General features: G+C 35.6%; 8 protein-coding genes and 1 pseudogene across 9 annotated transcripts; 3 read left to right on the plus strand and 6 right to left on the minus strand.

The window, feature by feature from the left end:
* Positions 1-12161: 12161 nt before the first annotated feature.
* Positions 12162-13661, plus strand: LOC111900033 (uncharacterized). Its single transcript, XM_023895912.1, has 2 exons — positions 12162-12758; positions 12897-13661. The coding sequence occupies exons 1-2, from the start codon at positions 12162-12164 to the stop codon at positions 13659-13661; spliced, it is 1362 nt and encodes a 453-aa protein (XP_023751680.1).
* A 1167-nt stretch (positions 13662-14828) lies between these two features.
* LOC111900018 (uncharacterized) lies at positions 14829-15560 on the minus strand. The gene has a single exon (XM_042896044.1). The coding sequence runs from the start codon at positions 15558-15560 to the stop codon at positions 14829-14831; it is 732 nt and encodes a 243-aa protein (XP_042751978.1).
* Positions 15561-16952: 1392 nt separating this feature from the next.
* Positions 16953-19038, minus strand: LOC111900017 (lysine-specific demethylase JMJ32). Of its 2 annotated transcripts, none has more exons than XM_023895899.3 (4): positions 18212-19038; positions 17642-17817; positions 17249-17319; positions 16953-17157 (listed from the first exon to the last, which is right to left on the minus strand). In XM_023895899.3, the coding sequence occupies exons 1-4, from the start codon at positions 18896-18898 to the stop codon at positions 17015-17017; spliced, it is 1077 nt and encodes a 358-aa protein (XP_023751667.1). In that variant the 5' UTR covers positions 18899-19038; the 3' UTR covers positions 16953-17014. The 2 variants fall into 2 exon arrangements, with proteins under 2 accessions (XP_023751667.1, XP_023751668.1); XM_023895900.3 differs by having other exon boundaries at positions 17091-17157; positions 17662-17817.
* Positions 19039-25246: 6208 nt separating this feature from the next.
* LOC111900019 (uncharacterized) lies at positions 25247-28157 on the minus strand. Its single transcript, XM_023895902.3, has 11 exons — positions 27703-28157; positions 27416-27503; positions 27247-27338; positions 27047-27165; positions 26682-26797; positions 26475-26602; positions 26301-26387; positions 25940-26000; positions 25810-25850; positions 25592-25712; positions 25247-25502 (listed from the first exon to the last, which is right to left on the minus strand). The coding sequence occupies exons 1-11, from the start codon at positions 28149-28151 to the stop codon at positions 25443-25445; spliced, it is 1362 nt and encodes a 453-aa protein (XP_023751670.1). The 5' UTR covers positions 28152-28157; the 3' UTR covers positions 25247-25442.
* Positions 28158-35497: 7340 nt separating this feature from the next.
* Positions 35498-36931, minus strand: LOC111900020 (uncharacterized). Its single transcript, XM_023895903.3, has 2 exons — positions 36734-36931; positions 35498-36227 (listed from the first exon to the last, which is right to left on the minus strand). Exons 1-2 carry the CDS (start codon positions 36853-36855, stop codon positions 35645-35647), a joined length of 705 nt encoding a protein of 234 aa, XP_023751671.1. The 5' UTR covers positions 36856-36931; the 3' UTR covers positions 35498-35644.
* An 8052-nt stretch (positions 36932-44983) lies between these two features.
* On the plus strand, positions 44984-46793 carry LOC111885731 (60S ribosomal protein L13-1). Its single transcript, XM_023881973.2, has 5 exons — positions 44984-45139; positions 45689-45804; positions 45881-46011; positions 46117-46275; positions 46367-46793. Exons 2-5 carry the CDS (start codon positions 45696-45698, stop codon positions 46586-46588), a joined length of 621 nt encoding a protein of 206 aa, XP_023737741.1. The 5' UTR covers positions 44984-45139; positions 45689-45695; the 3' UTR covers positions 46589-46793.
* Positions 46794-49491: 2698 nt separating this feature from the next.
* LOC128126690 (tyrosine--tRNA ligase, chloroplastic/mitochondrial-like) lies at positions 49492-51698 on the minus strand. The gene has a single exon (XM_052764579.1). The coding sequence runs from the start codon at positions 51161-51163 to the stop codon at positions 49670-49672; it is 1494 nt and encodes a 497-aa protein (XP_052620539.1). The 5' UTR covers positions 51164-51698; the 3' UTR covers positions 49492-49669.
* On the plus strand, positions 51280-52670 carry LOC111900034 (ATP-dependent Clp protease proteolytic subunit 4, chloroplastic-like; annotated as a pseudogene).
* Positions 52671-52857: 187 nt separating this feature from the next.
* Positions 52858-56381, minus strand: LOC128126689 (pollen receptor-like kinase 4). The gene is made up of 3 exons (XM_052764578.1): positions 55499-56381; positions 54110-54712; positions 52858-53815 (listed from the first exon to the last, which is right to left on the minus strand). Exons 1-3 carry the CDS (start codon positions 56136-56138, stop codon positions 53136-53138), a joined length of 1923 nt encoding a protein of 640 aa, XP_052620538.1. The 5' UTR covers positions 56139-56381; the 3' UTR covers positions 52858-53135.
* Between the last annotated feature and the right edge of the window lie 15149 nt (positions 56382-71530).

Genomic DNA, 71530 nt, shown 5'->3' on the forward strand with positions numbered 1-71530 from the left:
ATAGCTTTATGCATTTTCTTGAAACAAATACATCTTTTATTTTACAATAATCAAGATTTTGTAAAAATCAACTTAAAATTTCTTTGAAATTGATAATCCATTCATTATTTATTGAGTCATAGTACTTCAAAGATATGTTATTAAGAGCTTCAACTTTGACAAACTTCTTTACCCAGAAACAACCGTAACCGGTACCGTCGACAAAATTTTATATGCAACCATCACAATAGGAAACGTATCCATTGTTCTTGCAAACTCCATTATTTGGATATTTGTCCAAAGACTTGCAACTTCATTTGCTTTATCCGACAACATTTTCTACAAAATTTGTAACTCAATAATTATATCATTTCCATTAGTATAACATTCTTCCCTATCATCAATTTGATCATCAATTTGATTTCTGACAAAATATTAAAGATCCATCTTTTAGTATTAGCCATTTCTTTGTTTTTTCTTCATTTTCAATTTAGAACCCCCAATGGTTGTTGTCGGGGATACAACATTACCAATAAACCAAACTTATTGTTTATGTTTGGATTTTAAAAATGCAAGTAATATGGAAAAAAAATGGAATAATGAATCTTAAATCATATATATTTTTTAAATAGCATTGTTGCAAGAAAATTATACCTCTTGAATCGAAACGAAAATGATGCTCACGCCCTCCAGAAAAATAAGAACTCGGATAAAGAAGTAAACTACCAGATACAAACACACAAAAAAACTAAGTTAAAAGACATACCTATAGAACTGTAAAAAAAATAAGAAAACAAAACATAAAAAAATATGTCTACATCGTATACCTCGATGTACAAATTCAGAGTTAGATTAATTAGAAATTAATGAAAAAAAAAGAAATGTAATAACTAGAATAGTAAAATATGCACAAGTCCAACAAATTAGAAATCAAGATATCAGATAAGGTTAATCAAATCGAAAAGCATACATCTGAAGGCTAATATGTCCAACTCTTTCCTATCTTCACTCTTTATACCGGTTGAAGAGTATATATTCAGAAATCGCATGTCTTCAGAAGAATATCAACTACAACTGACTCCTCATTTTCTACATATTGATTGTAGAGTCTTGCGTATTGACGCTTTGTTCTTCCAAGCATTTCAATTCGCGCGCCCTCCTGCATCGATAGAATAAAATACCCTCTTCGTTTTTATTATTTCCGGCGAGAAATTGGACCCCTAACGCACATATGTAAAAAGGCTAAAAAAATTGGGCCCCTGTTGGAGGATGGGCCCTGTTCATGCGCACCTCTTAAACTTACCTAGGGCCGACCCTGTTTAAACAGAACGCTTCACCTTATGTCTGGCAGCTCGAGTGTGATCCCAAATGTTGAAACTTTGATTCCAAATGCTCAAGTCACATTTTACACAGAACATCATACAAACAAGAAACACAAAAATGTTAAGAACTCATGTCAAGAATCAATGATTTTTATAATTGTAACACCCATAAAAATCATGCCAAATTTCAACTTTTTCAAATGTTTAAAAACCAACAGTTATTACAAATTTGTTTTCAAAATAATCTATATCAGAGTCTCCTAGAAACAAAGTCATAAAAAGTGAGGAGAGGTACGATCACGCCATTGCCTTGCCGCAGTCCCCTGATGTACCTGAAACTATAAACTGAAACGGTAAGCCCGAAAGCTTAGCGAGTTCCCCAAAATACCCATACACACAATAATATACATATAATCATAAACATCATATTATGGGTACAGTCGACCATCGGGTTGGAATGCTAGGATACTATGAGTCCAATCATCCTCGGGATCGAATACATCGGCCCACAACCAACAGGTTGGAATGCCCACATACTATGAGTCCAATCACCCTCGGGATGGAATACTCATGGCCCACAATGAACAGGTTGGAATGCCCAGGTCTATTGGCTTTCACACAAAGCAGATAAGCCTCAACCGCCAAACAAACATGTGCACATATAACAAATAATCACATAACAGTCTACAGTCGGATAAACCGATTTAACTGATCATAGCAACATAATAACATCCTACCTACTAGGATACTGATCTAACAGATCATAATAGCATTAACCATCCTATATACCAGGATACCGATCTAACAGATCATAGTAGCATTTACCATCCTATCTACCAAGATACCAATCTAACAGATCATACTAGCATAGCATATCAGGATAACAATCCAAAAGGGCCGACCTTGGTGCCTTAGACCCTTGAGTATATTGAGGATGACTCACCTCGCAAGTAGTGTCGAAGTACTGAAAATCCCTGATTGTTATCTCACCGGAAATCCCGAACTATAACACGATAGATACTAAGTCAATACAAAATAACAATATTGACTACATTCCACACAATTCATCATGTCCTTTCTCTCTATTGGGGCAAGGCCCAATGCCAAATCCAAAAATCTAGAAAGTCCTTATGTAAATCCAATTAATGGCCCAATTTAACAAATTGGGCCCAACTCCTTAATTGGGCCTAATCCTAAGATCCATTATCAAAATTTGGCCCAAAACATTATATTCATAGAGTCCAAAAAAGGCCCAAACCGAATTACTCCATAAACAGTCCAAAACTCAAAGCCCAAAATTCAAAGGCCCAACAGAGGACGTACGCGGGGCGTACTCCTTTGGTACGCGGGGCGTACTTGTTCATATGTTGACCGCCATCGAAGTGGTTGACCCAGTACGCTGGGCGTACTAGATTTACGTTGGGCATACATAGTGGTTTTCCAAAATCTTATTAAGTTTTTAATTGTGACATCCCCAAAATCACGGCCTGAAAAGACCGATTTTCGTTTATTCTTTATAAAAATCAGAGTACTTCATTTTATAAAAAGGTTGCGGAATTTTTTCCCAGAAAAAAAAACATGGTAAATACGTTATTAAAACATTTTCGAGGAAATGTATTTATTTCATTTTAAAACGTTTGGGATGTAATCGTTAATACCGTAACATAAGCATAAACATATCTTACAATGATTTACACTAGTGATCTATATCTCTTTAAATCTCTCAGTGTAATGTCACTTCACTTCGTCACCTGTGATATACATAAACTGAGTGGGTCAGGTTGGGAAACCTGGTGAGTACATAGGGTTTTCAACCCACAATAATATAATTGTTATGTTCAATCATCAAACAATTAACCCCATTACCCATCCCCGTTATCTTCTTTACTCTTAAGGATTTAACCTAAGAGTCGTCTATCCTGCATTTGTTTATTCCAAAGTCCCTTACTTCCAGGGTTATAGGACTAGCACTAAATCTATAGCTGTCGATGTTCGTTCGTAAAGCACTAATTCCATAGCTGCTATATCCTACTCATCGGGTACTAAATCCATAGCTACCAGTGTTCAACAGGTATTAAGTCCATAGCTACCAATTTCTAACAGGTACTAAATCCATAGCTACCAACGTCTAACAGGTACTAAGTCCATAGCTACTGGTGTTCGTCCCATAGGCAATAAGTCTATAGCTGCCAACGTATACTCACGTCATCTTCTATCTCTCATCATTCATCTACCCATCTCATACCCAACATATTCGTATATATAAAATACGTATACAGTTTAAATCCTTTAAAACATGTATAAAACGTTCATCCAGCATAGACAGCAAGTATTCAGATAATATGCACACATAGCACGTAGTTTATATAAAATACTTAATATCTATGTGTAAGATGAAAGAGACTATGCACTCACCTGAGTAGGTGGTGACTCAGCACTCGGATAGCGCTTCGATACTCTCAAAACGATATTCCTTCGATAAAACCTAGTACCAATACCACTAGGGTTTAGTCTAACGATAACCGCGACAAATTAATTAGTCTGACTATTATTAAGCGTTAATAACGCTCAATATAACTCATAATAATAGCCCAAATAATTTTTTTAAGGACCCAATAACATTCCTATAATTATTTTAAAGCTATATTAAAAATTATGTAAGCGTAGCATACTTACAACAAATTTTATCGAAAACCGGAACTTAATTGGAGCAGCGTTTCGAAACCGAAAAACTCCTTTTTCTCGGGACTTCGGGAGCCTCGGGGTTTCCCTCGGGAGCTAGGGATTTTATCTAGGCCTTAGGGGTGGTTTGGGAGCTAGAGAGAGAAAGTATTTTAGATAGAGAAAGGAAATGGTGTGAAAAAGTGTGAAAAATCCGGAGACCGTCGCCCCCCCCCCCCCCCCCTTTATAGCTGCGAGGCCTCGGACTACGCTGGGCGTAATCCTTGGCTACGCGGCGTGTACTCTCGGATAAGGCAGACACGCAGGATCCAGCTGGCTCGCACTCGGACAGGACCCGGATAAGACCGAAGGTACGCGGGGTGTAATGCGAAGGCTTCGTGGCATGATCCGAAGCGAGGTCTGTTCAGCGATGGAGGGTCCGGATGTTGCCACGTCATCTCAGTTTCGCAAATATCCTTCTCGACTTCTAAAAATCATAACTTTCGAATATGAGCTCCGTTTTCAACGTTCTTTATATCCACGCGAAGGTAGGAACGTATTCTACAACTTTCGTTTAGACTCCATCGGCTAATTTTGGCTCGATTTTAAATTTTATATTATTAACAGGCCGGGATAGGATTGGTCCGTTAAATCCTCATAACTTCTTCATCCGACATCCGTTTTCGCCAATCTTTTTCTCGTTACGCTACTCTTAACGATATCTTCGATTCTCGTTCAGGTCGTGTCGGCTAAAAACCGCTCGATCTAATATTCGAATTTCGGGCTGTACACTGCTAGTCCGAAACTTCGAAAAATCATAACTTCTTCATACGAAGTCAGATTTGGGTGTTCTTTTTTATCGATGTTCTTAGTTTAACATATTCTACGACTTTCTTTTAGAGCGCTAAGGCTAAATCTCGCTCTATCGTAAATTCACTACTTACGCTTCCCGGTGCCGTGCCGGTTCCGACGCGAAACTTCGACGGGTCATAACTTCTTCGTTATAACTCGGATTTTGGCGTTCTTTATATGTACGGAAACCTTGTGACATACTCTACAACTTGGTTAAGATTATTTATTCTAAATAATCTTTTGTCGAAAAGTCGTTTTCGACCCCTATTGCTTCTAATTTGACTAGCCCGGATCTACGGGCGTTACATTAATGGCTTAAGCACTTAAGCCTAAACTTTAGATCTAGAGAACTAATGTGCCTAGGACCCATAAAGTCAGGAACTTTATCACTTTGGACGTCTAGAAAGCTCTTAATACTTGGTCTTAATCCATTAAGACCTTCTTACTCCATGCATGGGACACATTCAACAGCTGGGACCTCATTTTCATCACTCAAGGCCCCTTCAAGAGTCTAGAAGGATAGTTCTTTTCGTCCAAATCACACCATGCACCATCTTTGGACTTTTGGGGACAAGAAATGGTTCTTTAAAGCAAAATGGCAAGATCTATACATATATGCATAAAGTTTGAAGCTTTTTACCTTCTGGAGGTTCTAGGGCACAACCCAACCTCAGATCTACAAGCTTGATCTTCTTCTCCAACTCCTTAATGCAACTCCTTGTTCTTAAAACACTAAAGAAACACTCAATAAACTCAATCACTCGAGAAAATGGCTAGGGTTTAGGGAAAATGACTCTAAGCAGTGGAGGTTGGGGTAAGGGAAGGGTAGGTGCTTATAATGTTGCTTATATAGCCCCCAAACCCTAAATATTAGGGTTTCATCTAGACTTTAGTACGCCCAGCATATACAAGTTTACGCCTAGCGTACTAAGGCAGACCTTAGTACGCTTAGCGTACTCTTATGTACGCGCAACGTACTCCTTCTTAGCCCAAGGTTGCAGCTTTGGCCCTTAAACTAATCTTGGCTCTACACTTCCAACCCTAAGGACTATAAATGACAAGGTACTAAAAGAGGAGGGTTCAGAAATACCTGCAAAAATCTCGGGATGTTACAATTCTCCCCCACTTGGCCAAGACTTCGTCCTCGACGTCTGATGCGGTAAATAGATCCGGGTAATGCTCCCGCATCTCGGACTCAAGCTCCCACGTCCACTCGGATCCCCTTCGATGCTCCCACTATACCTTTACCAAAGGTATTTCCTTGTTCCGTAGAACCTTTATCTTCCTCTCTAGTATGGCCACTGGCCTCTCCACGTAATCTAGGCGCTCATCGACCAAAATATCATCCAACAATACCACTGCCTCCTGATCCATAATACACTTTCGAAATTATGAAACGTGGAAAGTGTTGTGGATCCGACTAAGCTCCTCCAGTAGCTCTAGCATGTATGCCACCTTGCGAACCCTGGCAATAATCCTGAACGGCCCAATGTATCGGGGACCCAACTTTCCCCTCTTTCTGAAATGAATCACACCCTTCCAGGGTGAAACCTTCAATAATACCATGCCCCCACCTAGAACTCCAACTCAGATCGACGTTTGTCGGCGTAACTCTTCTGCCGACTCTAAGTGGTATGCAGTCACTGTCTAATCTGTAAAATCTTCTCGGTAATCTGCAAGACTACCTCCGTCCGTCCCATCACCCTGTGTCCAACCTCACCCCAATAAAACGGGGTGCGGCATCTCCGCCCATACAACAACTCGAAAGGCGGGGTGCCAATACTGGAATGATAGTTGTTGTTGTAGGTGAACTCTGCGAGGGGTAGGTGGGAATCCCAGCTCCCACCGAAGTCAATGACACACACCCTCAACATATCCTCGAGGGTCTAAATGGTTCGCTCGCTCCGACCGTCGGTCTGCGGATGATATGTTGTGCTAAAATGCAGTCGCGTGCCCAATTCCTTGTGGAACTTCTGCAACAAACGGGAGGTAAATCTAACATCTCGGTCGGAAACAATGGAGACCGGAACCCCGTGGTGAGCGACAATCTCGCGGACATACAAGACGGCCAACTTATCGGTCGATGAGCTCTCCTGTATAGTCAAGAAATTGGCGATCTTGGTCAATCGATCCATAATGAACCATATAGCATCAAACCCCTTCGCCATCCTCGACAACTTGGTAATGAAGTCCATCTTGATCTGTTCCCATTTCCACATAGGAATCTCCAGGGGATACAGCGTGCCATGCAGCCTATGATGTTCGGCCTTGATCATCCTATAGGTCAAGAACCTCTCAACATACCAAGTGACTTCTCGCTTCATGTACGGCCACCGGTAACTCAAACTCAAGTCTCGGTACATCTTGGTGGCCCCCGGGTAAATAGAGAAGTGAGACTTATGAGCCTCCTCCATAACTGTCTGTCTGACCCCACCAGACATCTAGGGATGAAAATGGGTATAGGTATACTGGGTTTCGTGCTCCCCATCCCCATACATAAATCCCCATCCCCATCCCCGTACTCGACCCCATCCCCATCAGGGATTAAAAATCTATCCCCATCCCCATCCCCAATGGGTAATTGGGGATTTTTCCCGGTTACAAAGCTTTGAACTTTTATGAAAAATAACTCATAATTATATATTAACCAACAAAAAAACTAACATAACTAATAAAACACTATAATCACTGAATATCTTCAAACACAAACAATAACATTCAAGGTTACAAATAAAATCATCTTTTGCAAAAAAAAAAAAAAAAAGACAAAAAAATTCTTCCCAAAACATATGTTTGATTGTTAAAAAACCTTACTTTGTCTACTGAAAATTTGCTTATGCGTTATTAAAAATAAAAACATAAGTAATACTATATATATATATATATATATATATATATATATATATATATATATATATATATATATATTGGGTACCCATCAGGGTCGATTTCGGATACGGGTATGGGTACCCGACAGGAAGAACCATCCCCATCCCCATCCCCATCCCTGCTTTTTATATTCGGGTAATACCCATCCCCGTCCCCATCCTCGGTCAAGTCGGGGATTTACCCGGTCAACTCGAGTTAGGGTTTCAGGTACCCATCGGGTACGGGTTTTTTTTTTCCATCTCTACAGACATCGGAACCCATACACGACCGCATCGGGTCAATAATCCCCGACTATCCTGTACAAATTGGGTGTTCTCACCCTTGATCCTCTGCAGCTTCCAGTTCTCTAGTCGCATGCCCTCAACCTGAGCATCTCTGGTCAAACTCACAAGCAGAGAATCTACCGCTATCCTCATACATATCGTTGGGGTGGACGACCCAGCTGTCTTGCGGCTCAGAGCGTCCGCCACTACATTCGCTTTACCGGGGTGGTAAATAATCTCACAGTCGTAGTCCTTGACTACATCCAGCCACCTCCGTTGTCTCATGTTCAGGTTTGGTTTATCCATGATGTGTCTCAGACTGTTGTGATCCATGTATATGGTACATCAGACCCCATAGAGGTAATGCCTTCGAATCTTGAAAGCAAATACCACCGCTCCCAACTCCAGATCATGCGTATGGTATCTCGTCTCATGCGGCTTTAGTTGTCGCGATGCGTAGGCTATGACCCGTCCTCTCTGCATGAGGAACGCCCCCAAACCTGTGACGGATGCAACATAGAACACCACAAAATACTCAACTCCCTCTGGGAGAGTCAAAATTGGAGCCTCGCACAAACACTGCCCAAGGGTCTCAAACGCCCTCTGCTGCTCTGGGCCCCACTGAAAATCCACCCCCTTCCTCGTTAGACGAGTGAGGGGTACTGTAATCTTGGAGAAATCCCGTATAAATCTTCGGCAGTACCCTGCCAATCCCAGAAAACTCTGGATATCTGAGGGAGATCTCAGCACCTCCCACTACATGATTGCCTTGATTTTCGTCTGGTCAACCAAAATCCCCACCTAGTTAACGAGATATCCGAGGAACTGGACCTCAGAACCAAAACTCACACTTCGAGAAACTTGGCATACAGCCGTTCCCATCTCAGAACTCCCAATAACTCTCTGAGGTGCTCCCCGTGCTGCTCTTGGGTCTTGGAATACACCAAGATATCATCTATAAACACGATGACCATGCGATCAATCATCAGTCTGCAAACCTGGTTCATCAGGTCCATAAATACTGTTGGCGCATTGGTGAGTCCAAACGGCATCACCACGAATTCGTAATGTCCATATCGAGTCTGAAATGCAGTATTGTCCACGTCCTCCTCTTTGACCCGAACCTGATGATATCTCGACCTCAAGTCTATCTTGGAAAACCAAGATGCGCCCTACAACTGATCAAAGAGATCATTTATCCTCGGGAGTGGATAACGGTTCTTCACCATCAACTTGTTCAACTCCCTATAATCAATGCACATCCGGTGCGAACCGTCCTTCTTCCTGACGAAGAGGATTAGTGCTCCCCATGGAGAACTGCTCGGACGAATGAACAACTTGCCTTGCAGTTCCTACAACTGTGATGACAGCTTGCGCATCTCGGGTGGCGCCAATCAGTACAGAGCCTTAGCGATAGGGGCCACACCTGGCACCAGGTCAATCCGAAACTCGACCTGCCTCTCTGGAGGTATCCATGGTAACTCCTCATACGAAGTTAGATTTTGGCGTTCTTTTTATCGAACTTCTTACTTTAACGACTACTACGAATTTCATTTAGATCGCTAAGGCAAAAGTAGTTTATCAAAAAATCACTTTTTACGTCATTCGGTGTCATGCCGGTTTTGTCGCGGATCTTCGATTGGTCATAACTTCTTCGTTATAACTCGGATTTCGACGAGGTTTTCGCCTACAAGTTTCTAACGAAATTATCTACAAATTTAAATAATAAAATTTTACTTATTTCAAATTTTTATATTTTCGCTAAATTTCACTATTTGACTTTTAACTGGAATCTAATAAGACTCCCAATATTTTATGAGTGATTCTAAACATAGTTTTACTTCATTTATAGTAAAAACTATATGTTAGAATTCAATACTCAAATTCACATAGTATTTCACAATATTATTCATTATAAAACACGATTTCAAAATATGTATGTTACAGTTAGGGTTTGACAAAGACGACTCAAAGGGTATGGAGGCTGGAAAGGTGGGGTGAAATGATCCATAATGATGCTTATATACCACCCAAACCCTAAAAATTAGGGTTTTCTCCTAAAAATAGTACGCCCTGCATACACAAGTGTACGCTCAGTGTACCCTCGTGTACGCTCAGCGTACTGATCCAACTCAAATTACCAAATTGCCATAAGGCTTCAAGGCTCATTCTCATGGACTTAGGGACTAAAATTTCATATGATAAAACTATAGGGATGAATTTAGAAGTACCTGAATCTCGGGATGTTACACCACTCCCAGGGGCGTTGCCCCCGGATCCCCGTTCGTTCAGAAGATTCACCTCTAAATGACAGTCTACTTTAAATCTTGAATAAATTAAACAAGTGTGCACTTTGCACCTTCCTTACTTATTTAATATTCATCAAGATTGATTTTGGTCGATAAGTCAACCCATTACACTTAAATACAATTAGTAAAACAAATCACCAACAATATCAACCAAATTTGTTAGTACCTAAACATATTGGTACCAAGTATACTTGGTACGGTACTGGTAGCAAATTTTTTATACAAACTATAGTTGGTACGGTAAAAAAATTTAGGGAAAAAAATAATTGGTATCGTACCAATTTCACGCCTAGTGGCTAGTGTTATTGGTGCTATACACCGCCCCTTGGCGAAGACATGCTCACTACTCACTAGTTGGCAAACGAGATGAGAGAAGAGAAGAGATGTAATTGATTCATATTTACAGTTTTGGTCCCTCACAGCTATTAACCCGGTTTATCCTCCTATTTACCACAATGGTCCTTCGCCTTTATCTAACAAATCATTTTACATGCTCAACTAACTAAACTAACTACAAACTCTAAATACTTATAATTATCACTTTTTTATTTACAATAATGACCCGTCATTTTACACCCATAATATTTTTAATGCATTTTTATCTCCAAGATATTTTGGCATGTTTTGAAGTCATTTTATAACTTTTTTATTTAATATGAAATGTTTGTGTTTCATAAAAACATAATTTGTTTAAGTATGAAAAAAAATACAAAAATAAATTGATCGTGCTACCACTCCCCAAGAAATGCCAAAGAGAACATGTTATTGAGATGGTAATACAAAAGATTACGTGACAATATGTTAAGTTGGCATGACAATGTACTAAGGTTGGAGGTAATAGTAACACTCTTAGCACATTGTCACATAGGTTTTTTAGTTTTTTTTTAAGCCGCATAAGCTTAGGATGTATGCCTTGTAGTTGGAGAGTGGTAATGTGTCATTTTAAAAGGTTTTATTTTGAAAAAAACCAAAAACAAAACAAAATAGAAACAGTCAATCACAACTCATCTTTCAACTTTGTCTCTCCTCTCTCCTCTCGTTACAGCCATGACAAGTTTGCATGGTAAGGCTACTCAGTGCAAGCTAGGTGCGGTGTGTGGCGGGTGCTAGCGAGCTTGACGACCTTTTTGGCGACCCAACTCCTCATAAGGGTGTTACCGTTCCTTCTGACCTAAATAAAACTAAGGAAATGCTTGGTTATGCTCAAGTGTATTAATATGTTCAATCTCAATGATACTTGGTGAGAGTAGTCGGTGATTCAATCTTGATTGAGAAACAAATTCTAAGTATTAGGAGTAATTCAATCTAGATATAGAAGCAAGTTACGAGTACTAGAAGGTTGGTTTGATCCATGCCTTGTACTCGAATTAAGAAATTATAAGACAAAGCCCTTATCTCGTTTATGGAAGTTAAACAAGTTGTATGGGCATGTGGTAGTGAAAAGGCTTCGGGGCCTAATGGGTTTACCCTTAAATTCTTCAAAAAAATTGGGAGACGATAAAAAATGATATCTTTGAATATGTCAAGTACTTTGAATGCAGTGGAAAGTTTTCAAGGAGTTGTAACGCCTCCTTTATTACCCTGGCTACGAAGATTAAAGACCCCTATGCCTTGTTGACTATCGGCCAATTAGTTTGATTGGTTCATTATATAAAATCATCACCAAGATCCTAGCACTAAGGGTTAAAAATGTAATCGGGAGTGTAATTGACGATGTCCAGTCTGCCTTTGTGGAGGGATGGAATATTTTGGAAGGATCACTCATTGTGAATGAGATTTGTTCGTGGGCCAAGAGTAACAGGAAGGAAATTCTATTGTTTAAAGCAGATTTCAACAAGGCATTTGACTCTATTAATTGGGGGCACCTGGATTCTATTATGATCCAAATGAATTTTGGATCAAAATGGCGATCATGGATCAAGGGTTATTTGGAGTCAGCTAGAGCTTCGATTATCATCAATGGTAGCCCCACTAAGGAGTTCGAAATGTCAAAGGGGGTAAGGCAAGGGGATCCGTTATCCCCTTTCCTGTTCATAATTGCAATGGAGGAGTTAAATATCACAATGAAGTCAACAGTTTTAAAAGGTGTATTTGATAGGATTTGCATTCCAGATTCTAGTATGTGTGTGTCCCACCTCCTATATGCAGATGATGCATTCTTCTTTGGGGAGTGGTCGAAAAAGAATGTTAATAACATGGTGAGGATCCTTAGATGTTTCTATGTATCTTCCGGCCTGAGGGTCAACTTCAATAAATCCAAAGTTTATGGTATTGGAATTTCAGATCAAGAAGCGGTCAATTGGGCAAGTCCGTTAGGATACGAACCTACATCACTCCCATTCACTGACCTTGGGGTCCCAATTGGGTTGAATATGAACTGTATGGCCTCATGGAGTCCAATTATGGAAAAACTTAAAGGTAAGTTATCGATTTGGACTGCAAAAACACTCAGTTTTGGTGGACGAGTCACACTCGCAAAAGCAGTATTTGGAAGCATCTCCACATACTATATGTTCATTTTTAATGCCCCAATTGGTGATATAAACTCGCTAGAAAAAATTCGAAGACAATTTATCTGGGGAGGTCCAAACTGTAATAAAAATATAAATTGGGTTGTGTAGGAGAAGATTATGGCTCCAAAGAAGGTGGGAGGTCTTGGTTTGGGATCAATCCATTCGTTGAACCTTGCATTACTTACCAAATGGTTGTGGCATTTGAAAAATGAACCCAACTCCCTATGGGTTAAGATCATCAGGGGGCTCCACAACTTGAATGAAGAACAATTTTGTACAAATCTAAAGAGTCGATGGAGTGGCGTCTGGAGGAGTATTGTCAAATGCAAAGCCATTTTGAACAGAATTAACATTCCATTCGAGGAGGTAATGAAACCAGGAGAATCAAGCTTGGGGTGGGTATCTCCATTTGTCGTGGACGAGGAATTTTGTGTGGCTCTCCTTCATGAAAGAATTGAAAGGGCAACCTTCCCTGTTTGCGACGGATTTTTCCGATGGTTAAAAATGATTCCACTGAAAGTTTTGGGTTTTATATGGCGGGCTAAGAAGAACAAGATAGCATCGGCTGGAGCTCTCCGGAATAGGGGTATTGAAATGACCTCGACCCTGTGTGGAGTTTGTCAAGAGACAGGCGATCATATCCTAGTCTCGTGTTCACTAGCAAAAGGTATATTACACTCAATTCTTAAATGGTGTAACGTTCAAGTGACAGGGTTCCACACGGTCACTAACATCATTGACTTCGCCTCCAAATGGGGGAACTGTCCCAAAAGAAAAAACATTAATTACGATCTTGTGTGGTGCTTTTTTGGTGTTTATAGAGGGCTAGAAATGAAAGAATTTTTAACAAAATTGAATATCAACCGGCGATAATAATATATACTATTTTGTCTGGGTAAAACATCGTGGAGATAGGGTTAAGATAGAATGAAGATTGTGGAATATAAACCCTCTCCTTTGTATCTAAATCAATGTAAAAAAATTTCACCTTACTAGCTTCTTGCTGGTGAGGTAAAGTTATGAATAAAATATATTTTTGCCGGTTAAAATAAAAAAGAAAAGAAGAGTAAAACAATAAACTTTTCTATTTCCATACAAAATGGTTTAGTGTTTAAGGCCTCATATGATGGCGTACACATAACACGTGATGGATAAGGGCGTTGTGGACTTTTGAAAGTCAAAGTACATCTCATCGCTTTAACCGGTGACCATTCTTTGCACGAAAGTTTAAATGACAGATTTTTTGATTTTAGTGACCCATAATAAGGCTATATGGAGTGGTCACTACAAACTCACCGGAAAAGTGGCGCCACCTATGCGCCACATCACCTTCACCACCAACCCACTCCACTATGGAAATGGTCACCACTAACAACATTCACTTTTATATTATTTTTTTATTATTTTTACCATTTTGTTAAATAAATAAAATATTAAATAAATAACATATTTTATAAATAACATTTTATAAATAACATATTTTATATTAAATTAAACCATATTACATAATTTAAAACACAGAAAATTAAAACTAAAATACTAAAAAAACATAATCCATACTTAGAAAATTAAACCTAAATTATTAAAAAACATCAAATCTAGTTGCGATATTGGTCGAGAACTTCTTGTTGAATTTGCATAAAGACCCTTAAATTTTCCGGGTCGAGATTGGGTTGCGGCACTGTGTTCACGATTTGAAGATTGGTGAGTGCCAATTGTCGCCGGCGTTGCTCCTCCGTTGACTCAAATTTTTTTTCTAAAAAATTTAGAGTTTTTTCGATTTTCTCCGCTAACACATCCTCGTTGGTTGATTTTCCGCTAGACGAAGCCCCCTTTCTCGCTTTGTCCCTCCCCGGTGGTCGACGAAGATGGACGTCCGATGGACCCTCACCCTCGGTGGCGTCGAACTCATCATTGAGGTCGAGGTTAGCACTGATCTCCGACTCGGACGTTCTCGGTCTTTTATTGGAACCGGTGGTAGATCCCGAATGCGCCTTTTTCCGGATAAAGGACCCATTTTGGGCCATTGCGACAAACTTCCTACGCTTTTTGGTTGCCAAAAGGTTTACCATTGTTGGTAATTTTGTATTGGTGCAACGCCGTTGACAAAATGTTGAAATCATTGCTACCACTTCGATGCATATTTTTTAAATTGTCAAACACGCCGTTAAATTTGATACGCGTTGCTCTAAGATCGCGCCATTTAGCATTGACTGAATTATATGTCTGGCTCGTTTGCCTTCCCAATAACGCGTGGAAGTGGTCTAAAATACGATTCCAAAAGCTATGTCCCGATTGCGCGTTGGCGACATCCCCGTCTTGTGATATGGCAATCCAAGCTTTAGCTAAAGTCGCCTCCTCCTCCTCGGTCCATTGGGTGTTTTTCTTCTTTGTTGAATCTTTGGATTTTTTTTGCCTTTTACGACTTGGTTGTGTTTCTTGAACCCGTTCGTCGTCGTCTTCATCGTCGAGGTTTACGGGTTGAGATTGCGATAATGGAACTTGAGAGGGTTGTGAACTTGGTTGTGGCTGTTGGAAAGTTTGGGGCTGAAAACGCGGAGGAGGTTGTTGTTGAAAGGGTTGAAATTGGGTTTGAACAAATTGTGGTTGTGGTTGGTTTTGGTAGTAGTGTGGGTGGTATGAAAGATTGGTAAATAAAGGTTGTTGTTGAACGGGGGATGATAACAATTGCATATAGCCAATGTTTGCTAAAGGATCATTTGGAGTATTTGGGGTGTTTGGGGTGGGTGGGTTATTTTGGTTTGGATCCATGGAAGAAAGTGTATTTTTTGAATGAGAGTGTTTCTTTGTGTTCAAAATGTTGTGTGTGTTTGAATGGTAATATATATGTGATATATATAGAGAGTTGGTAGTAATAATTAATTAATTAATTTTTTTTTTACAAACGGTAATAAAGCAACGGTCAAAAAGTAATAGCCCAATCAAATCAAGCGTCTTCATCCATCTTCACGTCCACGGAACAAGACCCCCACCAAAAGGTGGGGCGGTGTTCACGCGTGAAGGGAGCTGACACGTCAGCTCCCACGCGTCTTCAGCCTCCCACTCCTGATAGCCTAAGAACCATCTAAAACCATATATAAAAGTTTGTTGGGCTTTCCCAAACTTTTTTTTTTTTTTTGCCAAATGATGCCACAAACATTTTAAACTAAGCTATAGATAACACCATCAAAATTCTTTCAGATGTCGTAAAAGTGCTAAATGAGTTATCAAATTAATTGGTTACTAAACTTTGGTTGAGGTTCATTTATACAAATCCTGTAAAAAAACATCCTTGTAAAATAATCATCATCTAAAATAATAAAACCAAACTTTCATTGTAAATCTCGGAACAAAAAACCAATAAACATATAACAAATGCCATAACTTTTGCAATATAAAATGGGGATAATGACCTAGAAAGGTAACGAACTTTTGTCTTTGTTCATATGCAAGTAACCATGTTTTTTTCGTTCACGTTTGACCATTAAACTTGTTTGATCTGTTCAAAATAAGGTAATATAACCGGTAACTACGGTAATATTACCCTATTATGAACAGGTCAGACAAGTTTATTGGTCAAATGTGTACAAAAAAAACATGGTTACCTAAATACGGACAAAAACCAAAATTTCTTACCCGTTTTGGTAATACTGGACAAGAACCGTCTTAGGGAATGTGTGCCATGGGATCAGGCTCCGACAGTCAATGAACAATTAGGTTAGGCTTGGTCTAACCCAATTTAGTCCCGGTTAGTCATGGGCTACGCTGTGTTGCTCGGTCTTTAAAACACATACAACATAGCCCCTTAATCGTATACAACCTAACCCCTAACTAGTTGGGCCTAAACTAGGTTGGCCCAAGACTTAACCATCTCCTCATACACGAGACCGGACAACCCAATTTCATTTCACATCAATGGATCTTATGACAACTTGTACTTAACATAAAGACCCCAATATTACCAAAATAGGAAAGGAACTTTGTTTTACCTGTTCATAATAGGGTAATGTTACCGCTAATTACCGGTCATATTACCTATTTTGAACAGGTCAAACAAGTTCAATGGTCAAATGTTAACAAAAAAAACATGGTTACCTAAATGTGGACAAAGACCAAAGTTCGTTACCTTTCTAGGTCATTAACCCTATAAAATGAAAACTAAAATCAAGTCAACCTAAGAATAATATATAAACACAAGTGATAAATAACACTTTTAACAAAGAAGTTCACTCCTCCTTATGGTTTTTGTCACCATTGGATAAGTTTTCATTTATGAAAGAATCACCATCATTTAAACGTGGTTTACAAAACGAAAGTGATTGCAAGAAGTTGAAGTAGGCGTATTTTATATCAAACTGCATATCATACCCTGCCAAAAGAAAAGAAATATTTCGTGATTAAATTAAATTATTACGCAATAAAATAATGATAATTTTGGAGAGTTTGTGAAGTAAATTTACAATAATTTACTGCAATGGTGAGTCCTCGATTATCAGGTGTCTGTCTAACATGATGAAACCACATACTCGGCCTACATAACAATCAAATTCAAGAATCACAAATATTCAAAAATCGTCCAAATGCAAGAAACAAAAGTTGTTTTTGTATTTGGATAATATTACTATAAGCTTTACCCAATGTCTTCTTTCCTTTTTGGAAATATCCGTTTGTAAATTTGCAAACGGATTTTTCCGAGAAGGAAAGAAGACGGTTGCAGTTTTTTCAAGACAACCCAAAATAGAAAGAAGATAAGAAATGAATTCAATTGATTTGTATCAAGATTTAAACTTTACACAGGCACATACATGTGGGATTATTATTATTTTAAAAAAAAAAAGATAAGAAATGCTTACAAGTAAAGTATTTCACCCGCCTTAAGAGTGACTTCAAATGGTTTGGGTCCATTATAGTAAAATGGAAATTTAGAAATTTCTTTTTCCTTGTCTTTGGGCAATGGGTAAGGATTTACACTACACCAAGGGACATATCTCTCTGGATTCTCCAATTTCAATTCAAATTCCTCACTTTCCTGTTAATACTTAATACATCAACAAAACAACCAAAATGACTAAAACACCCATACATAACAATAACATATTGTAATGTGTTTGGAATCCATTATTGAGAAATTTAAGGGCAATATCACTAAAAAGCAATTTTCAATACAAACAACATTAAGATTACTGATATTACTATAATACACCTATTCTAGTCCACATCATCAAAAAAATTTAGTCATGTCTTCAAGTGTAACCAATTTTATAAAGTGATTATAGCCATTTCAAGAATCCTAACAGTATAATTGGTTGATATGTTAGAACATTACTTTTTATTTTTTTCATGTTTTCTGGATATGAATGACATAACAGAGATCCAAGAACCCAAAGAGATGAATGCGAACATAGAAAAGGGTGAAATTGTACCTCAGAGTATGTGTATTGAGCAGCAGGGTATTCACGAATATACATTCTATGAACATCAGTAGGTGGAAGAAGCAGAAAGTGCTTCTCTCCGGTTACAACAGCATACAGATTCTCATAATGATCCTTATGAAACGAAGTTTCAGACAAATCATTCCCAATCCACAAATTAACAGCCTCCGGCAATCCTCCTATTGCTTCAGTCGCCCATGGAATATGTGAATCACAGTCTCTAGCCAACGCACCATACTCCTCCCTAAAACAATCGTTCTGCTGCTGCGCATACGCAACGAATCCTTTACTTGAATCGTTCTTACGTGAAGCTTTGATGGCATCGATGGCGTCGGAGAATGATGTGCTTTGGACGTGGGCGGAGGCAAAGCAGAGAGAGTCAGGATTAGAGGGGTGTGGGGTGAGGGAGTCGGCTTGGCCGGTGGGGGTTAGGTGGAGGGAGACGGTGGAAGAAGAGAGAGTGTTGAGGAGGTAGGATGTTGAGGTCCAGAGAGTGGTGGCGGGCCATTGGAGGGTGGTGGCGGCGGAGGCAGAGAGAATGAAGGGTTTGTTTTGAGACAGGTAATGGCGGAGGAATTGGAGTGGGGTTGGTGGGGTATGGAGGCGATCGATCTGGGGAGTGGTTCCTAAGCTTAATTCCCTCACTTCTTCCCAAAGGTTTTCGAGCTTTGAGTTCATTAATGGAGGATCCTAGAAGAATTTTTTGTGGTCTTTTGGTGGGGAAGACGGCGTAGACGCCAGAAAACACACTTCGTAGTTCGTAGACGATGGTGGATCAAAGGTTTGTGGTCAAACCTTCCTTCATGCTCTAAGGTTCCTCGCCCACGTCACCTTTTACCACTTAAGTATGGTTTCTTGCATGAGGTGCCACAGTTTTAGTCGGGTGTGGTGCCACAGTTTTAGTTTTATTTTTTTTTTCTTTTTTATTTTTTGTTTTTTTATTAACTATTTAATTTAATAAAATTTATTTTTTAATAAAAAAAACATAATTTTAAAAACATAATATTAGGGTGTTGGTGTTTCTGACAGGTGTTTTTTCTTTGCTAGGTCGTTTGGAAGATGACATTTTTCAAATAAAAATAGAGAAAATGAGTAGAGATATGATAAAATGTTGTGTAAAAATATTGTGTAGATTGGTAATATATATATATATATATATATATATATATATATATATATATATATATATATATATATAGTAAAGTTAAAAAAAATAAATAAAATAAAATAAAATACCATTTAACGGTCAAAACCAGTCAAAGATCAAGGACCAATTAAATTGCACGGTACTCCTAAGCCGCACTGCGGCCGAGACCGCACCAGACCGCGGTCTGGGGGCGGTGTTTCGTGTCCATGTGGCACGAAGTGCGGTCTCGGACCGCACACATACCGTCAAGCCTAAGATTTCGTTAATTATAGTGTAATTTTAAAGTTAAACTTGTGATATAAACAAAAAAAAAAAAGTTGAATATTATATGTCATTTATCACTTTTAAGTAAGATTGTATAATTATCCAATTCATAAGGTTATATATTAAACACTTTTATAATCTTCCTTGTCTAAAATGGTGAGGATAATTATGTTCAAACCTTAAATACTATGGGTTCATGAGCTTGGGTCAAGATGAAACACAGTCCATAAACGAAAATGCAACACAGTAAATATCACATACTACTGACTATTTGAATAATATTTTTGGATAACAATTATAGAAAATTACAAAAATAGCTCAATCCCTTAATTACTTTGTGGAAAATAGCTAAAAAAATCTCAAATAATAAAAATAGTCACCAAAATCGCAGATGCACTCAGTCCATCTGTGATTTTACTTGTCCGTCTGCAAACGTAGAAGTCGCTAAAACACATCCGTGTTTTATCGACTTGTACGTTCGCAGTTCATCTGTGATTTTGCGTCCATCTATGATTTTCCCTATAAAAAGGTAATTTTTTTTTCTTTCATTTTTTAAACTTTTTGTTGGAGAACTCTTTCTCTGGAGGCACTATGGACGATTTAATTTTTCAAATTTTTTATTGGAGAAATCATTTTATTAAAAAGGTTTAAACAAAATTTTCAAAGAAATAACAACTAAAGTGTTAATTTTCTGCAAAACTTTATATATAATAAGGTTGTTTTGTAGTCAAACCCTATCAATTTCGTAGTCAAAATAAAAATAAAAACTAAAAAAACGAAATCGCAGGTGGGATGAGTTCATCTGTGATTTTAGTCAGAGATGGGGTATTTATACATAAAAAATCAAAAGAAAATAAAAAAAACACCTACGAAAGTATAAGTCGATAAAACACAGTTGTGCTTTAACGACTTGTACGTTCGCAAATGGAATGTTCAATTTGCGATTTTCATGATTATATCTGTAATTTTTTTTATATATTTTTCACAAAGTAATTTTTTTTAGGTTAATTTGTCTTTTTTATCTAATTATATAAATATACTAAATTTGTCTTTCTTTATATATATTTTTAACATCAGCCTAATTATATATTTTTTTCAAAATAGGAAGTGTCATGGCAGCATACTTATGATACATATATTTTCAAAGAATTTATAATTTATAGAACTACAAAAAATAATTGAATTATTCAAGTAATATATATATATATATATATATATATATATATATATATATATATATATATATATATATATATATATATATATATATATATATATATATATATAATCTCACTTTGTAACTGATTTGCATTTTGCATGCCTTGATGACCATGTTCACAATTAGGTATTGTGTGGTTTGCAGCAATTGAATTTCCCTCTTTTAATCAGTATTGTAAAACTCTCCGAATTGGCTGATTACTCCTCCGAGTACTCGCTACTCGGCCCCTTGCCGAGGCGAGTTGCAGAATCCCGAGTACTCCCCGATCAACCCCTTACTGAACTGAGCAGTGTTGAAAAACTCGGTCAACTCGGTGATTAATACGTATAATATACTTAATAATTTATTATTTAAAATACATACATGTGATTATTAGTACATATATATATCTTAAATTTTCAATAATTATTCACGAACTGAGATCATTATTTGTTTTTTTAGTTTTTGTGTATTCACATGTATCTAATTTTGTTATATATTTCAATCAACTTATGATTTTAACTTATGATTTTGACATATATAATTTCTCTAAAAATATTACTACATGAATTAACAAATCCGAGTACTCCCGAGTACTCGCTACTCGGTAGTCGGCCGAGCAGGTACCGAGTAACGAGTTCTACAACCTTGCTTTTAATAAAAAAATCTTAAACTCGTTACTTATCATGTTTTATAATTTTTAATTTCTTTTCTCTTATTCTTTAAAAATGACATATGTCATTTTTTAGGATTTTACATTTAAATTTAAAATTTATTCTAAGTCCCTTAAAATTAGCATTATTAATAGAGATTTTGAAATTCAAAATATTTGATAATGAGTTATAAGTAATATCATATTACACTTATTTTGTTATAATTATTATCTATGTTATTTTACTCTATCAACCGTATAATATTATACAGGTTATAACCTATAAAAAAATAAAATGAACCGTTAAAGTGAAAATGAAAAAAAAATCGTGGTTGGTTGTTACGAAAAATAAAAGTAAGAGCATTCTTTTACTCAGGTTGATTTTCATTTGGGGTGTTTTTTGTTTCATTCTTTAAGGAAATGGAATGATATATACTATATAATTATAAAGATAAATTATTTTTATTCCTATAATCAACTATAAATTTTAAAATTTTCAAAGTAATTTCTTTTATTTTAATATTTCTTTTAATGCTATCTAGTAATGTTTATTTTTTTTAAAACTAAATTTAATTAAATATTCTATTATCATTATATAAAACATAAGAAGAAAGTTTATTTTGTAACCTTTTTAATTTCACAGATTTTTTTAATTACTTTCAAAACATATTATAAAATTTTTTGAATAAGACGAAATATGCTTATATATTATTTAACGATTTATCTTTGTTTAATTAAAATGTATGTTTATAGAATAGCATTTTTGTAGTTATTTATTAACTTAACTTTATTTAGTAATAACATACAACATATATAAATACAGGTTTGAATGATTTTCATTTTATTCAATCAAACATGACAATTGAACGAGAGCTGTATACAATTTCTTTTTCTTTTAGGCTGATCTTTATTGAATTGGGGGAAACTATTTTTTTCTTATTACTTTTGAAAATGATATAATATAATTATAAATCATTTTTATTTATAAAAAATCAGTAATAATTTTTTAGAATGACATAGACACATATCCACTACTCTACTGTTATATCTAGATATTTTTTCAACCTGTGATTGAAAACCATATATCCATCAATTTCTGATGTGGCCTTTTAGTTATAAACATTAATAATAATCTTTTTTAATTAAATTTTTCATTTTTTTTTGTTGAAAAATGACTTACTAAGATTTATTTAAAGATTCATAGTATTTATTGTTTATTTATTATGTAAATAAATTTTTGACGACAAATAATTTTTTAACTATATAGAATACATATAAAATATAAAACAAAATAAAATATGCTTAGCAATCTAATTATCTATATAACTTTACTTAATTGAATATTATTATTTATAAAGCAATATTTTTTCTTGTTTGTTTATCAGTTTAATTTTATTTACTTTTTTTCTATTTATATGTAGTCATTCATACCATTTTTTCGAATCAATCAAAAGTGACAATGGAATGTAATAATTAATTATATTACCTGATTCATTGGGTCATTATGTTTCTTAATGATTCTATTTTATTATACCAAATAGACCATAAATTTACATTTTGGACACACACATGTTAGACGGTAGGGATGAGAATTTGGCCCGAAAACCCGAACCGAACCGAAAACCGAATCGGACCGAACCGAATTAGACTCAAATAAGCAATTCGATTCGGTTTTCGGGTATCTATATAAGGCTTATTCGGTTTTCGGGTTATTCGGTTCGGGTTACCCGATTAAAGGGTTTATTAGATCCAAAAGGACCGAACCGAATATGAAAAGTCACATTTTTTTTTCTAACATGATTGCTTATTCGATCTTCTTTTCTATCGATCGTTACCCAACAAAACCCACGTAATACACCAAAAAAATCAACGCAATCGAATTCGATCATCCATATTACACCAAATCGACGAGTCAATGACATTACTTCTTTGATCGATTGAGGTTTTTCTCATCCTTGCGACATTACTCTTTGATCGACAGTTGCGGCTACTGCCCTTGCGACTTACGATAACCTGGACTCATTGATCGATCATCACCGGTTCAAAGTTCAGACCTCAAAGTCTATTCACGATAAGAAAAAAAAGTCGACCCTTGCTTCTGGAAAAACTAATCGTCTCATCATCGTTGTTTTCTAGTTTCTACTATGATCAAACTCCATTCAAGTCATACAAAATACAGTATTTATAATCACATTGTAAATGTTATTTGTAAATGTTATTCGGTTTATTCTGGTTATTTGGCTCCTTAATCATCTTCTACATGTTATTTGGGTTATTCGGATTGGAACCGAACCGAACCGAACTGAACCCGTATTGCTTATTTGGTTCGGTTTTCGGTTCATACAATTACCCTTATTCGGTTCATACATCTTTTAATACAAAATATTTGCATTAAAGTTGTTAACCCATTCAACCCACTGTCACATCAGCGCCACATCAGCATTTCTCTCTCCTCTCTCTTCCATCTTTCTCAACCCACCATACATGGAAATCCTATCTTTCTCAACCCACTTAATTTTTTATTTTAAAATAAACACAAACTAATAAAAATTATACAAAATTAATTTGCATAATATTAAAAATATACAAAATAATTTAAAAACTAATTAAATAACATACAAAATTGATTTGGTACAAGTTTTTATGCATAATGTACAAGTGATTAGTGCATGAGTTGAAATGATATATACAGGTTAGTGAAGCCGCATATGTAACTCACTCAACCTAAAAGTGTCAACCCGCTCAAGAAGGTTTCATACATTGGAGGTACCGCCGGTACCTCCCACAAAATTTTCCATGATACCCTCCTCCCTTAGGTGGATATACTCTTGGAGAAAATTGGAAATTTAATCAAAAATATTAATTACATTGTGGAAAATAGCAAAAAAAAATCAAAATTACATTTTTAGCCACCAAAATCGCAGATGGAGTCATCTGTGAAAGTACAAGTGGTTAAAGCACAGACATGCTTTAGCCACCTGTACATTCGCAGATGGTTTTGTTTTCCGTTGTATAAAAACCTCATTTCCCCCTTAAAATCGTAGATGGACTAAGGTCATCTGCCATTTCCTTTCCGTTCCACAAAATAATTAACATTTTTGGCTAAATTTGCAATTTTCTCATACTCTTTACTTGTTCATTTTTTTTAATTGCCCTAATTTCGTATTGCGTTGTAACTTATGTTTCTTCAATGGATATGAAGTTTTTTTATTGGCTTATTTCTTTCTTGATTAATTTCTTCTTGAAGCTACAATCCAATACAAATCATAACATTCATCACTTACAATGACATCAGAGTGTTCACAAACTAGCATTGCTAGTGAGTAATAAGTTAAAATAAGATTATGTTACTGTCACATAAAAATCTAGTTGATAAGATACTGTGAAATGCAAAATGACATGAAAAAGACATGTAGAAGAATGATTTTTTTAATTAATAAAACATATATTTGGGAGAATTTTAAGAAGGCTTCGAAAGCTTATTGAAACGCTAGTCTAGATAGACTTCGAAAAAAAACTAGTTTACAAGTTTTTTTGTTTGATTACAATCTAAAAAAACTCAAAAAATAAACTAGTTATAACGTTTCAAACATAGTCTAAGTTGAATACTTTGTGACGTTTTTAGTAATATGGAAGTAAAATTGTGGTTACTAATGAAAATATTCAATTCCAAGTTTCTATAATAAAATAAAAGATCAAAGATCAAACAGCGAACATAAAAAAAGAAAATCACTTTACAAGAACATAATTACCAAAGACACAAGATTAGGGCAAAAGGTTACAAGCATGAGATTAAGAACACATTTTGTTTGAAATTTTGAATTTGATCAAGCACTGTTTGGGGATTCCCTATGAATGTAGCAAAATACCAAATCTAATAGTATAAAATAACTATCAAAATGATACAACACCTCTTTTTCAAAAAAAAAAAAAAAAGTCATATTCTAAGTTGCTAAAAGCATCATTTATACCAACCAGTAAGGATCCACCTCAGAAAAAAACAGAAGCAACAACCCACACCCTGTCAAAACCAAATCCAATTTACTTCATCATTTTAGGATTTATTCATTTATTTATGCAACAATGTTTCATAAAATAAATAGAATTTACCTGGAGAATAAGTAGGAGGATGCATAGTGACTTTTCAGATCTCCTGCCAAATATTCTCAATGACACATTCACAAGTGTCCCATCTTTTGTCCCAGTCAGCAATCCTGTCCCAGGGTCAAATCTGGTAATAATGAAATATAAGTACATATCAAACTCAAAAACACTAGATCAATATAAAAATATTAATTAAATTTAAAAAAAAAAAAACCTAGCTTTACCTTGGCAGACGATGACGTGGACAAGGGATAATGCCTGCCAGCTGTCAAAAATGGAGCATCCTTATTACTAACTCTTAACATTATTCTGGAATAAAAACTTTTAAAAAAAATAGAGAGAAAGAGATCGAACCTGAGGAAGTGATAACAGAAAGTTTATAATTTGAGGAAGGAAGAATATTAGGAGTGTTTCACTGTCAAAGAAAATGCAGAAACACATGTTATTTATTTAAGAAAAATTCGTCACAAAAAAAGTAGAAAAATATCGCTGCTTTGTTAAGAAACAGCAACGTATTTCTTCTTATTACATACAATGTTATACTTTACATAGGTTTTTATAAAGTATAATGTTTCAATAAGAAAGAAATTTAAAAAAAAAATAGCATATTACAATTGGGTAGATATTTCAAAGTACAATGCCTTTATTAAAAAGACTGAAAAGTAAATGAAAGTACATTGCTATTTATTAAATATATTTTTAGAATATCACGCACCTATAATGGCCTAAAATGCCAACAACTGCCATTGTCATTCCAGCAAAGTATGTATAGGTGTCACCAACAAAAACAGAAGATGGATACCTAAAATAAATGAAGGGTGAGAAGTAGAATAATTAAATTTAAACTAATCAAATTAAAAATCAAAAACAAAATTAACAATATCAGTACCAGTTGTAAGAAAGCAATGCCAGTGAAGTTGCAAGCAAAGGTTGAACAAGGTATATGGAGAATGCATGGGCCTGTTTGGTTTCAGGATTGGAAGATGCTCCGATTTGCATAATATTGTGGATTAAAATCTGCATTACATGATTATAAATCAGATTTATTATATTATTTATCTATGTCTGGTGTTTTCTTTAAGATCTGAAGGCTTACAGCAAATGCTATAACAACAGTCTGTCCAACTTCAAGACCATTTATACCAGCATGGATGTTGATTGAGTTTGTACAAAAGACAGCCAAAAGTCCCATATATAGCTTATAGATCCATCCTGTTCAGTACCCAAGTTTAAAAAATAAATAGGAACAAACAAATTCAAATTATCAAAACATCAGAAACAGTGAAAGGTCTTAATCAGCAGGATATGACAGAACAGGTTGTACTGTGTTTGGCGTGCATTGGACTGATGTAATAAGGAAATTATGGTATCATGATTTCTGTTAAATAAGGAAATTATTTAAAAGTGTTTACCTAGATCCATGATTTCTGTTAAATAAGGAAATTATTTAAAAGTGTTTACCTAGATCCAAGATTTCTGTTCCAATATATTGGACAAGGGGTTTTGGTATCATGATGGTTGTATGTCCAGCATAGGCCATCAGCAAAGGGAGAGCAGCAATTGATGGTAATAGTAGTTTCCTGCCTTCACAAGCAAATTTAAACCAATTAGAGATGTAACAAAATAAACAAGAAATGAGATCTACCAAGTAGAAAACTCACACTCTCCAAGGAATATCAAGAACATCATCCACAAACCCAAGCAAAATCATGAAGCAGATAGATGCTAAAGCTGCGTTATACTCAACAAGCCACTGCAAGTGTATGGATTAACCAATTAATTATGGACTAGAATAAAGAAAAGTGTCAAATTGTGAAGAATCAAACATACATTTGAATCTGATGTGAAATTGAAATACTGAAATAATATCGCCACCACCAAGAAAACGATGCCCACAGCAATACCAAGGGATTCAGGCCTGAAAGAAAGGTAGTAGTATCAACACGGAAGTTGACCAGAATAATGTAGACTAAGAGTGCACTGAATTTCAAGTCGAACTAATGCAATTGAATTATAAAGGATTCTTCTTGCATACTAAATTGCTCAATTGTTCATCAAATTACACAAATTTGATCGATAGACGAGGAAGTGGATACCATACTCGAGAAAGAACTTACACTTTGACCAGACCTTGAGGCGTACCCTTCTTGTTAATGTCGTAACCAAATAAATTACGTTTGAGAACATATCTGGAAGCCACTGGGATCATCATTAGGGTTATAAAGAACCCGGCGAAGCTGAGTGATGCATTGATAAGGATCGATTTCTTCAGCTCTGTTTCGATTCTATAGTGATAAAATATCAGGTAAAGGTAAGGAAGGAAGAAAATCGAAGAGAAGAAGATGATTTTGCTTGGTTTTGAAGGGGTGATCTGTGGGTCTGTAGAAGTAGCGGCGGATTCCGAGGTTTTGGGATGTGATTCGGTGGGTGGCGGTGGTTGTTTTGAAGCTCCTCTCTTGCGAGCTGCCATGGCTGATGCTCTCTGCCCTTCTTTCGCTGTCTTCGAGTTGACGGTTGCGATTTGTAAAAGGAATCCGCGATCTCTACTTTCCTTCATCGTCGTCATCGGGGTTGTAAGATCCAATAATATACTTACACGTAGGATCCAATCACGTACTTACACGTGAGAATAAATGTGTCCCCTGTGGGTCATACAACTGCAATTCATGTTTTTGTCCTAGTTTTACACTTTTGCGTTTACTTGAAGAAAAATAACAATTTGTATTTAAAGCAAATTCTATAAAAATTATTAATTTTTCATAGAAATTTAGTTTGATATTTCTTTTCGTTGTTTGAATATTTTGTATATCAATTTATTATAATTTTGTACATCTAATCGATCAATGAAATGATTGTTAGCTGACGTAACATTCTGACATGACATGATAATATATCACTATTTTATATCACTATTTGATGATATTATATTCTAATAGCTAAAAAAACATATCGATGGAAGATTTGTACGTAACATATGCGAGTTGGCCCTAATAATGCTAACATATCCACAAAATATTTGTACGTAACATAGGCGAACTAAAATATTGGTTAGATGTTTGTACTATGTGATTTAAAACAATAGGGTTGTTTAATCGGTTATAAATGATGCATATAGCATATACCAATTTACTTGAACATGAATCGGTCCAGGACAACTCCTGAAATCTCGCATATGGGTTCGATTTCGGTCCCACAAAGTGCCCCCAAAAAAAACTGGCATCAATCATTTCATTATTGGTGTCGATCCATGATCATGCGCATCACTACTACGTATCTCAATGCATTGGCTTATACATTTGTTATCTTATATTCTTTTAAAAAATAATCACTATATTTTGGAAAAATCCCAAAAATCACTAAATTAAAAAAAAAAAAAAATCATATTTGACACCCGGAATAGAATATCACCATATAATGTCACGTTATAAAAAGTGATACGTCAATATGCCATGTCAACTGGCAACCAGGTGTATTGATTGGCTAAGTGGTCACAATTGTAAAAAATTTGTAAACAGGATGTCCAATTTGAGATAAAATACACAGTACTAAAATCGAATTTATGTAAAAATTTAATGACTTTTGTAGAATTTTTCATTTTTATTAAGCTTGGTATAGCATGTTAATTATATTTTTGGTTTTTATTTAAACTTTTAAAATTATAAAATATTATTTTTACATAAAATTCAAGAGTCTTTTGTGGTATAAAATTTAAAATTTTACAAAATTAAAACTTATACAGTATAAATTGAAAAAACTCAAAAACAAACTTAAGGGTAGAGGGAGTCGTTAGCAGATGAAGGGAGTGGGTTAGCGGTATCGCCGATGACACGATTTCGAGGAGCAGACAGAACTAGATAAAGGCACACAAACGAGTTGTTAAACCCACAAAGCTCTATTTTTCTTTAATCTCTTTGTCTATTGTCTATCTAGCTTTAGTTATACTTCTTGCTCAAGGACTTATACGAAAATAGTTTTGTATGTTTTTAATTGAATAGGTTGAATGGTTTGGGAAAGATGAATTTTCATATGTTGTTGGTTAGAAAAAATGAGTGAGAGAGAGAAAGGCTTATATGAAGTTAATGTGACAAGTGAATTGAATGAGTTGGGAGAGATGGACTCCTCCGCAATCCACCCTAATCTCTAATTAACATCTAGTAATCTACTTCCACCTATCACTTGGCATTCTTCATTTATGACCATTACAAATCAGTTTTAAAAAGTTTTTCTTTTTATTTTTTTATAGTATTTTATGAGTATTAATCTCCAACTAACATCTAGGAATCTACCTTCATCTATTACTTGGCTTTCTTCATTTATGGCCACTACACTTTGATTTTAAAAAGTTTTTCTTTCGTCACAGATTAAATTTTGTTAGTAATCACAATAATAATAACAAATTTTGTTACTCAGATGTTTTTTTATGAGTTTCTATATGATGGTGACTTTTAAAATAGTTAGGATGCGTTCTACCATTTTTAATTATTTAAAAAGACATTGATTTCAAATATTCCATTTTATATCTTCTTATAAAGTGTGTATTGAAATTTGTATCGCTAAAGGGAGTAGCCCTTGGCAAGCTTCAACATTGTTGAAGTGTCTTCGACAAACACCACCTCATCATGTTGCAAAAACTAAGCTTCTCGACATGGACTTGGATAGGAGAAAGAAAGAGATTTTTTTTTAATTAAAAATAAAAAATTTAACCATTTTTCTAACCAGTTTTAATACTAACATCAACCTTCACGCATTATCACACTTTAACCTTCCTACATAACACTTGTTTCAAGTATTCGATCTTTTTATGCTTTTGATTCAAGTAAAAAATGTAATACCATAATTAATAAATGGTCACGACGTGAAGAAGGAAGCCTTACGACGTGACCATCGATTCAGAAACTCTTGTCCATCCTTGTGGGTCACGATGTGCGTATAGGTGATTACGATGTGACGATGGGTTAATCTTAATTCCGTGTTTTGCGCTTTATTTAAGGGAATTGAGGGGGTATGGTTTGCACACCCTCAACCTCTATCACCTCCCTCCTATCCAAATTGAAGTTAGCCTCCATTATGACCTTGAAGAACTCTTTTTGGTGGTTTATAGCTCCTTGGTGCATTATCTTGGCAATCAAGTCTCTTCCTCACCACATTGTATTGTTTTTTTGACCTTTGTAAGTCCTAAATCTCTTGCATTTCTCACTTAAGCATGTTATATCTAGGTTTTAGTCATTTTCTTCATGATTAGGTTGGGTAACATGCATGGGATCCATAAAGTTAGCAACTTTATGGACAAACACCACATCACCATGTTGCAAAAACTAAGCTTCTCGACATGGCCTTGATAGGAGAAAGAAATAGATTTTTTTTAATTAAAAATAAAAAGTTTAACTTTTTTTTAACTAGTTTTAATACTAACATCAACCTTCACGTATTACCACACTCTAACCTTCCTACATAACACTTGTTTCAGGTATTCGATCTTTTTATGCTTTTGATTCAAGTAAAAAATGTAAACCATAATTAATAAATGGTCACGACGTGAAGAAGGAAGCCTTACGACGTGAACATCGATTCAGAAACTCTTGTCCATCCTTGTGGGTCACGATGTGCGTATAGGTGGTTACGACGTGACGATGGGTTAACCCTAATTCTGTGTTTTGCGCTTTATTTAAGGGAATTGAGGGGATATGGTTTGCACACACTCAACCTCTATCACATCCCTCCTATCCAAATTGAAGTTAGCCTCCATTATGACCTCGAAGAACTCTTTCGGTGGTTTATAGCTCTTTGGTGCATTATCTTTGCAATCAAGTCTCTTCCTCACCACTTTGTATCGTTTTTTGACCTTTGTAAGTCCTAAATCTCTTACATTTCTCACTTAAGCATGTTATATCTAGGTTTTAGTCACTTTTCTTCATGATTAAATTGGGTAACATGCATGGGATCCATAAAGTTAGCAATATGGACATTGAGGCCCTTTAATTAACATAAGTCTTTTTATATGAGGATTGGTAGTGGTTTGGACTCCAAGCATGAGTTTTGGCTTCATTTTCTCTTTATTGACATAGTTAGTGTCCAAGTCATGCATTGGACATGCATGACTAAAAAGCTGTGATTTTTATGTACCTTTGGGTTGGGGAAAATCTTCTGGAAGGTTTGAAGGGTTGGCTTAAGGGATTAAGAGCTTAATGCTCTAAGTTGTTCAGATCAGGTCTCACGACGTGACAGGCTATGTGTCATGTCATGACAAGAGATGTTTCCTCAACTATTTTGTCCTAAATCTGTCACGACGTGACTCATGAATGGTCATGACGTAACAATCAACTGAGGTTGACTTTAGCATTGACTTTTGACCATAGATTACTTTTGGTCAATTTAGAGGTTTTAGGGGGTGGATTTAGTGGGTATTTCTTTATTGTTGTTAGATGGTTTGTAGTACCAGTCTTCATTGTGTGAGAGTTGTTGTGTTTTAGTTGCTACCTGCGAGATGAGTCTTCTCACTATACTATAGAACGCTAGGTGTCAATTGTGTGTGTTGTCTTTGTGACTCTTGCTGATATGCTTGTATGTTGTATGCATGGAGCCAATATGGGCTTGGAGTCATTACGGACTCGGGGTTGATATAGACCCGATAGAGTCGATATGGGCTCGGAGTCAATATGGACTCGGGGTTGATAGGGACTCGGGGTTATTACAGACCCGATATATAGCTACATGTTGTAATATATGTTATGTGTGGTATTTGGGGGAACTCACTAAGTTTCGTGCTTACAAATTTTAGTTTACTGTGTTTCAGTTACTTTAGATGTTCGCGAGAAGGTGAATGCTTGATTGTACACATCCATCTCCAGTTTCTGCGATTCCGCATGTTTTGATACTCTGATGTTTTAGGATGATTGTATTGGATACTTATGTTTTCTTGATTTGGTTTTTAGGAAACAATATTTTATCCTTAATTAAAAATAAAAAAAATGATTTGAAACTGGGACGTTACATCATAATTCTAATTACTTCTCTGAAACTCTTCATACCCAATCTTCAAAATGTCTTCTCCAAGCAACCAAAAAACTCCAAGAAGAAACAAGAAGAAATATCAAAACCCTTCATCACCCTTGTGGTACCGACCTCAAATAGATCGGTCAATCTATTCACCAACAATGTTTCATTATGTTAATTTATTCCATATTATAATCCATGTGCACCAATCCCAATCCTAATCCCGATCCGAGTTCCAATTCCAATTTCAATCCGATTTTAATCCATATGAGAAAATTCAAGAAACATAATCCTAATCACAGCCTCAACCGCAACCCAAATTGATTCCTCAACCAATTCCAATGGTGTACACGAAACACAACTTGACGCGGACACATAAGGGAAGTTCCCAAATTTAGCATGGACCCCATAAGAAGAATGGATGTTGGCACAATCATGGCTTGACATTTAGGAAAATCTGACGGTAGCAATGATCAAAGTTGGTCGACTTTGTATAAAAAATATATGGAAACATTTCTTTGCCCAAATGAAAAAAGACAACTACCAAACAAAACATTAAATAAACTCGAAGCGGAGGAACATCAACAAAAATGTAATGTATTTCAATGGTATGTTTATGACCATGAAGTGACAATAGGTAAGCGGTGCAAATGATGCAATCATCATAACCAAAATTCTGGAACTTACCTTAAATAGAAGATAGGTATTTTCAAACATGGCGAGTTTTAAAATGTTCTGAAGGATTCGGAAAAATAGCTTCAAATAAATACATCAGAATAGTTCACTACAGGTGGGTCTAAAAGAACCAAAACCTCCGAAACAACCAATCATTTGATGGTCGTGTTGGCATGACCTCAACCTAAACAATCCAATTGAGGTTCTAATGCCTAGCCATCGTATGGGAAGATATCAAGCAAAAAGGTGTCAAAGGTGGTTCAAGTCGAAGTGATGATATGAAATCGCAACTCGACGAGTTAAATACAAATATCGAAAAACTATTGAAGATTGCACGAGAAAAAAAAGACTCCTAACTATAAACTCTTAATGAAATATGTTTCTTACTTGCCCAAGGATGTACATCAAATTGTGGAGAAGGTGAATGCAAAAATTATGAGGAAATATAATCTCCAAAAGATGTAGGCTTTAAGTTATGTTTTAAGTATTTCATTATAGTTTTTCCTATGTTTAAGTCATGCTTTAAGTGGTGTAATTTTCCATTCAATTAATAAAACATAGTTTAAATTTAATAAATAAATAAAATTTTAAAATACATTAAAAAATTGATAGGTTTACCCATCCCACCTAAATGGCACGTTGAAGATGGTGTGGGCCTGTGCGGCATAACTTATATGTGACAGTGATGTGGCAAACAAAAAGTGAGGTGGCGGTACATCGAATGTGACACCACTCCTTCTAACCTAACTATCAACTCGGGAATAATTATTATTTTGTCATTCCCACTACACTAAAAGTAAAAGAGAAAGGGGCCTTACTACTTACTATTACATGTTTTTGCAGCTTATAACGCCAAGAATAAAAGGATGTCTTATACAGCCTACTGTTTTGAATGTGCCCAAAAAAATCACGTTTTGCATTTTAATGTCTTTAAAGGTAACCATTCACACACATTAATGCAACAAAGTGACTTTGTGGGTACGTTCAAAATAGTTAGGGGTTGTTTGATTTGGTGTTGACCGGGTCCGGTCAGAAGTTTTTGTCTGACTAGGTCCGGTCGGAGCGTTTGATTTGTATCTGACCCAACGCACACTTCTGACTCGGGCCAAAAAAATGACTGACTCGGTCCCCCAAAAAAAGATAGGTGATTGGGTGATTGAAGAAAACAACATTATTTGCCTCGCATTTTACCGATCGACACTGCCCATAAAAATCAATATCCAAATGAAGTTTCTTGCATCACAAGAAACACAGAATTTCTGGAAACATTGTGAAGACCGGAGACCTATCTAAAAGAAAAAAAAAAATACAATTGCTGAGAGTTTACTTTCGTTAAAAAAAATGTTGACATATCTAAAATCAAAGAACTTCATACTACTGTCTTGAGATCCTAGACTCATGTCGATGCCGTCGAAAAAAATACACACCAAAACTCCCCAAATTTCGAAATAAAAATGTTTGATCTTCATCAGAAATCAAACCTTAAGGTTGGAACTCAACTTCAAATTTGGTATTTGTTTGAATCGCTGATATGCACACCACGAGGGAGTAGGGGTAGGAGATGGAGGAATATTATGTCGGCAGATGAGAAAATATGGTTTAGGGTTCGATATATGAGAAAACATGGAAATAGGGAGATACCTTAGGTGGGATGATATATGGGATAAAGTTAACATTTATTTTTCTTTTGTTTTATAATTTATAATTTATTATTAATAAACAAAGGATAAGTGCCATCCATAGTATCAATAAGTTTTTTTTATTTTATTTTTTTTATTTTTTTATTTATTACTAATAAATAAATGATAAGTAAGGGCTAACTATAATAATTAATTGCTAAAAGCTAAATGATGAATAAAAAAATAGAATTATGAAAATTAATGAGATAAAATAATGTGTTCTAAATATAAGGTTAAAATGGTTATTTTTATCATTCAGGATAGCCAGTCAGATATATAATCAAACAATATGGTTCCAGTCAGCTTCAGACCCAGTCAGCTTGAAACCCAGTCAGACTTCTGACTCAATCAGTGACTATCAAACGATCCCTTAGTTGGTTATAAGTAGCATTATACTCTTACTATCTTTTAAAAATATAGGCTCCTTGTCTTTATAGATAGTTTGTCCATGATTTCATGATAATCATTCAAACATTCACTCTCTACATGTTTAGTTTACATTGTTTTCATGACAAGAGAGTTGTAACAAAAACACTAGTGCATCAGAAACACATTAAGAAAAAACTAAAGCCAAAAGGGAACTACAGTTTCTCAAATCAGATACATTAGGGTCTTACTTACTCATATTATGTATATAGTCTACACAAAAGCTAAAACATCAATTCAACTTCTACACTTGTAACCATATTTCTCATGTTATGTATAAACAATTCTAATCCTCCTCTTCTTGTGTGTCATCTGATGTTATAAGATGATTAAGAGAAACTTTTGTCTTCTTAATCCCTACATTAATCACCTCATTGCCAACATCATCCTGAACCTTTCTCTTCACTGATTCATCTTTCTGTTTTCCATCATCTTCCTTTTCACAACTCTCTGTTTTCGGTTGACTTTCTTGATCTTCAGTCTTTGAGTCAGTGTCATTCTTATCAGTTTCTTTTGATTCGGTTGGAGAACTTAACAATGAAAGGATCTCTTCATTACTTGCAAGATCTAGAGCACTCTTCCCAGCTTTGTTTTTTATACTTATATTTGCACCTTTTTTAACCAAGTACTTGATGAGATCAATGTAAGATCCTTGAACAGCATAGTGAAGTGGAGTCATGCCCTTGCGATTTGTAGATTTGATGGTAACTCCAGATGATACAAGTGTCTTTACCACCTCTAAATGACCTTTTTGAGAAGCAAAGTGAATTGCACCCATGTCATCCATGGCAGATGCACCAATGTCTGCCTTGTTCTTGCAAAGGATGTTCACCACCTGTGTCTGACCTGCCCATGCTGCTAAATGTAGTCTAGGGTTCAGTAATTTTGAATCAAGGAGAAATAAACAAGCCATAATTGTTGCCATATGACACCACAAATGTTTTATCAAGAGATTGAATTTTCAAACATGAATGGATGAAAGGGATCCCATCATATGAAGTGATTCGAGCCCTAATTCTGTAGCAATTTGCAATAGCAGGTCCAATAAGAAGAATATAATAGATATATGATGTTTCATTGTTGGTATAGACAGAGTGGATTAACCATGGGAGAGCTATGATCAATCCACAGTTCAATTAAACGGGAAATTCACAAACTTTTTACGGAATTGTGCTTAAAACATACCGATTCCCAAACAAGTTGAGAAAATTCAATCTTTTTAGGGAAAACTCGTATAACTTTCACCAATTTTATGAGTATACTGTTCAGACAGAATAACATTAACATTAAATTTGAAAAGAAAACCTAGACGTAGCATCAAAATGAAGTTGTTAATCGTAATAAACATGAAACAGAAGGGTAGATATGAGGATACGGTGTTCTGGAGTGTCTATCCCTGGAGTTGACAGACAACGGATTAGAGGTGATGATCGTCTGTACGGCAACGATGTCACCTGATCGAGCTGCAGCGTGAAGATCTTGCGTCGACTTCCCCATCTTTGATCTTGATTTTGATTTTGAGTTTGTAAACAAAAATCAACAAAATGTTCTAATTCGAATCGTATTTAGGGCTTTGTGTACGAGCATCTGTCCGTTTTAAAGGGATTCGCTCCGACCCGCTTTTGGATCCGCATCCGATATTTTTGTTTACACAAATTTAGTGCATTTACATTTCTCTTTTTCTTTTCTACCAAAAAACCAACATTTCCATTACAATTTTCTTTTTCTTTTAGTGCCTTAGTGGGGTATTTTGATTAGCACCCTGTTCCAGAGTTCAATTTAACGAGAGAAAGAAAAGGAAATGGGCGGAAATGAGAAGAATATGAAAAAAATTGGTGTTTCCGAGTTTCATTAAAGGAAGAAAGTGGAAGGAAGTGTAGAGAAATTGAAGGATTACTTTCCCTCTTACCTTTCCTTCCGATTTGGGAGGATTTGGAAGGAAAGAAGAAAATGATTAATTTTCCTTCCACTTCTCTCAAATTCGGGAACACAAATGAAAATTTTGTTTTTCTTTTCTTTCTCTTCTTTTCTCTCGTGACTTTCTTTTCTCTTCTTTTCTTTTTTTTTGATAAACTCGGGAACGAGATGTAAGATCTATATTTATAATTTTTTTTCTTTTGGCGCGGTATTTTGACCGAAATCCATGTCTTTTTAAACCATAAATAAAGTTGTGCATGTAAATAGAGACAGAAAAAAATGATGTAAGAATTAGATTGTGTATTGTGGTATTTATAAAGATACATGTTTATTTTTTAATATATATAAAAGATCCGTTAAATGGCTAGTCAAAGAAGTTAAAGCGGGTGAATTTCGAATCAAGCTTCTGATCGGACGTTGTGGATCGTTGAACAAACAACAATTCATCATGACCACGAGCCACCACAGAATATCGGGATGGCGTTCGTGATCGTGGTTTATGGTCACATCAACCACGAATACCCTCGTTGTATGTTTTACAAATGGTCTTGCAAAAACAATACACTTTTAAGGCTATATCATGTATTTTTATCGTGCATGGTGTTAAGTTGATGTGATCAACATTGTGACGAATGAACACCATCCCCTGAATATGTTATGTTGATGTCCAACAGAGGCTCGTGAAGCTGGTAGCGTGCCTTAACGACCAAATTTTCTATTTTTTTACTTTGTTATAACTTGTGAACATTATCCCCTCTAAATTGTGGAGATAAGAAAGATGATTGGTGCTTTAGGTGGTTATATCACTCGTGGTGGCCAACTTTTAACTTTTAACTTTTTATATTAACCTTGAAACGAGTTCTAAATACACTAATGGTTTAAATGAAAATACTTCAAATATTGAAGATAATATCCATATAAGTTGTTTAAAGTCTATAATCTTTACTACAATTGGGAATGTTCTCTCATTTTGCAAGTTGTTTAGGTTTTAATACATAAACCGGTTCCAAAGTTGTTTTTATTTAGTGACATTTGATAAGGCACATAAACATTTTAAAAATATGAATAATGGGTAAATGAACATAACCATATAATTGAAGTTTTGTAATGATGTTATCGAAGTTTTGTAATGATGCATAAGAAGGAAACAATCGGCTTATAAGATTAATATATTTGTTGTCGTAACTCGACATATAATCTAGAATTGCAAGATACTCATAATGAAAATTACATGAAATCTTTAATGCTTATGGGTTGTTTTCATGAGTGCGAAGAAAATAGGCTCGTCTTCAATAGAAACGAAAAAAAATATAACAAAAGCCAAAAATCAACCGCGTAGATGAAATGAAACAACAGATGAAGAAAACGGTAATAGAAAAACAATAATTAAAGCCTTTTTGATGGTACAATCTAGGGATGAGCAAAAGGACCGAACCGGCCAGAACCGGCCCGAACCGGACCGGACCGGGGAACCGGCTTCGGCCAAAATCAAGAACCGAACCGGCCCGGCGGTTCTACCGGTTCCCGGTTCTACCGGTTCTTGTCGTGTCTTCAAATGTTGGAACCGCTCCTTGGAAAATAGCATCATACGGTTCCGGTTTTTGCCGGTTCTACCGGTTCCGGTTAAATCGGTTCCGGTTCCTACCGGTTCCCGGTTCCAAAAATCCACAAAAATAACGTCTCGGTCCCGGCCCGACCGGTTCCATCGGGTTCCGGTTCCGGTGCCGGTTCCGGTTCCGGTACCAGCTCCGGCCGGTTCCCCGGTCCATATGCTCATCCCTCTATAGAAATATAATTGCAACACTCGTTATTATTGTCAAATGATATTGTAGACATGCTCGGTGTTTATGATAAGATGCTAAGATAGTGTTTATTCTTTTAAAAATAATAACTTTCACCATTTTATAGGTGCCAACATATAAACATAAAAAATGTAAAATATGTTTCTAAAGTTAGTAAAACTATTACTCTTGGGTTTTAAAGTTTGTCTCTGTTCAATTTTTTTTCTTCTGATTTGGGTTTTTTTTTTTATTTTATTATTTTGTTTATTATTTTCTTGATTTTTTTAATTTGTGTATTTTAAGAATTTATTTTCAATTACATGCTAACATTAGGCTTTTACAGCATCTTCTAGCAATGAGACACTATTGAACTAGATAAAACCAGACAACATTGAATTGGATTAGACTAAACAGATTATTTATAAAACATTTGGTAGGACAAGGAAATAACGAAATGGTATAATTACCAAATTGCCCTCAATATTATTAAAATATGTATAGACCTTTTTTAAGCATACTCTAATTATTATAAACTAGCGGAAAAACCTGGGCTCGTCTCGGGCCGTTTTGTGTCTTTTATGAAAAAATGTAAAGGTTTTGATTGTAATGAGCAAAAGTATCAAAATGGCTAAAGAATTAAATGAGTTTGAATTAGCAAGTTTTTAGAAAATGGACCAAAGTTGTGAATTCCTGAAAGTTTTGTATCCAAAATTTGAATATTAAAAGGTTCCTAAAAAATGTAAATTTTTTTATTCCAATGACCAAAAGTGTCAAAATCAAAACTGTTAAAATAGTTAAAAAATTAAAGGGGTTGTTGGATTTAGCAAGTTTTTAGAAAATGGATCAAAGTCGTTAATTTCTTAAAGATTTGTAGCAAAACTTTGAATATTAAAAGGTTTCTATAAAATGAAATTTTTTTATTCCAATGAGCAAAAATGTCAAAATGGGTAAAAAAGAAGGGGCAAAGTTAACAAAAAAAAAAGACAAGTTTACTACAAAGGGTTAGAATTAACAAGTTTTTAGAAAATGGATTAACGTTGTCAATTTCTTAAAACTTTGTAGCCAAACTTTGAATATTAAAAGGTTCCTAAAAATAACAAAAAGTGTGAAAACAAGTAAAAAAGAAGGATCACTTATGTCAAACCCTTAAGAACTTTATTGTTCCTAAGGGAACATAATATATATATATATATATATATATATATATATATATATATATATATATATATATATGGGAAAAGTGAATATACCCTTAAGGGTATATAAGCTTAGGTACCCAAACTCACCATAATACGTTGTTTTGTATCATATAATACATTCTAATTGTCTAATGTTCTTATAATTTAACTTCTAACTTGATTTACTTCCAAGATTTTTATAAATTACACATTTATCTTTCTCTTACATAATTTTCATTTTCATCTACAATATATATAGCCTAATAAGTGTTCGGCAAAATGATGTGATGTAAGAGAAAGATTATACGAAAATTTCGAATATCTTGAAAGTAAATCAACTTAAGATTGAAGTTTATGAACATTATAATGAATTTATCAACATAGAACAAAATTTATTCATAAAACCATATAATTAATTTTTTAACCATTAGATCAATTTATGATCAAAATGGTATGAAAGTAAAATAACATTTTTTAAAATAGTAGTTTATTAATGATATTTCTAAATTATAGCATTTGTTTGAATTACTAATAACAAATATAAGTAAATATCTATAAACGAACGTATGTTATGAACATATGTTCATAAACGAACATGTGTCTAGAATGTCCATAAGAAAAAAAATCAAGAATCAATAATATATGAAAATTCATTATTGTTCAAAAATAAACATGTATTAATGGTTCGAAATTAAACATGTATTGATGTTATGATAAAATATGAAATGATCATAATTGAACATATGTTCATGGATAAACATCACATGGTTAGAAATGAATATATATGAATGTAAACCAAGGTTGTCAAGATCGGATCCTACCTAAGATCGTTTTTGAGTTTGCAAGATCGGGATCGTAAGATCAGGATCGAGATCCTAAGATCCCACAAAATAGAATATAATTTTAATTTATAATATTTAATCATGAAAAATATTTCAAACATTTATTTTTCGTTCAAAAGTTATAAAAACGATCGTTTTTGAGTTTGCAAGATCGGGATCGAGATCCTAAAATCCCACAAAATAGAATATAATTTTAATTTATAATATTTAATCATAAAAAATATTTCAAACATTTATTTTTCGTTCAAAAGTTATAAAAACTTCAAAATATTAGTCATAAGTCATAATAAAAAATGATAGATTGGTAAAGGGTAAAAGACATAAAATGGTAAAAAAAATCATTTGCAAAAAAAAAATCAAAGGAAGGTAAGATCGGATCGGATCTCGATCCTACGATCCTACTTACGATCTTACGATCATAACCTAAATACAATCATTTTATGATCCGGATCGTTTTTCATACTTAGGATCGTAGGATCAGGATCGCGATTTTGACAACAATGATGTAAACCATTAAAACTAATAATCAAATATTCCAACTTGAAAATATACATTTCGTTAAGAAAAAAATCATCAATATCCCTTATAAACAATAAAAATTCTACATACAATTCTCAATGAATTACACGACAACAAATATGTTTATAAATGAACATATGTACACAAATTAATTTGTTCACAAATGAATATAAGTTCATAAACGTACATTTAAAATGGAAAAAAGCATAAATTAGATGCGTTTTCTGGTTGTCTGGTGCGATTTTACTAGCAAGGCTAGAGAACTGCATTAACATAATTCTCTCATTCACCAAACCACTACAAATAAATAAAAGCGAATACATTTCAGTTATTTGCTTATGTCCTACTAATAAAAACTAATAACATAAACTAATAAATTGTACCTTGTAGTTTATGCTTGACATCGATATGTTAATGAAATTTGCACTAGCTTCACGTTGCAACAACTTTTGTAATCATGTTCATGGAATTGTAGTTATAAAAATACAAATGACCCTATCAAGTTAACTAGACAATAAAAACATGTGTTGAAACAATTTATGTGGATAACTAAACAAGAACATGAATATGAATGATATAACTTAGTCAAATGTTATGTATTGTGGATTTTTCTTCCATAGCGAAGACTTCAAAAATCATTCTTTAATAATTGATTTGTTATATGCCTTTGTCGATAATGAAGAAATAATATCGTTAAGAGTCATGTACCTTTATTATTATATAGCCATACTAAAGCATCATAAAATCCATTTCGTTGGATGTTGCTGATTTGTTCAAAGACAAAACCCTTAGAGAATGGAAACTTATTGGTATGAGTTGATCCCCAAAATTAATCCTTTAATAAAACCCTAAAATCAAAACAATTACTGATTCATGTAATATCGATTATTCGCTACCTGGTCTTCTGCTAGGTCGATTGTATCCAACTCCTTCAAAAACACAATCGGTGGTGGCTACGTGGGAGGGAAACATAGATGGATATGTATGGAGATGATCGAATGAGATGGTTTTGATCAATGGGATGATGGAGATACAGGAGAGGATGATCTATATGGTGAGACCATGAATAATGCATCATCGATTTTTATCTAGCTGCTATTCATTGATTTTGTACCAATCATTTGGGTTATTTTAAGAAAGTAATTAATGCATATTACATGTTGAAGATATAATGGGTATTAATTACATTTTCAGCATTTAATATGCATTAATTACTTTTCTTAAAATAAGTAAAATGATTGATCCATAATCAATCATACATGCACACGGTAGATAGTGAAAACATTTGAACCTGACTCTCTCTATATATAGGGTTAGGTTATTTTGTTTTCACTATCTATTGTGTGTATGTATGATTGATTTTGTACCAGTAATTTTAGTTATTTTAAGAAAGTAATTAATGCATATTACATGTTGAAGATATAATGGGTATTAATTACATCTTCAACATTTAATATGCATTAATTACTTTCTTAAAATAACTAAAATGATTGGTCCTGAATCAATAATACATGCACACAGTAGATAGTGAAAACATTTGTACCTAACTCTATATATAGGGTTAGAGTTATATGATTTAAATTGGTTCTATTATACATACATATATATATATATATATATATATATATATATATATATATATATATATATATATATATATATAACCAAATACACAATGGAATTGATGGATTCATCTGGCACTTTATGCTGTTAGTACTTTCTTCATATTCATGTGCATAAAAGAATTGTCAAATCTATCCTGAATTCTCACTATTTTCTTCTTGAATTATGAAAATTAAACCCAGAGGAAGAAAATAAAGGAAGCTTAACGAGGTGCACGTCATAAACCAACGAGGAACATGAGACAGAGAATGAAAGGAAGCAACTGAGACGTAGAATGAAAGGAAAGAAGATTGAAAGAAAGGAATATGAAGTTGATTGATAGACAAAAGGAAATATATCACAAGTTTTTTATCATATATTCACCAACAGAACGAGCAGAAAAGATGGAGAGATAAAGGTGGACGGCTGGTATAGATGAAGGCGGGCCTTCGTTTAAGAGGTTTGGGGTCACTGAAGTATCGTTGAGGAAGGTGATTATGGACAAAGGACGGTGAAGAAGAGAGTCTCATGGGGATTTTTGTCATTATATATTTTGTCATGGTGTGCTCCATGTTTTTAGCAGGACTAAAATTTTGTGATTTAGTCCCAATAGACTTGGTCAAAGTTCTACCTTGTCAATGTTTTGTGTTTACCAAACACCACTTCAAATAGGCTTGTTTTGTTCTGTCATGTTCAATCTCATCCACCAAACGTTACCATCATGTCCAGCTCATATTTACCAATTCTATTGTTTGAATGTATTTTATTGTAATTTTTAGACCACAAGTGTCTAAAAGTTTATTAATTGTCATCAGATTGACATAATTTAAAAAAATTAAAATGTTTAATATCCCTTTATAGTTGATTATTGTTGTGCGGGTCTATATTCCTGAGAATATTAGTATTTTGATGTTGTATGATATATGCAACATTATAGTTTATCTTCAAAACCCTAAATTAGTGAAACACTTTGGCAAACACTCACCATTATTAAACTATTGGTGTTAGACATAAACCTTCACTACAAAAAAAACTCACAGGTTTAGATCTCTACAGGAAAAGAAAAAACATAGGTTTGATATATACCTCTTTAGATCTCCACCGAAAAAAATGAACGTGTCTTATCTGCCATTCTCTCTCTCTCTCTCTCTTTATCTCTCTCTCTCTCTCTCATCTTTTACGTGTTAGAAAAAAATGTAGGTTTCAGATCTACGTTTTTAAGTTTTTGTATGTGTTTCATAGGTCATAATGTTGGTATTTCTTGATTTATAGATGGATCCAATTGTAGGTTTTGGGACGACAAAAGACATTTGGCACACTCTGGATGGGGTTATATATGAGTTTATGATGAATAAATGGAAGAGAAAGAGACAAAAAGAGAGAAAGATTTTGTTGAAATTCATATATTGTCCATGATGAAGTTAAAAAAAGCTAGAGAAGATGAAGTTAAGAGAAGGGTGAAGGGGTGGGGTCTCTTTATTTTTTAATTATAAATGATAAACAAATAAAATAGAAATATATAAGGTCATCATAGTCTTTTTAAGTCGATGGATATGCAAATTTCAAACTAACTAATCCAAATGAAACAAAATATAAAGACAAAACATTTTATTCGACCAAACATGGACGGGCGATTCATGTAATTTATTCTATTGTTTATTAAACTTTAATCAAATTACCTAACACTAAACACTTATAATATTATAATTGTAATCCATATCAGGCCTACTTTTTGGACTTTAGAGACAATGATCTAATGAATCTAAGGTTGGGCTTCTCCAAAAGCAAAACATGAGGCCCAAGATAAATAATTCGGAGCTCATTTAGGTCTAGGGTTTTACTTCTCTTCTGATCCTTTTAATAGTCTCTGCGCGTCTTCTTTCTCAAATTCGCCGCGTTGCCATCTCTGAAGACGAAGCACTCCGCCTCGCCTTTAACTCAGGTATGATTGAGCAGTTGCTTATCGAACATTTTCAATGGCTACGCTATGTAATTCGTGAAAGATTGTAATTCGAGTTGTGGTTATTTGTGAAATTGTATTCATCGATGAGTATACGCCTGTAGCTGTTGTGCTAAATCTGTGTGAACTTTAAAGGTTTAGATCTCATTTTTGGAAGATTTATTTATGAATGTGTATTATCATGTTACGCGGTTGTAGTTTTCTCGTATTGTGTGAACGTTCTTGTTTGTTATGTATTCGTTGGCCTGGATTTATCCTGCGAATGCTGTTGTGCTTTCTTAACTTCTATTGTTTCTTCACAATCAAATCAACAGGCGCTGTTTTCCTTACAAATTCTTTGTTTTTTCGGTGTATCTACAAAGGGCCGATTTGCTTTGGTTTCATTAACAAAATCAATTGCTATAACATTCAAAGTATTACTTTTTGGTATTTGAAACCATGAACCTCATTACTTAATCTCCTCCGAAGAGATAATGATCTATTTGTTTATTTTCATTCGTTACAATTAACAAGATGTGATGTCTTTTCCAGAGTAACCATGGTTAAGCATAACAATGTCATTCCAAATGGTCACTTCAAGAAGCATTGGCAGAACTATGTCAAGACATGGTTCAACCAACCTGCACGCAAAACAAGGAGAAGAAATGGTCAGTTGTTTGCTATTATGATTATCAACTTACATATATGTCAATAAGTTTTTAATTTTTTTTCGATGGATTACAGCTAGACAAGCAAAGGCTGTGAAAGATTTCCCAAGGCCAGCTGGAAAGCTTCGTCCCCAGGTTCATGGACAAACCCTGAAATACAACATGAAACTTAGGGAGGGAAGAGGATTTTCTCTGGAAGAGCTTAAGGTAAAGAAGACATGTTATCAACATAAGTTTGGGGTTCAGTTCAAAAGTGTAAATATGAGTTTTCCGAGGGGGTGAAGTGTAATTTACAATGTGTGTTGTAAACAGGCTGCTGGTATTCCTAAGAAGCTTGCTCCAACCATTGGCATTGCTGTGGACCATCGGCGCAGGAACCGTTCATTGGAGGGTCTTCAAGCTAATGTCCAGAGGCTCAAGACATTCAAGGCTAAATTGGTCATTTTCCCAAGACGTGCAAGGAAGATTAAGGTAAATCTTATTCTATTTCATTTTGTATTTTTTATAATAATGTTGAAATTTATTTTCAAGAGCTAGTTAAGAGATGAATATTTTGTTTCAGGCTGGTGACTCTACCCCAGAGGAGCTTGCAAGTGCTACACAGGTTCAAGGGTCAGTGCTGCCAATTGTTAGGGAGAAGGCAGCTGCTGAGTTTGTGAAGGTGACTGAGGAGATGAAGTCATTCAGTGCTTATTCCAAGCTGCGTGTTGAGAGGACAAACAAACGACATTTGGGTGCAAGGCTCAAGAGGGCAGCTGAAGCTGAGAAGGAAGAGAAGAAGTAGTGAGAGACTCACTGTTTTTGGGTATTTATCATGGAAACTTATGTTGAACCAATTTTGGATATTGTTTTGTTTGATATGTTGACGTTTGGTATTATGTGTTTGGAATTCTTATGTTTTAGTTTTTGTAGCTGTCACATGGCTTCAGTTCTGTTGGCTTTTTACCAAAGACAAATAGTATATGCTTCTAAACAAACTTTTTGAATCAGCATTTTTTTTTTAAACTGTATTTATAAGTTTAACTGCACCTGTTAACTTTCAACTTATTGGTCCAACTTAATTATGACAAGCTTTGCCTTTTTAATCAACTATTAAAAAAGATATATATGACGAATTTTCTGTGTGTTCAATGTGGTTTTACTTTTACCTCATCACCAAATCATATTGGTCATACTCAATTGATTGAAACCTGAGAGACCGATTTGTATGAACAAAAGGGAATTGGCACGTTCATTACTGGGGTAATACACATTCTTAGAGGTCTTATGTATAAGTTTAGAGAAAGATATGAGGACCTATTGACCTAGAAAAAAACCAAAACTTGTTCCAAGGGAGACAACCCAGAGGACTTTTGATAGTTAGAAGTTTCTCAATGTGTTTTGTTAAGGCTATTTGTGACATGTATCGTCGGTCTATGACTTCTGTCCATATTGCAGTTGGTGACACCTGATGGAATAGGGCTCCATTAGGGTTTGACACTAAACCCTTATATCTTCGCAATGATTATTGATGATATAACTTGCGGGTTACAAGGCAAGGTACCATGGTGTATATAGGGTCTGTGATTCATAAAAGAGGAGGGAGCCGTTCCCACCAACCTACTTGCCATATCATTTTTTTCTTTAATCTTTATTTCAAACATTCCAACCCATATCATATCATAACCCTATATTTCTCAACCCATTCAACCTTTTAATTTTTAATTTTAAAACAAATACACACTAATTAAAATTATTCAAAATTAATTAACAAAAACATACAAAAATTAATTCACAAACTATATATTTTCTTGCATTGTTCTATAAAAGAAAAAAAAAAGACTAAAGAAAGGAAAAAAAAAGAATAAAGAAAAGGACATAAAACAAAAAAAATGGCAACTTTAAACATCACATGTTAGATTGAAAATCAAATAATGTTGGGGAAATATTTTTGCGTACATTAATCACAATTCACAAAATGACGGGTTCGGACATGTCTATAGTAGACGAGACTCATGTGCTTAAGAGTGTCGAGATGATTATTGTGGATAGTTTGTGTATTTGTGATGTTAGACTTGAAGGAGTTGGGTCTTTTATGATGACATGATTTCATATAGGAGGATGCCGATACATAAGAGTGGCTCTTTGGTTCAACATTGTTTTGTACGTGTATTTCTTTTATGGGGCTGCTGTTTCGGTTTTGCTGTATATAAGTCTGACCTTTGTCTTGTCTTTACCGTATGCCTGTATCTGCTAGTATTTGATCCAATTTCATGGCGAACATTTGTTGCATGTATTGCTAGTATTTGATCCGATTTCAAGGCCTACGTTTGTTGCATGTATTATTGATAGTATTCGCCTATATTGTTTGTACTTGTGGCCCTTTTAGGGTGACCTATGTTCCTATGAGTTTGCTCTTTACTTCCTTTCTTAGACCGGAGGGTGTGGGAGGGACTCTTTCCTCACTTTTGGTGGGCCATACCCCTCTTTCCCTCACCAAAAAGACAAGGAATGGGTGGGAAGCCCTTCCCTCACTTTTTTTTTTTTTTTTTTTTTTTTTTTTTTTTTTTTTAATATATTTCATACATATATTATACTCATTTTGTAGGGAATTAAAAACCATGAATTTGGATATATTTTTTATATTTTTATAGTAGGTATATAATTTTATAAATATTAAAAAAGATAAAAAGAAAAAAATAATAAAAAAAATATATCTGGCCAATGAGAAGAGGAGAGAGAGTGCGGCACACCCCCCCCCCCCCCCCCCACCTCTTTTCCCACATTGCTTTCCCTCACCCACAGAGTGGTGTTCAAGAGGGGAGGGAAGCTTCCCTCACCTTTCCTTCACCCCACTCCGTCCGGTCTTATTGTTGCTATTTGCTAACTCAGTGTGGATTCCTTACAATGTGAATGTATTTAACATTAAACCTCTTTATTTATATTTGGGTTGTTTATACCTTCTTTTCCCCTTATCGCAAGCACAAAACAACATCAACATTACCCGAGTCATAATCACAAAGGACTTGTGTATAAAATTTATTTAAGTATTCAATTATTTTTCTATTCTTAATGGTGTTTAGTATGCATGTAATCATGTTTGATGAGAAGAAATTTTTGTTTTCTTTCATGTTACTCCATTCTTATGAGACCAGGCTGCTTCTTGGTTCTTGTTTTAATGATTGTGCTGACCACTCAACGTAATGTCAACTTGTAAATTTGAGAACAAAATGTTAAGATCTATATGGTAACAACTTTTGAAATTAGGTGTTTTTTTTGGATAAGATAACAGATTAGGATATAAGTTGTAATTTCATTACAAACTTCATATTTTAATATCAATGTTAGAATATGATCATGAAATCATATATATTTAATGATAAAACTATAAGTATAAAATCTCAAATCCGGTCACATAACCATTTACCGATGCCAAAAGTTTTAGGGCTAGACAATTTCATCTAATTGTAAAAGTTGTATTGTTATAAAATATATACGTTTGAGATCTTTCTTGGAAGTGCTTTTCGTGTCCTCTAGACACCCCGCATTATCACTACTAGTGTAAGCTATCACAACAATACTTGCCTTCGTATACATAATGCCAAAATCAAGTGCCTTTTACGTATCTTAACACCTTTTTTTTTTGCAGCCATAGGATAAAAGTTCTTTAGGTCGAGACATATGTAACTAAATAGTGAGAGTCGTTGCTTACAAAAGGCATCATGGTGCAAATAATCTTTCATGTGAAAAATCGAAAAACCATTCAAGTTGATTTAAAATTCCTCCAGGGGAATTGCACAATAACTAAAATTTATCTTTCTAGTCAATCCAATGTAGAAACTAGAAAGTACCAAAAATGGAAAGAAAAACATATGTGCAATAACCCTCATGCAATTCTTACAACCATCTTGTTCTTCTTTCCAGCAGACAACAACAGAACTTTCCCATCCACAATATCATCAACACTAATCTTCTTTCCTTCGTTATCAACTCTCCCGTTATTCAAATACAATCCACCTTGCTTCAACAGCCTCCTTGCAGCCGATTTACTCTCAATCAATCCAGTAGAAACTGATAAATCAACAACACCAAGATCCAAAACCTCATCATAACTCAAAGAACAACAAGGAACATCTTCAGCAATCCCCTCAATCGTCTTCCAATCCAATCGGGTCTCAGACCCTGGTTTCAAAGCCTCAGTAGCCTTAATCGCCTCCTGTAATCCATCTTCCCCATGAACAAATCTCGTCACCTCTTCAGCCAACCTTTTCTGTGCAGAATTCTGCAAATACCCGGTTGATTTCATCTCGATTTCAATCTCCTTGATCTCATCCAAGCTCAAAAACGTAAGAATCTTTAAGAATCTCACAACATCGGAATCAGGAATTGAGAAAAAATACTGGTAGAATTTGTAAGGTGATAGCATCGATGGTGAAAGCCAGATTGCCCCGTCTTCTGATTTCCCGAATTTTGTGCCGTCGGATTTTAGTAACAGAGGGAATGTGAGACCATAAGCAGAATCGGATTGATGAAGCTTTCGAATTAGTTCAGTTCCAGCAGTGATGTTTCCCCATTGATCTGATCCGCCGATTTGAACTGTGATGTTTTCGGTTTTGAACAAGTGAACGAAGTCGTAGCCTTGTAAGAGCTGGTAAGTGAATTCGGTGTAGCTTAGACCTTGATCGGAGGCTTCTAATCTTCTTTTCACACTTTCTTTAGCCATCATTGTGTTAACCCTAGCGAATCTCCCGACGTCTTTCAAGAAATCGAGCAATTTCACGTCTTTCCACCAATCGTAATTGTTCAAAACCTTGATTGAATTGTTATCGGTTGATATATGCCCGAGGACTTTCAGGATTATATCGGAGATACCCGCGATGTTTCGTTCTAGGGATGCGATATCGAGTTCAGGGCGTTCGAGGGACTTACCGGATGGATCACCGACCCGACCGGTGGCGCCTCCAACGAGGGCGACGGCGGAGTGGCCGCATCGGAGGAACCATGACAAGACGATGATTCCGATGAGGTTACCAAGGTGGAGGCTTTCGGCGGTAGGGTCGAAGCCGCAGTAGACCCGAAGAGATGAATCTGTGCAAATTGAACGGAGGTTATCGCCGGTGATGGCTTCAAGTAGGCCTCTTTCTTCAAGTATTTCGATGACGTTGGAGCGACTGGTGTGGGATTGCTCTTGGGTTAATTGTGAAGAGCAGAATTTGCGGGTCAATTGGTAATGCCGTCGGTTGTTGTAGTGTAGGGTTCGTTTGTTGGGTATCGATCGGATGAAAGGCGATTGAAACAGAGAGGAGGAGATTGGAATTTTGTATGTGGGTTTAAGGATGAAGAAGGTTGTTTTCAGCATGGAGGCAGCCGCCGCTGCCATTGATGTACGCTGTGCCGCTGTGTAGAGCAAAGAGTCGAACAAGGAGTGGCCGGAGGTCTAAATCCAGATAAGATAATACACTTGTATTTGGCCACCAAAGATTTCATTTTGATAAAATGGACACTAAACAAAATTATTTAAAACTATCCGCCACCTCTTCGAGAGCTCACTCATTCGCGCTCATCTCTATCTCCGCCTCCTCATCTTATTATCATTCCTCCTCTAATCTTCATGAGTTTATCCCAACAAAACCACCCAAGCTCAATTCCTCTCCCTCCGCTCTTCAGTGCCGCCGCATCAAATGCTCAATTGCTTCCTCTGCTCTTACCATAGGAATAGGAAGCTTAAAATTGGATTTCGAGCGAAAACTAAAAATCTCAGCTTCTTCGCCGGCGATGAGAGGCACTGAAACTGATGCGATGGGGATGTTGTTGAGGGAAAGGATTGTGTTCTTAGGCAGCAGTCAATCGATGATTTCGTAATTTCGTTGCTTATGCCATCATTAGTCAGTTGCTTTTGTTGGATGCTCAAGGATCCTACTAAAGATATCAGTTTTTTTTTTTTTTTTTTTTTTTTTTTTTTTTTTTTTTTTTTTTTTTTGTGTGAATTCCACCGGTGGTTCTCTTAGGTAAATTGCTTCATCAATATCTTATATGAGATTGATTATGATCGAACTTTCTCGCTGTTATTTCATCACAATTTGCTGTTTAGTTTCTCTGACGCAAAATTGCTGTTACTACATCACCAGCAATTCAATGGCAATCTAGGATGTTTTGAAGCTTGTTAGGGCTGACGTTTCAACAATTGCACTGGGCATATCGGCATCAACAGCAACTATAATCCTTGGTGGTGGAACTAAAGGTAAACGCTTCGCTATGCCTAATACAAGAATCATGATTCACCAACCACTCGGTGGTGCTAGTGGCCAAGCCATAGATGTTGAAATCCAGGCCAGAGAAATGATGCATAACAACTTAACAAGGAAAATATCACCAGATTTATAGCAGAATCCACTGGTCGATCTTTTGAACAAGTTCAAAAACATATTGACAGGGATCGATATCTGTCTCCAACTGAATCAGTGGAATATGGCATAATTGATGGTGTTATTGATGAAGATAGCATCATCCCCCTTATGCCTGTTCCAGATCGAGTAAACCTACCCTTAGTTATGATGCAATTAGCAAAAATCCTGACAGATTCTTGAATCCTGATATACCTGATGATGAAATTTACTAGGAAACAGTTTATGTTCTTTATTTAGCTCTGTATTCAGCGTTCATTATCCTCCTGGAGACTGTTTTATCTTTTAGTTAACTGAGATAAAGATGACACCGAGTGTGATAAATCTGACTTCATCTATTAAGTCGTTTTTTCTGCATTAAGTAAAAAGGAGACACACATTTCTTTCTGTTACCACAGGGTATTTTCATTTTTTTTCTCATTAAGACATTGTATTTTGAAATTGTACCCAACTATAGTATTATAGTTTCAGCTATTTTTCTTATTTTGGGCATATTATACTTTGAATAATCTACTAAATTATAGCATCGAATAATGAATTTTTATTTTTATTTATTATTTTTTTGTTGTATTTGGATTTTTGAAATATAATAGCAAGAAATACAAGCAGGATGCTAGAATAAACAAATAAATAGAAGTACGTTGCTATTTTTAGCATTTAACGCTTTACCTTTTTAAACAAAACTGTAATGCTGTAATAGGAAGAAATGGAAGTAGCATGACATTTGCTACAGTTGGATAAATTTTACAAAGTATGATGCTGTAATAGGAAGAAATAAAAGTGGAATGTTGTAATAAACAAATCAATGAAAGTATGTCTAGCATTCAACCCTTTATGCACTCTAACTTTGTGCGAGAGAACCCAATATCCGTTACCAAAACAAATTGTAACAAATTTGTTTTATAAATTACAAGATATCATATAGAAAAACAAGTCATCATCAACAAATTAGGTTGGTTTAAGGTTAGCCGAGAACGAGAAATCATCATCTGTCATGGCTCTCGAAGAATAAGCATCTCCATCACTTGTATAAGACGAATACTCTTCATCACTACCTCTCTCCTTCAACTCACTAATCTTCTCAACAGCCACCTTCAAATCCCACCTTTTATCAATACTCCATTCACAACAACACATTCCAATCTTTAAAAGCTTCAACATCTCCCCTTCACAGTTCTTCATCCCTTTCATTTCTTTATCAAACACTTCACCCGTCCACTCTTCTCGAACCACCGAATTTACCCATGTCTCCAAATCCGAACTCCCGCCTTTCCCTTGTTTCAAATAGTTCGCCGGAAACTTCCCTGTCAACATCTCTAGAATAAGGATTCCGAGGCACCAAACGTCTGTCTTGGTGGTGGTCCGGTCATGGTGGGTGAACTCTGGCGACTTGTAAGCCACCATGAACTCTTGACCGTGGTGCTTGTTGACTACCGGGGTTAGACCGTAATCTGCTAGAAGGGGATTGAAGGTTTTGTTGAGAAGCACATTGGATGATTTTAGGTGGCCATGAGGTAGTGATAAGTTAGGAAGCTCCTCGTAGAGATAGTCGAGCCCTTGAGCTACACCCTTGATTATGTTTAACCGTGTTGGCCAGTCTAACCCTGACTCATTTGGCTTTCGTTTACCTATAATTTTCAAAAACAAAGACAAATTTTAATATAAACCTACCAACAGTAAAAGACATTTCACGAGATATTGATGTCAATGGGACAAAAACTATAAAAAAGGTGAGACTGAGGTAAAATTAGCATTTAGGTCTTTGACACAAATGAAAGATCAAGCAGAGTCACTTTTTGGCAGTATAAAAGATTGCAATTTTTATCCCATCGATATTAGTTTTGGTCTCACTCTAATGCATAAAAGATGCAGCACAACATGTTATGTAATGTGATACGTAATAAATAAGGTAAGCAACATACCATGGAGATGACTAGCCAAACTACCATTTTCTGCAAAATCCGTGATCAAAAGCTTTTCATCTTTCTTGTAATAAAAGGCCACAAGGGGAAGCAAATTAGGGTGAGAGAGGTTTCCAAGCCTCCTCATATGATCATAAAATCCTTCTTTTTTCACATTGTTCATTTCCCTAAACCTCTTAACCACCACCGCCGGACCACCCAACAATGACGCCTTATACGACGATCCAAAGCTCCCACCGCCCAAAACCTCAGCTGAGGCCCGTAAAAGGTCTTGTAAGTCAAACCGCTCTCTATCACCCCTCACAAACTGAAGTTTTCCGCCGTTTTCGCTTCGTTTAGGGTTCTTTTCTTCATCTTCTTCATGGTGGTGCATTTGGATTTCATTTGTGTTGAATTTGTATGGATTGTTGTTGAGTTTTGTTGTTTGTTGGTATTTGTAATTGTTTTTTGGTTTTGTTTTGGATCGAATAATAAGTAAAGAGAGGACAATGATGGTTAGAACTATGATGATGGCGACAATCGCGACGATGAAGGTTTTTAGAGTGTGTTTGTGCTTTGAGATTTTACAAAGGTTGGTAAGTGGTTCACCACATAAATTGTTGCCTACATTCACCAAGTAAAATAGTTAAAAGTTGAAACTAACAAATAAAACATTAAATATGATTTTTCTATAACCTACAACTAAATTTTAAATCCACATATAAGATATTAAGAACATAGAAAGCACGTATAATAATATGATATTTCATTTAGTATAATATTAAATATTAAATCGACATATTATAATCATGCCATTTTAAAAATGATTGATAGAATCGAATTAGACGCGCACTAACTGAGAGCAACGTGCATGGCACTTTCCAAGCTTTTATTCATAGTTGGTGTTAAGTTTGAGATAAAAAAATCCTTCAACTTTTTATCACTTTGAATAAAGAAAACATAACATTTACTAGTGATTATTTGATAAAGAAACAAAGGTACATTTTAATTCGACCGTGACTTGATTATTTTATCCAAAAAATATTTGATAGTTACTAGTGATTCAGATTTGTCACTCGGTTTTGAATTTGACAAAGTAAGAGATATTTTAGAGGAGTCAAGAGCAAATCAGACTTCTAAATATGATCAAATAGTATGAATCAGACCCAATAAAAACAAATATATCAAACAACACTAACTTTGTTACGATACTATCATATTTATCAACCTATAATTTCCACAAATAACCATCACTTTCCAAGAAATTACTTTTAAGGTCATTTTTTTTAAAGATTTTACTCATTTCTATATACACTTTTTATCATATATCATTGTAAATTTGTAATTGCAGTTTCGTTAAAACAAAATTAAAAAAAAAAAAACATTTGATAACGAATAGAAGACATTTACCTGCAAACGAGGTTGCATTCTGGTTCATGAGCCCACGTGGTATCGGCCCATTAAGTCTATTGTTTGCAAAATTCACCTTCAACCTTTTCTGTTCAAAATTCGGTATCTCACCTTCAAATTCATTATCTTGCATCTGCAAATCAACAAGAATGCTCATCCCTGTAAGTGATTCAGGAATCCGACCACTAAATTTGTTACTCTGAACTTCAATTTTCCTCATCGAACTCATTCCAGCAAACAAATCGTTCCCAATCACCCCCGAAAAGTTGTTGTTCGATAAATAAATACTCCTCAACAGCCCAATTTTCCTCACATCAGGCATGGATCCTCCAAAACCGTTGTTTGCAAAACTTAGGGTTCGAATGCTTGGTATTTCAGACAAAATGTCCATGTTGATTGTCCCTGTTAACCCCATGTTCTCGAGCTGTAACCCTAATACACTCCCGTTTTTCCCGCAGATAATTCCGGTCCAGTTCTCTTTATCCAGGTTACACGGTTCAACATCCGGGTTCCAGTCGGACAGCGGTTTCGGGTTTCCGAGTGAGTTCTTGAACGCGATTAGGTTGGTGATGTCGGTGGTGTCAGATAACACAGTTGTGAAGAGGAAAAACGCGAGTAACAGCCATTTTTTTGAGGCCATGGTGGCCGGAGGTTGAGAGAGGAGGTGGAAGTGAAGAGGGATGGCTGAAATATTGAAGGATATGGAGATGAAGACATTTGAGATGGTGACATTGACGGAGTCGTTTGGATGATTAGCTGTTGACGAATGAAGGCCGGCTTTGAGATTTGAGATGATTTTGCCAGTTTGATGCAACTTACAAGTCCAAGTGTCAAGGAGTCAGGGTTTTTTTTAATAAAAAGAAAGAAAAAACAAATAAAATCAAGGTTTGACTATATGCAACGTGTAAATGATTCTTATTATTTGGAATGTTCTTTTCATCTTGTTGAGTTTCAAGGTTTGTGGTTAATGGTTAGGGGCCAAATTTGGTGTATACAAAAGGGAGATGAACCGTATTTAATAATTTTTTTTTCATATATAACAATTTTTTCATATATAACAATGCTGTTTTAAAATAGAGAAAATAACAAAAATAGTCATTTACACTAATTGCATTACAAAAATAGCCAAAAAAAATCGAAATTACAAAAATAGCCTCCCATTTCGCAGATGAGAAGCCCCATCTGCGAAATGAGCTTCTCATCTGCGAAATGCCCTCTATTTTGACTATAAAAACGTTTTTTTTTCTTCATTTTTCACCCTTCTCTACACAAAAACTCTCTCTAACTTTGGGCTTCTCTCGGAATTTTTGCTAGTTTTTGAAGAAAATGGAGGATTATGTCAACAATCCCGCAAATATGGTTAGATTTTAACTATTTTAATGTCAACAATCTCTTTATTTTATCATTTGTTGTATTATTTGTTGTGTTATTTTTGTTGTTTTTTTAGTTGTTATATAACCTGAAATCTTGTATATTCTTATAAATATAACATTTGTATATATTGTTAGAAATTGTTTGTATATATATTTGTCGTATAAATATAACATTTATATAAAGTCCAAAATAGTCGTTTGTATATATATTTGTCGTATAAATATAACATTTGTATTAGTTGAAAATTTGTCGTATATATATTGTTAGAAATTGTTTGTGTTTGTCGTATAAGTTGAAAATTTGTCGTATATATATTGTTAGAAATTGTTTGTATTTGTCGTGTAAGTTGAAAATTTGTTGTATTATTGTCGTATAACTTGCAAAATTGTTAGTTTGGTTGTCGTTTTATTTTTAAATTTTTTTGTTTATATGGTTATAAAATGTTAGTTTTAATTAGAAAGATAAATTTTTTTTTATATATTTGTCGTTTAAGTTGAAAATTTGTTTAAGTTTTAAATATGTTTAATAAAATATTTATATAATTATGTATGATATTGTTTTCTATCGTAAATATATTTGTTGTATAACTTGGAAAATTGTTTATATATTTGTCGTTTAAGTTGAAAATTTGTCGGTTATATATTTGTCGTTTAAGTTGAAAATATGTTTAATAAATTATTTATATAATTATGTATGATATTGTTTTCTATCGTAAATATATTTGTTGTATAACTTGGAAAATTGTTTATATATGTGTATGTTATTGTTTTTTATCGGAAATATATATATTAGTAATTAATAAATTGTATTTGCAGTTCGTAATCATATATTTAAAAAAAAAAATTTAGTTATCTAATTTGTTTTTGTGTTTTTTTTGCAGCATCATTTTAGTTTAATGAACACGAAAGCCTTTGCGAACCTAAAAGGCTCTGGCGGTAACATATGGGAAGTATTTGAAGTTTTAGATGATGCCCGACGTGCTATTTTCAGAGATACCTTCTTTGGCTATTTTATTGATATCCCTCGTTTACAAGGGGACGCTTTATTGTTTCATAAAATGTTCCTTCATCAGATCCGGCCGGACCCTGTTTTATCTCCAGATGGAATAAAACGTTTATATTTTCGAGTAGGCAATACCAAAATGGTTTATGGGCCGGAAGAGTTTTGTTTGATTACCGGCTTCAATTTTGGGGAGTATCCAAAAAACATTGGGAGAAAAGGGTCGGAAAAATTAATAAGCAGTAAAAAAAGATGTTTACTGCGTGAACGACTATTTCCGGACCATACTAATAGTTCGGTGAAAATCGGCGACCTGAAAAGTTAATTTTAAATCAAACATTCCTAGCACTTGACGACTTTGATGCAGTTAGAGTATGTTTGATATACATTTTGTGTGAAGGTTTTTTGGGCAAAGAAGTTAACGATCGGGTGCCACAAGATTGGTTTTATTTGGCTGAGAATTTGGATATTTGGAATAGGTATATTTTCTTTACGTTAAAAGTTCTATTTTATTAAAGTTATAATTTATATAATAATCAATTTTGTTTTTTTGTTTTGTTAGCTTCGCTTGAGGTAGCTATCTCTGGGATTTTACTTATGTTGACCTTGCAGATAAATGGAATAAGATACATAATTATTTATCACTTCCTGAGCGTGGTCAAACTTTGAAGTATTCCGTCTCAGGATTTACGGCTCCAATAAGGGTATAAAAATTTTCTTATAATTAAATTGTTTTATTTTTATGTTTTTTATTTTAATTTTAACTTTTATTACTGTAATTTTAAAAAATTGTAGATATGGATATATGAAATGATTCCGGCTGTTCGTGCATGTGGATTTGCATCGAGAAAAAATAAAGAATTGCCTCGGATGAAAAGATGGAGTGGAACAAAAAAAATGAAATGGGTTGACGTGAACAAGATTTGGTCAAAGATGGAGGTTTAAAAATATTTCATTTATTATTAATAAAGTTGATTATTATACTTTTATATGCATTTTTAATATGTTTATTTTTTAGGAGGGGCTACCACCAAGACAAAACATGTTACCGGGTGATGGTGAGATGACATCTTTTTATTATATGTCATTTCAAGAGTATGTATATGGTGAAGGGAAATCAGTTCCATCCCCAGTACGGGACCATTTTAGGAGACAAGACGAATCTTCGTCTAGTATGTCGTCCAGTGGTCGCTCTCATGGTAGAGGTCGGGGCAGTGGGAAACACAAGCTAGACGAGGTATTGAAACGGCTACATGCACTGGAGCAGCATGTGTTTATGAACCGACAACCTAAAGAGGTTTTTGTTGAAGAAGTGAATAATGACCAATTTTGGAACGACATTTTTTTTGATGATACAACAGTGTCACAAAGAAATTATGATGGACAGGTTAGTTACACGCTACATTATTTATTAAATTTTATTAACATATATGAATACCTGTGTTCATATTTTATATTTGAAAATATAGGTTGTGCAAGATGAAGTGATGAATAAAAACAATACAACTCAAAATGTTTTTGGTGATACTCAAGACGACAAGGTTGTTATAGATGTTACCTTTACGATTTTAATAATTACTTTTTAATAAAGTGTCTTTCGTTATTAAGTAAAAAGTTATATTTTTAATATAGGTGTTGGAGGAGAGTAATCAGTATGCGGGGAACAAATTTGATGATGATGTGTTTGATGTAAACGATTATAGTGAAGTTAAAGAGGTTATTATAGTTACATTAATATAAATATTTTGTTTATTTAGATATTATTGCTTATTAAATTATGTGTATTTCGTTATTAAGTATAAAGTATTATTTTTAATGTAGGAGTGGGAGGAGAAGAATGACAATGTAGGGAGCAAATTTGATGATGATGTGCCGGACGAAGACGAACTAATAATAACGGAAAATGTAGATTTTTTCCATGATGATGATGATGACAAAGAAGTTACACCCGATAAACCGAGGAGTCGAAAACCATCACAATATTTGTGCCCTCCTTACACCGAGGTATTCGTTTTATTTATAAACTGATGATTTTATGTTTATGTTAATTATCTAGAAAGATATAGATTTAAACATTTGAATATTGTTTTTAGTTGCACACGACACCGAAGCAAAAAAGAAGAACAAAAAAGAAGGTTGATATGAAATCAACAAGCCCCGTTCCTCCTCCAGTTTTTGGTGTTGCTCGTGACTTCTCCATGTTGCGCCTGCAACCTTACGTAGCAGGCGGTGAGGATGTCATCCAAAATTATGTATTGCATTCATATGATGTGCAGCATCGTTTGTTTAATTTCGTGTTAGATAGAGATTTTTGGAGCTCATTGTTTGGGCATACACACAACGGATGGTTGGAGTCAGCGGTAAATAAATCGTTAATTAATTCTTTTAAAAGTTAATTGTTTTTTAGTCAATAACAAAAGTATCATGTGTGCAGCATATAACCATTTGGTACCGACTTTTGATGGAGAGACGGTTTGAGAGCGACCGACATACAATAATGCCTCCAAATTTTTTTGTTTCTCATGCTTTGGAAGAAGGACAAGACTGGCGGGCGTTTATGGCTGGTATTGCTACGTACCCCAACTTCATGGTTGCTTGGTGGGATGTTGATACGGTAAACTTAATAGTTTATATTGAAAATAATATCGTTTTTTTGTTATGTTTTTGTATTGTGATGTTTTTGTATTGTGATGTAAATAAACATAATTTTATTTTCTGATCCTTATACAGGTCTTATTGCCGATTCATTCATCCCCTAATCATTGGCTATTTGGGGAACTACGATTAGCGTCAATGGAAGTGCATATTTATGACAGTCTTGGTAGAGGTGCTTATGAAAAATTCCAATCCGAAGGAATCTTTTCCAAATTTGAACGTCGGGTGGCAAATTATTTGGACAAGATTAAGTATTGGGCCCGGAGGAACATTCCAAGAATTCCATTGAATATGCAATTCATTTATGAAGAAAACGTTCCCCAACAAAGTAGTCATTTGGGAGATTGCGGTGTTTTTCTTTGTATGTTTATGGAGCAATTGGTTTCAGGTCAACTAATACGTGTTCTTATTGACCCAAAGAACGCAGCTTTAGAGTTCCGTCTCCGGATGGCAAAATTTTTTTGGGGGTCTAGTCTTGCTCCTATGTAGTTGGATTATATAAATGTATATACAAATTAATGTTGGATTTGATTATTAGTTTATTTTTAGAGTTTACTCAACGGATGACAAAAAATATAACGTTACGACAATTACAACAATTTAATGACCTACTAATTACTTATCAATACATACAACATAAGAACGACTACAACATTTGTTTTAACGTTACAAATACAACAATTTATTGACCTAACAACTTCAAAACCATAAAAACAATACTGAAAACCTTACAACTTGTAAACAAGAACTGCCAAAAACAACACCCAACTACAAACCAATGCTATCTTTAACTTCTTATTTTCTGATTGAAAGAGCTTATTAGAGTTAGCTACTTTAGCTATTACCATAGAAGATTGGTCCTTCTCTTCATCAACCCAACTGATAAACCCGCATTTTGGTCCCTGTTAAATTTAATATTCACAGTAAGAAAATAAATTTGTGAGATGTAAACACGAGGGTTTAAATTTGAATGACGGTAAGAACATGATACCAAATATGGGCAAGCGTAAAACAATCTTCCTGGGTTTTTAGCTGTACCAGAAATCCTAACGATACGTTCTCCTCCGCAATTGCAGTATGCCATTAGCCTTCTTGTTCTTTTAAATCGGAGTTACTTTCTCAGTTAAATTTTTTCATAATGAGTGACACCCATTTATAGAATAAATCATATTACCAACAATTCTTTTTGACTATGAAATGAACTGGTTTGACTATGAATTCAAAAGGTTCAACTATGAAATGCAGACAAGTACATTCTGTAGTATTGTCATGTCGGTTAGTGAAATTTGACTATGAAATGAACTGGTTTGACTATGAATTCAAAAAGTTCAACTATGAAATGCAGACAAGTACATTCTGTAGTATTGTCATGTCGGTCAGTAAAATTTGACTATGAAATGAACTGGTTTGACTATGAATTCAAAAAGTTCAACTATGAAATGCAGACAAGTACATTCTGTAGTATTGTCATGTCGGTCAGTGAAATTTGACTATGAAATGAACTAGTTTGACTATGAATTCAAAAAGTTCAACTATGAAATGCAGACAAGTACATTCTGTAGTATTGTCATGTCGGTCAGTGAAATTTGACTATGAAATGAACTGGTTTGACTATGAATTCAAAATGTTCAACTATGAATTTAAAAGGTTAAACTATGAATTTTGATCAGTAGAGATACAATATTTTCTATTTATAATTGCATTTGTGTGATCATTATAGAGCACAATCATCGGTACTGAAAATGAGTAGTTACAGCGAAAGAACCTTTTCTCAACTACCAATGTTCTTGCATAACCTTCAAAGAACAAATCCTAATACCTTCACAGCCATTAAGAAAACCGATAGCAACCGCTTTCAATTATGTTTTGTGGCTTTAGGTTGCGTGGTATAACATACTTCTTTTATTGAGTTATACAATATTTCATGGTAATGTATGTCGATTAGTTGTTACTTATCACTAATATGTGTTTGTTTTTATGTAGATTTGTACCTTCCTTAGGTGCATGATACCGCTGATATATGTGGGTTATTTACCCCTTTTTGGGAGCTTTCTGACAACAATGTACTTCGCAGTGGCTTTAGATGGAAATCATGAACCACTACTCTTAGCACTTGGTTTGGGAACCTTACAGTGTGAAGAATCATGGAGATGGTTCATGATGAGGTTAAGAGATTGTTTAGGTGAGGACATAGAGGTTGGTTTCATAAGCAACCTGTGTGATAACATAGAGTTTGGTGTTGAGAGTGCCTACCCGGATTCCTATCATGGATATTGTCCTAAAGATATAGCTCGAAAGATACGTGAGTCTGTCGGACATAACAATACGAAAGTCGAATCGTTGTTTTGGAAGTCATGCAATGCATATAGCGTTGATGATTTTTACTTGTGTTTGGAAAGGTTGCAAAGTACATGTAGGCAACCACCTTTCTGCACCTTGCTTATGAGTCCAATTTACTGGCTTGACGATATACCGATTTCAAAATGGACAAGAGCATTTTTCCCAAAAATACGTTACAATGTTAAATCGATTGACGTCCCTGAAATTTTGCAAATTATATCCTCACGTGAGTTTCCTATAACAACGATAATTGAGTTAACCACCACGTCGATAAAATCAAAGTATGTTGAACGGGCCGAACTGGCTGGTAAGGGAGATTGTTATATTTTGTTTTTTTATTGTGCTGCTATTTTTATTAAAATATCAAATTTTACAGGGAGGTTGTCTGGTGGGTTGACCCCTTACGTTGAGAGTAAGGTTCAAAAAAGTCTCAACAAGTCTTATAATTGTAATGCAAAACGTTTGTATGGGGATACATTTGAAGTCAATGACACTTTTGCCACCAGCACCGTACAACTTGAACGAAGGGTATGTAGTTGTGGTAAATGGCAAAAAAGCGGTATACCATGTGGCCACGCTATAGCATGTCTAAGAACCCGTACATCTGAGTCCATTCAGAGAATGGTTGATTACAAGTTCACTAATCATGTGTATCGAGTTGCATACGGATCTGAGTTGGTGAATGGTATACCATCATATGAGCATTGGGAAATACCAAATGAAACGGTGGTCCTGTTACCTCCCTCAATGCAGTAGTTATTCATGTAGCACATTTATGTTTTATGTAGTATTATGTATTAGTTTTTTATGTACTCCGTTTTTATTTTACTGTTGTGTTACGTATTAGTTATCCATGTACCCAGTTTATTTTTTATGTCGTATTATGTGTTAGTTATTTATGTACCCCAGTTTTATTTTATTGCTTTCTAAATATTGGCTATTGAGGAAACAACATACATTAAAAGAAATGGACGTTTATTAAATAGTAACGACTAGACACATACAACAACAAGCAACTTAAATAACGAAAAACAATTAACTTAACCAACATGCATATTAAAAATAAGGGACATTCTTTAAAACATTCCATGCATCTAAGTGGGTAAACTCGCTACCATCGTATTGAAAGCGGTATAGTTCCAAAGCCACCTGCCGTAGAATGTCTTCATCCGTATTTGCATGTTCGTTATCCAACTCGTTATAAATACGTTGAAATTGTTTCACCTTCATTTTCATATCCAGAAACTTTGCTTTGACATCTCTTCTTCTTCGATATTGAGTGCGGTTCATTAAATGGTGAAACAAATGACAGACACGAGACCAAAATGATCTGGCACGAACTTGTGGGGGACCCGGTGGAAAATCCACCTCTACAGTTGTAATCCAAGCTTGAACCAAAGCGACCTCCTCTGCGTTCCTCCATATACGTGGTGAGTCCATAATTGCAAGGAGGGAAGTAATAGAATACAATTACAACGGATATTGAAATCTATTTATAACGACTCCTTACTTTCCTGGTGCAATGACTTGTCAACTCAAACAACAATGTATTGTGTTGTCATTCAACCGGGGATGAATTGTCAACTCGAACAGTGATCTGTTGTGTTATAAGTATAGTACACTGCTGTGACAACCCGAAATTTCCATTGTATGAACCTCATCTATTCAATAGAAGCAAGTTCAGTTTCTGTGATTTTCAAGCTTTTCCGAACAAATTTGTGTACATTAGGGTTCATGTTTTAGATGATATCAGGAGAGTGGATACTCCTGGTTTTGTGAAACTTGGGCATTTCAAGTTTCATCATGTTACAGTCCAACACCAGGAATAAAAATATTTTCTGCCAAAATATTCCAGGACTATAAATAGTTTCTGAATGAAATTAATTCATTATTTACAATTCCAAATAGAGAAAAGCCATATTCTCTCTGACGGATCTTCGGGTTTTCATCCCAGATTGTGAGTCTACTTTTCTATATGTGTTTCAATACTTGTTTAATGCTTATTAACAACAATAAACATGTTTAGATTACAAGATCCGGGAGTTTACCGCCCAAGAACGTTCTTGGGGAGTAAACTCCAAAATGGAACATAAATGCTTCCTAGTCCCGATTCCTTGTTAGACAACTTGTTTAGGGGTTAGAGTATGATCTTTGTAGCCTAGAAATCATCTAAGAAACATAAGTTCTAGGAGTTTACGGCCAAGGAACTCCCTTGGGCCGTAAACCCCTTTTCAAGGGCTTAAAGTGCCCCAAATCTTCCCCAAATGCTTAAGGACTTTAACTACTAGTACTTGTGCTTGTTTAGAACACCAAAAGCTCATCAAAATCACAAGTTAGTAGGAGTTTACAGCCAAGAACCCTTCTTGGGCCGTAAACCCCTTTTTGTGGGACAAAAATCATTCCATGCACACCTAAGGCCTTTAGACAATTTACCTTGCACCTTTGGGACTAGAATGGAGAGTAGAACACATAGAAATCACTCCTTGAAAGGAGTTTACGGCCAAGGAACATGACTTGGGCCGTAAACTCCAATTGAAGGCACTAAAGTGTGCCTCTTGTCCCCATTAGCCTTAGATAAATTCATGGATGCCATTCTTGATGTTTAAGTGCCTCAAATCAATTAAATTCCTAGAGTTTACGGCCGTAAACTCTAAGGTGAAGGACCTTAGGCCGTAAACTCCCTTATGGAGTGTTCTAGAGCCTTAAAACTACTTCAAGTATTATTCCAACAAAGCTAGGAGTGTTCTAGAAGCAAGATAGCACCACAAAACACCCAAAACCACCCTTTTAGGAGTTCACGGCCATAAACCTATGAGTTTACGGCCGTAAACTCCAAGGTGTGGGGTTTGTTGGGTAGTGAACTCCTATACAAGGCCCTTTGATGTTTCAAATCCTTTTGCCTTGTCCCGTAGCAACTTAGATGCAACCATTTGGACTAAACACTCATAAAAGTGTTTAAATGTTTCCTATGTGTCTTAACTTATTTATTTAAGTTATTATTTGTCTAATTAGTTATATATATGCTTATTATATGATAACTAGGCTCGTGCATGTAAACCAGTCTCCGTTTGTCACCTAGCACGGTCGCCGACACTGCAATTCAAACGACTCACCACAAGTGAGTTCATACCCCTTGAATCAACCTTTGAACTGATTTTAAATGTTTTATAACACTTTATGGGGGGGAATACAAGTCAAATACTTATAAGTTATTGCTTCAATCACATGTGATTGCATTTAATCACATGTGATTAATAACTAGGAAAACAACGATTTTTACCACTGTTCAAACTGTTTTTCAAACTACTTCACTTTGAAATGTTTTACAAACTGTTTTACTATCCAAACTTACTTATAGACTGTGATTTAAACAAATGCTTCTTATACTTGAACTGTTTTATTTTACTTATGCCTTTAAATTGTTTTATAGATCGACATCAAGTCGATCTCCTCTTGATACAATATTTATGCTTCAAATGTTTTATGAAAACTTACTTATGTTTTATATATTCAATTGCATGCCCATATATGTATAGATGTATAAATAATGTTTAAAGGACTTAGGAAGGCCATCCGCCGTATTTCCTTTTCGCGCCTTGAGATGTGGTCTGGTGGGATTTCGGGTGACCATCCGAAGGTCGTTTCAATATTACTTATACATCATATATACATATATAGACATAAAAGTACTTCCGTATTCATACTCATCAGTACCTCATTAGTTAGTTACCGTCTGGGTAACGCAAGACAATACATATACAGATATACTAGAAACAATACATATACAGATATACTAGAAACAATACATATATAGATATACTAGAAACAATACATATACAGATATACTAGAAACAATACATATACAGATATACGAGAAACAATACATATACAGATATACGAGAAACAATACATATACAGATATACGAGAAACAATACATATACATAAATACATAATAATTGTGATCCACTGTATCGGGCATGCCTTAAATGTCATGGCCCGAGTTGTAGCCAGAATTCTCTTGGAGGGAGAGCGTGAGTTTGCGTATAGATCTATACTGGATTGACTATCCTACACCTTGCTGCTAGCTACAGCCGGACCTGCAGGTCTGCGGGTGCCAAACGTCATTTCTTTTATTACGACCATTCATTATGTCGTTGTTACCAGTCGATAGCATGGTGCAATTTATCACATTATGCCTTAATATAAATCCGGTTTAAGGTAGTAGTATTTAGTACAGCAGTAGTCTTATTATACAAAGCTACAGTACTACAATGATTTACCCATTACATATTTTAGTGATAATCTCACTTAAGCGTTAGTGTACAACTATATTTTTAACAAATGATAGTGATACTTGGGTGATTACACACTTTTACAACAGACAAGTTTACAAAACAGTTTAGCCTTGGTAGAAGGTTACTTTTATAGAAAATATAGGATTTTCTGAGTGATTCAAACTTTTACAAACACTTTCAAACATTTACTTACATTTTTACAACTTATACATTGAGACAGGTTCAAACGTTTTTACAAGAAACATTGACACTAAAATACTTATGAACTCACCAGCTTAATGCTGATAAACTCTTTCAAAATAACTTGTATTCTCAGGTCATCAGTAGACAGGTACCGAGGCCAGCTTTTGAGAAGATGGAGTGCATTCAAGACTCATCTCATATTGTTTTGTTATACATTATTTTTGGTGTCTATAACTGTACAGAACACACTTGTATTAAAATTATATATTTAATGCAATGGATGATGTTGTTTGCTTATTTACATTTACTGTGTTGTGATACTATACATGACGTCCTCCGCCCCAGAACGTTTCCGCCGTTCTTGGTTTTGGGGTGTGACAGATTGGTATCAGAGCATTGTTTATAGTGAATCAAGTATATCAACCCATAAAAGATATACTAATCTATAAACCCAAAAGGGACTAAAACACTCTGACCAAGAGTCTATACTTTAAATAATAAAATATTTAATTAAGTATACTAGTCTGCATTCATACTAAAATCAGTGTCACAATGACAAGAACAAAAGTATTACGATTGTTGAATATCACAAGTGAGCTCGGGGATGTATGGTCAGTCCTGGGAATGGCATAGCCTGATCAACTATGCTGGTCCTAGGAGTGATTAGCATATGCCCTAGAATGGTTGTGATATGTTAACAAGTCTAAAAACTTACCAACAATACCACAAGAAGATCAGTAGAACTTAACCTTAAAATACTATAGGAGTATTTTGTGCTATTAGTTACACGTATACTATATTCTTATACCTCTCTTCTCGCGTAGATCTAAATGGCTGGATTTCATCATGGCGACCCGTACTTTCCCAATGAAGGCAATGCCGGGTGGATCGATGAAGAGCCCGAAGATGATCATCCAATCCCTTTGGATGATCACCTCGCAGAAGGTTTTTCAGATGGATCTGACTCCGAGCCTGAAGTCAACAACCTACCGCTAGTAGGTCAAGCCCCGAACAACAACCCTCGACCAGCGTTTCCAGGTCCTACACCCATGTGGGCAAACAATCTGAATCGCTGGAGTGATGAGCAGGGTCAGCCCTTACCATACTTTGGGGACCGAACCTTCTACAATGTTAGCGATGGTGGATCTGCTGATAGAGCTCTGCCGGTAATCATCCGCAGAATAGCTCGTAATGTCGAGCAGGGTCGAGCAGCCATCGACCGGGTCATGGAGATTGATGCCAATTCAGGTGTCAATACAGTCCGCATTCACCGCCTCGAAGAGGACATGGAACGGACCCGGAGAACCAACGAAACTCTATAACAACAGTTGGCTGCCTCCCGAGCTGAGGTCATGGAACTTAGAGCTCGTCAGAGAGCTCAGGACCGACACCTTCAAGAGGTGTTTCGCCAAGTGTCCGACCTCAGGGATCGCCCGAGGAATTCCCATCGCCATTAGATGATGTCTAGTACATCTCTGTCTTTTGAATTAGGGATAGCCTTGAACTTATATGCTCTAAGTAGCACTTGTCTGTAAAATATTCCTAACTTTCAGTACTCTAATTAGGAATCTAGGACTGTCAGTATTGTCCTTATGGTATGATGTAAGACCTACTGTTAGGTCGATTTTCCTTGAACTTACTACATCAGTAATACCCGTTCTATTGAAATCTACCTAATCTGTGGGAAAAATTTGTACACTTGTGTATTCCTATTGATATTTCTTATTGTGATTTCTAACACTCATTCAACTGTTGGGCTATGGGTAATTAGTCCATGAGTTACTCTCACATTGCTTACAAATTGATTCTTATCATCCTTCTTGTTTTTATAAACTTATAGCTGAAGGATGCCTCCTCGCAAGTCTCCCAGAAATAGGAATAATCCTGTACCTCCACCGCCTCCACCACCTGCAGTCATCGATACTGCAGCCCTGAATGCTGCCGTAGTTGCAGTAGTGGCAACTGCCATGGCTCAGTATCACTCATCGGATGCTAGCAGAGGTGGAACCCCTGTTGAATCTATCCCAGTTGAAATCCCTGTGCGCTCGAGAGAGTGCTCTTACAAGGATTTTACAAACTGCAAGCCGAAGCCTTTCTATGGCACCGGCGGAGTCATTGCTCTCTTGCAATGGTTCGAGAAGACTGAATCAGTCTTCGAAATCTGTTCGTGCCCTGCAGCATTCAAGGTGAAATATGCCGCATGCACCTTCGAGGATAAAGCCCTAACGTGGTGGAACGGCCATGTCAAAGCCCTAACTCTCGTCGTGGCTAACGACATGGGCTGGGCAACGATGAAGGACCTCATGACTGAGGAGTACTGCCCTAGGGGCGAAGTCCAGAAGTTAGAACATGAACTCTGGAATTTGACAATGAAGGGCACCAACGTGATCGCTTACACTGCCCGCTTTAGCGAACTGGTGGCCCTATGCCCCAACATGGTTCCCACTGAAGGGAAAAAGATTGAACGGTATGTATGGGGGCTAGTACCTCCGTACCAGGGGAATGTCTTAGCATCCAACCCTGCTACCTTCGACAGTGCCAAGCGATTGGCACAAAGACTTATTGACCATGGAGTCAAGACCCCTGCAACAACAACCACCTTAGCCATCCCGGAACCCTCTAAACCCGCTGGTAACAAGCGGAAGTTCTGGGACGAGAAGAAGAAGCAGCGTGCTTCAAAGAAACAGCAAATCGTAGCAGTACATGCTGCGGTAGCCCCTACTGCTGTTACTGCTCCGGGGAAGCAGTATTCTGGAAGTTTGCCGAAGTGTAACAAATGCAACTTCCACCACAACGGCGCCTGCCGTGAAATGCAGTGTACTAACTGCCACAGGAAAGGACACACCGTCCGATTCTGTAGGTTCCCGGCACAACCGATCTCCCAAGTTCCTGGCTCTGGCGTGAGCCCAACTTGCTATGGATGTGGCGAAGCAGGCCACTTTAAAAGGGACTGCCCAAAGGCGAGGAATGCTGGAGGAGCAGGGAGGGTACTAGCAATAGGCCACGGGGAAGCAGTTGCTGACCCGACAGTGGTGACTGGTACGTTCCTCCTTGATAACTCCTATGCATGCATTCTGTTCGATAGTGGAGCGGAGCGAAGCTTCGTAAACCACAAATTTGCTCGCATGCTTAAGCAACAACCACACACACTTAATGAACAATTCACAGTAGAAATGGCCAATGGGAAAACTGAAAGTACTAATAGCATATACTTAGGTTGTCTTCTAACCTTAGATAACCATTCATTCCCAATTGACCTTATGCCGATCTCGATAAAAAGTTTCGACGTTATTATCAGCATGGATTGGTTAAGTCTTCATCGCGCCGACATCATGTGCTACGAGAAAGCAGTCCGACTAAACCTCCCGTCTAACGAAACTCTTATAGTCTACGGCGACAAACCGGGTGCGAGTCTTCGCATTATATCTAGTATTCAAGCACAGAAATATCTGCGCAAAGAATACCACGCATTTCTTGCTCACGTCGTCGACACGAACCTAGAAACGAAAGAACTAAAGAACCACCCAGTAGTGAACGACTTCCCCGACATTTTCCCAGAAGAACTACCCGGGTTACCTCCGCAACGACAAGTCGAGTTCAGAATAGACTTAGTCCCAGGAGCTACCCCAGTAGCCAAGTCGCCCTACCGTTTAGCACCAGCCGAGATGCAAGAACTCTCTGGTCAACTTAACGAACTGCTCAGCAAGGGCTTTATAAGACCAAGTTTCTCACCTTGGGGAGCACCGGTCTTGTTCGTTAAGAAGAAAGACGGATCATTCCGTATGTGTATTGACTACAGAGAACTCAACAAGTTGACGATCAAAAATCGTTACCCTCTGCCACGCATAGATGATCTATTCGACCAACTGCAAGGGGCGAACTATTTTTCCAAGATTGATCTGAGATCCAGATATCATCAGTTACGAGTGCTCGAGGAGGACGTGCCGAAGACAGCCTTCCGAACTCGTTACGGACATTACGAGTTCGTGGTGATGCCATTCGGATTGACCAATGCGCCCGCAGTCTTCATGGATCTAATGAATAGAGTATGCCGACCTTACTTAGATCAGTTCGTCATCGTTTTCATTGATGACATCCTGATCTACTCCCGAAGTAAGAAGGAGCATGGTGATCATCTACGACAAGTTCTAGAGACACTACGAAAGGAGAAACTTTATGCGAAGT

The sequence above is a fragment of the Lactuca sativa genome, chromosome 6 (assembly GCF_002870075.4).
Source record: "Lactuca sativa cultivar Salinas chromosome 6, Lsat_Salinas_v11, whole genome shotgun sequence".
Taxonomy (NCBI): Eukaryota; Viridiplantae; Streptophyta; class Magnoliopsida; order Asterales; family Asteraceae; genus Lactuca; species Lactuca sativa.

Coding starts and splice junctions, on each gene's coding strand:
- LOC111900033 (XM_023895912.1), top strand. CDS start 12,162: ATGAATTTTGGATCAAAATGGCGATCATGGATCAAGGGTTATTTGGAG. Junction 12,759..12,896: donor GAGTCACACTCGCAAAAGCA/GTATTTGGAAGC, acceptor TGGGTTGTGTAG/GAGAAGATTATGGCTCCAAA.
- LOC111900018 (XM_042896044.1), bottom strand. CDS start 15,560: ATGGATCCAAACCAAAATAACCCACCCACCCCAAACACCCCAAATACT.
- LOC111900017 (XM_023895899.3), bottom strand. CDS start 18,898: ATGAACTCAAAGCTCGAAAACCTTTGGGAAGAAGTGAGGGAATTAAGC. Junction 17,818..18,211: donor CTCAATACACATACTCTGAG/GTACAATTTCAC, acceptor AAGTATTAACAG/GAAAGTGAGGAATTTGAATT. Junction 17,158..17,248: donor CACCATTGCAGTAAATTATT/GTAAATTTACTT, acceptor TTCTTTTGGCAG/GGTATGATATGCAGTTTGAT.
- LOC111900019 (XM_023895902.3), bottom strand. CDS start 28,151: ATGACGACGATGAAGGAAAGTAGAGATCGCGGATTCCTTTTACAAATC. Junction 27,339..27,415: donor ATTTCACATCAGATTCAAAT/GTATGTTTGATT, acceptor ATACACTTGCAG/TGGCTTGTTGAGTATAACGC. Junction 26,798..27,046: donor AACAGAAATCTTGGATCTAG/GTAAACACTTTT, acceptor GGTACTGAACAG/GATGGATCTATAAGCTATAT.
- LOC111900020 (XM_023895903.3), bottom strand. CDS start 36,855: ATGGGGAAGTCGACGCAAGATCTTCACGCTGCAGCTCGATCAGGTGAC. Junction 36,228..36,733: donor GATAGACACTCCAGAACACC/GTATCCTCATAT, acceptor ACTGAACCCTAG/ACTACATTTAGCAGCATGGG.
- LOC111885731 (XM_023881973.2), top strand. CDS start 45,696: ATGGTTAAGCATAACAATGTCATTCCAAATGGTCACTTCAAGAAGCAT. Junction 45,805..45,880: donor CAAAACAAGGAGAAGAAATG/GTCAGTTGTTTG, acceptor GATGGATTACAG/CTAGACAAGCAAAGGCTGTG. Junction 46,012..46,116: donor TTTCTCTGGAAGAGCTTAAG/GTAAAGAAGACA, acceptor TGTTGTAAACAG/GCTGCTGGTATTCCTAAGAA.
- LOC128126690 (XM_052764579.1), bottom strand. CDS start 51,163: ATGGCAGCGGCGGCTGCCTCCATGCTGAAAACAACCTTCTTCATCCTT.
- LOC128126689 (XM_052764578.1), bottom strand. CDS start 56,138: ATGGCCTCAAAAAAATGGCTGTTACTCGCGTTTTTCCTCTTCACAACT. Junction 54,713..55,498: donor GAATGCAACCTCGTTTGCAG/GTAAATGTCTTC, acceptor TGGTGAATGTAG/GCAACAATTTATGTGGTGAA. Junction 53,816..54,109: donor TTTGGCTAGTCATCTCCATG/GTATGTTGCTTA, acceptor TGAAAATTATAG/GTAAACGAAAGCCAAATGAG.